A 56,569-nucleotide genomic window follows, 5' to 3' on the forward strand; every position below is an offset into this window, starting at 1 on the left:
GAGAACGTGGGGAGCACAGAAAACCCAAACCCCCAACCTCTGTGGGTCCCGCCCCCTCCTGGCACTGGAGGCTGGAGGAGGCACCAAAGGACCGAACACAACTGGACTCGTAAAAACCAGCGCACAGGTCTCAAAGCAGGTGACTCACACGGGAATCGAAGGGATCGCACTAAGGGGCCATCGGTAACCAAAGAGCGACCCAGGGAACCAACGCACATCCAGAACATCAAACCAACATCTTCAACGACCGTCACTGAAGATGAGCGTGTCAGCATCCATACGGTGGCCCAAAATGACCAATTTCAGCAAAAGAAATTCCAGGCCAGGAACCAGGTTTCAGCCAAAGGCAAGCCAGGCGACCCCATAGCACTCACTCCCAGAGGTCCGGGGACACTCTGCCCAACATCCCAGAAATAAAGGAGGGGAGAGTGGTGTGCCCTCACCCACCACGCAGGCGCTGCACACTGGAGGTCCCACATACCTGTGGGGCTGGCGACCTATGTGGAATCATTTATCTCAGGCCCCACCTGAGGAGCGACGCACTCAAGGAATCGCCTAGGAGCAAACTGCCACTCGCCGGGTGACCACGAGCCACCAAGGCAGGTCCCAGGACCCAAAGTTGGGACTTGAGAAACACTCTCAAGTACTGCCTGCAATAGAGCTGGGCGGGCGTCAACGAGATGCGGCCTGTTCAGACCCAGGTAGTAAACACCAAATTTCTGGCCATATGAGAGCCACCAGGGCTGTTCCCAGGCCCCAAGTGGGTTCTTGGAAAAATTCAAGCACCGCTTCAGGCAGTCGGGACTCCGCCCAGGCCCGGAGAGGTAGAGGTGACACCAGTACCAGAGGAGTTCGTGCAGACCAATGCTCCCAACACGCCAACTTCTATTTTTTCATGACGCCTCCTTGGGGACCGCTCTGGTGCGCAAGGTAGCAGCAGGAGAGCGCCCTGTGCTGGTCCACCAAGCCTGATGGACACCGGCAGTGAAGCCCACCAACCCGTAAGGCTGCAGGTACAACCTCGGGCCACCGCGGCGCTCAGTCACCAACTGGAGGACTGAGGCAACGCTGCCGGCATCCTGAAACTCTGGCCAGCGACACAGGGCCCTCTTGTCCCATCGCGTTGGCAACAGAGCTCAGGAGAGAAAGTGAAACTGAACGCTGGGTGGCAGTGGCGGGACGAGTGTGCATCACTAGCCGGCAATGGCGCGTCCTTGGCAGGACATTCGCCTAACTTCGACCAGGTCAAACACCGCCATCATCTACCGCCGCCGCCTGACCCAGAACACTCACCACAGATGCTGCCGCCGCCGCTGCCATCACCGCTGCTTGTCCCGGACAGGAATCGCCACCACAATGGCTGCTGCCACCCTCCGTGCACGCGCCTTCGGTGTCCCGCTTCCGGACGCTCTATCCGACAGCCAAGTGCCATCCACCGCACTTCTGGCGGATCCCTGCAGGAACAGGAAAAAGACAGACCAGGTTGGTGCCCAGTTATCACCACCTCCTGACCGGACCTACGTGTGGGCAGGAAGCAGAGGAGGGGGAGGACCAAACAACCAACCAACCAACCGCCCCTGTAGGTTTCTGAGTGGGCGCAACGACAAGGGTGTTGATGGGTGGTTTCCAACGGGCTGACCTCGTGATTGGTAGTGCAACCGGACCGACCACGCCGTGCACAGAGCACCCATCTCACTTGAGGGGCGTCCTGTCCTAGTACGCTCCACAGGAACCTCCTGGCAGTGCTGGCAAGGAAGTGGGGGTGGGGTTGAGGGTCCCTGTGAGAAAGCTCTACAATTGTCTTCCTATTCTGAGTACGATAGGATGGCGGTAGTGATGGTATGAAATGCGGCTAAAGTGCAAGTTTAAACGATTTATACCAAAAAGTTTGTGTAAGAATGAAAAAGTGTACATCTAACTGAGAAACAACAAAGTACACATGGAAGAAGTGCACCAGCCTGTGAGAGCACGAGGCATTGAATGGATCGGGTATCAAAAACCAAAAAAAATCAAGTGGGGACCGAGAACCCATCTGTGGGAAATTGGACATGTATGATGAAACATAAAACTTTCCTCTAGTTCTTGAATGCTTCCTCCCCACCACTATCATGATCCCAATTCTACCTTACAAATCCAGCTGGACCAGAGGATGTACACTGGTACAGATAAGAACAGGCAACACAGGAAATCGAGGACAGATGAACCCCTCAGGACCAGTGGTGAGAGTGGCGATACCACGAGGGTAGAGAAGGTGAGGGAGAAAGGGGGAACAGATTACAAGGATCTACAAATAACCTCCTGCCTGGGGGGCGGACAGCGGAGAAGTGGGTGAAGAGACACGTTGGAGAGTGTAAGATATGACATAATAATAATTTTTTATAAATTAACAAGGGTCCATGGGGGAGGGGGGAGGGAGGAAAAATGAGGCGCGAATACCAGTGATTCAAGTAGAGAAAAAATGTTTTGAGACTGATGAGAAACAAATGTATAAAAGTGCATGACACTCTAGATGTATGTGTGGATTGTGATAAGAGTTGGACAAGCACACAATAAAGTTATTTAATTTTAAAAATTAAAAACTTAGAAACTAAAAGGAAGAGTTGTTGAAAAATAAGACCTGGTAGAAAGAAAGTTGAGATTGTGGGAAACAGAAGGATTTCTCCAAAGCTGACTCCACCAAATATATACCAAACTTCGCTGCTTGTGAATATACACTTGGAGGTCATCAGGAGTCATTCTCCCTAACAGCTATCAGCCATCTAAAGCAGACACCACTGTTTATCTCACAACAAGTAGGGTCCACTCCCTTCTGATAAAGATAGTAGTTTTCTGTTTCCTTTTAGGAGACACCAGAGAGGTCAAACACAACCAAGGATGAATAAGGTTAAGCTGCCACTAAATCTAGGATCTGCCCATCTTGTCACATATATACCCCGAATCCCTCCTCTTCCTATTGTGTGTATTTCCCTAGACTACCTCCTGTCATCACTGTATTAGCTTCCTGTGATAAATGCCTTCACCTGTAATTAAGGGGCTTGCATGTCCACAGAGATGATTGAAGCCTGGGCTAACATTAAAGCTCTTGCCCACCAAGCGGGGCTGAGGTGAGCATGCTACCATGAATTGTGTCTGATTCCATTTCAATACTTCTATCTCTCATGCTCTCTATAACTTTACTATGATCTTGAATTATTATCGCTGTACAATTGCACGTCCCGGACCCGTAGAGATGTGTTAGGGGCTGGCTTCCCCTGACAGATCATATAATAGAATTTTACAAGACCAACTTCTTCATCATAAATACCTTTTCTCATCAACACTAATGACTATACACATGGATGGGCTTTCTACTTCCATCAACAGACAGTCTGAAAAAAATTCCATCAGGGAATAGCACTAAGATATACACAATTAAAAATGAAAAAAACACTTTATTGTTACTATGTTCACTTTGTTTTTCTTTTTTCATTTTTAATACTTTTATCGGGGACTCTTCCCATTTATCTTTCGAAGTGATCTTTCTAAATAAAAACTTTGTGTAACTCAATAAAGAAGATTACAAACATACAACAATGCATGATGATTAGATGAGCATAAAAAAAGTAAAACTTTACCTTTTGAAGACAGGTATGACATATGCTACACATTCAATTATCTCGGGAAAATACAAACGGAAAGTATGAAAACACATGGAAATATAATCAAACGATATGCACATATATATTAATTGTATATATGCACGTGATTTTTTCCTTGTTTTGATTTTTTTGAACTATTTCATATATATATATTTAAAAGCAATGCTACTTGGACAGGATGAGTAATAGCCTTTAGTGCCTGGACGACAAAGGCATTTGGATGTGTAGGTTTACTTTGTTTTTATTTCATAGAAATTGAGATCTGTCAGTATGCTCTCAGAGAATTTCCAAACTTTAACTTCCTATGAAAATTCATGCTCTAATACTGAATATACTCACATTTTTGAACAAGAAATATTGAACCTACCAAGTTCAATTGGAAAATTACGACAGTATTACTACCACCATAATACAGGCTGACAAATCCAGTAGCTGAGGAAAATAGAAATCTATGAACTTACAATTCCATCTTTCAGAAGTGATTGGTAGGTCTTATTGGACTCGAACTAAGGTGGTAATGGGTGCATCTGCTGCACATGGCCTCTTCTGAGTTTTGCAAAGCAAGGACCCTTAGGATGCAAAGGTGTCTACCCTACTCTGAGCCCACCTACCAAACTACTCCTACTCCCTTGGGTTGGTCACGAATTGCTACTAGAGAACAATGAAAGGCATCCTGGGTGACCATTAGGTTGCAATCCACAACCCAAGGCCCCCAACCAGCGTTCCAGAGCCCAGGACAATGGGTTTTCTAGTACTGTCATGAGTCACAGTCTAAGAAAGTATTTTATCAGGCAATACCACTGTAGCAAACACAATTACAAAGGGAAACCAAATTTTATTAAAACTACTCTTTTAAAATGCTTCAAAGATAAATCTTTAAATAAAACTTTCTGGAACAAAATAGATTGCATGACAAACATACAATGATGATTGAAGATTCGACCAGCATCAAAAAATTAAGACTCGATGTTGAAGACTGGTGTGGCATATGCTACAAATTATCTCAGGAAAATACTGGAAGAGGGAAAAATATGAAAACAGTACTCAAAAAAAATCACATTATATATACCTATCCATTATGGTCCTAATGGATACCTTCTTAAAAGCTGAAGCTTTTAATTTTGATGACATCCTATTTATTTTTCTTTTATGACTTATGTTTTTTTGGAAGTAGGAACTTTTTGCCTGGTTACAGGGTCACAGGGATTTTTCTCTAAATATTAAAAACTTTCAGATTTTACAATTGAGGTATATGATGAAGTGAAATGGTTATTATGTATGTGGGAGAAAAAGCCTGAAATTCTGCCTGCACCAAACGTCCAGTTGTTAGAACACCGTATGCTTTGCAAAGACTATCCTTTCCTTCCCTGACCTTTTGGGCAGCTGCTTAAATTCTAGTGGCAAAACAAGAATTTGTTTTTTTGTGCCGACCTGGTACCTGTAAGAAGATATGGGTGGAGTTTAGCCTTTCAACCCAGTCACTGTCTAATGACCTTCTTTGGAGGTGAGACGGAGATACATGGCTCTCTGGAGGCCTGCCACTCTCTCCCTCCATGGTGGTCAGCTCAGTTCTCTGCTTAATCCAGGTGCCCTGCCTCATCATGCATTCTGTGCTGCCTGTGGGCCGAGGAGCACTCCGTACCACCTTGTCAAGCCAGAGTGCACCACACTGCTGTGCTATGCAGTTCCACACTATGGCCCCACTCCACCTTGCCATGTCTTCTGCCTACAGGCTAATTCCGCCTTTTTTTTTGTGCCATCATTACAGATGCCACACCTCCAACCAGCCACTTTGAATCACTACCCAGTGAGGCTCCTTTGTGACTTGGCTTCAACACACTGCACTATTGGCCTCCAATACACCTCAGCACCTCATCTTCCTACTGTCTGCAGCCTTAGCCTGGGGCTAGTGGTTAACTGAGTTGGAATGACCTGCAGTATATCAACTGACCCACTAAATTGAGTCAGACTGAGCTCTCTGTACTGTTATAGGCAATAATTTGCTGTGTGTTCCTTTTCACTATATAAATTTATTCATATATACGTATAAAATCATAAGTGTCCTGTTTTTTAAGGGTCAGTGTATATCTTTAAGGATTATACTATGGGGCAGGGAATGTATGGATGTGCTTTATACAATTGATGTATGTATATGTATGGATTGTGGTAAGAGTTGTATGAGTCCCTAATAAAATGTAAAAGAAGAAAAGAGAAAAAAATGATTAGGGCAAAGACTGTACAGATGTGCTTTATACAATTGATGTATGTATATATATGAACTGTGAAAAGAATTGTATGAGCCCCAATAAATTGTTAAAATTAAAAAAAGAAAAAAAAAAGGATTATACTAGTGCATGATTAATGTAGTTTTATGATAAGTATAAAATAAGGTTGTATAAGGCCTCCAACCTTGTTCTTTTCAAAAACTGTTTTAGGCTAAGCTAGATTCTTTGTATCCTCATAAAGAGTTTAAGTCCACTTGTCAATTTCTACACAAAAGCCAGAGTAATTTTTATTTGAGTTACAATGAATCAAAATATAGTTACCATATTCATAATTAATTGTTTACTATGTATTGTTTGAGTAGTTTAAGAGTTCTCAGTGCTTCGATGGTATACATTTAAATAATTGAACTACATTTATGATTTTATTATCTAATTGAAATGCTAATTTAAAGAAGTAACATTTTAATACATTGACATTGTATGCTGTGATCTTATTAATAAATTCCTTTATTAGTTCTAATATATTTTTTGTAGCCTTAACCTTTGGAAGATAAAAAACTTTTATCATTTAAGAGACCCATTCCCTGATAATCTTTAGAAAAATTTTGTAAGAATTGAAAAGTAGAACAAAGTAGATTTCAGTTCTTTCAATATGCAGACTAACCAATGCTAAGCAGATGACCCATTTTCACCGGGGAAATCTGCTGCAAAGTACCTCTTTAAAGTGTAAAACAGTAAAGATGTCACCTTGAGTGTGCCTGACCCAAATCACACTATTTTCATTCATATCACATGCTTATGAAAGCTGGACAAAGACTGGAAAGTTGATTCTATGAATTATGGTGTTGGTGAAGAATACTGCCTGTGCCACGAACTGCAAGAAACAAACAAAGCATTCAGCTTGTACTTCTTCAAACATACATTTGGGAGGGTAGCACGACTCTTGTCTCATTTACTTTGGATATGTCACCAAGACACAGCAGTCCCTCGAGAAAGACATCATGATGCTTGGTAAAGTAAAGGGCTGAGAAAAAGAAGGCTCAACAAGGTGGACTGACACAATAGTTCCAACAAGAAGAGAAAACAACAACAGAGATGGTGCTGGGTTGGTTATTGCTTTCTTCTTTTGTACACAGGGTCACTTAAAGTAGGAACAAACTGAATGGTATCTAACAACAACCATCTTTTACCCAATTTCTTTACCATTTTGGGCAAAATTCATTCTAGTTTTATAAAATGCATTTATTTTTACATATTGAGTTTAATCCAGTTGACAATCATCAGGGTTTTCTACATCTAGTTTTTCATAATCAGATTGAAAACAAGTCTTTCTTCCAAGGTTATCAATGGGTGGATTTGAAACTCCAACCTTTTAATTGACAGCCAACTATTCTTTTCATGACATTAGTTGGAATCAGCGACTGTTTTAAATATATTTAAGACATGCTAAATATGAGAGACAGCTGGTCACTAGATTGTGGAAGCTGGTTCAACTGGCTCGATGGCTTCTAGTTCACAGCATTCCATTTTATGATCATTCTGTCTTCCTCAATCATCATTGAAACGGATAGGTTAAAAAATTTACCAAGTTGCTGCTAAGTAATGAAAAGGGCAATGTCTTGGTCTGAAGACTGACACTAATGCCTAGTTGGTCAACCGTTAAATTTTTTGGTTTCACTTCAACAACTCACTACCATCGATTCAATGCTGACTCATAATGACATTATAGGACAGGGTTGAACCGCCCCTGCTCCTTTCTGAGACTAACTGTTTACAGGAGTAGAGAGTCAGCTTTCCAACTTCAGACCTTGTGGAGTCACAGCCCTGCAAGTAACTACTGCACCACCAGGGCTCCCTTTGGGTTTTGATTAGAAAGCACCATTGTGTTGCCCTTATGAGCTTTCTCTTTAAATCTTTCTCCTTCCAAAGGCCTGAATTTTTTAAGTGCTTGAAGTGTGTCCATCTGAACCATAGGTTTATTTACTGTAGCTTAAGGTAAAAATGAAAAAAAGAACATGCACAAATATCAATGAACTAAAACACATTTTTGATAAACTGATTTACAACAAGGTTGCCAGGTCAATTCACTGATGAGGCAAATAATGTTGAAAAACTGATACCCACAAAAGATTAAGAGGTGACCCTTTTCTTATACCACGTGGAAAAATTAACTCAATATGGATCATAATCCTCAATGTAAAAGAAGCTAAAAACATAACTCAAGGGAACGGATATAGAAGTAAATCTTCCACAGATCTTGAATCAGGGAACTTTGTTTTTAAATCTGACACTAAAAGCTTAAGTGACAAATGGAAAGATAAATAGGATGTCAATTTTGAAATTTTTCTTTTGAAAATAAAAAAATCAGGAGTGTGTATGCAAATTATATTATCTGATAAAAGTACAGAGTACATAAAGTATGGGTTGGAAAAAAAAACAATGGGTGGCTTTTTGAGTGTGAATTTTATCATAAGATATATCATCCGGCAGAAGAGGACTAGCTCACAAAAAAGAAGAAATTGTATCATCCTTTTAAATGTGTGGTGGATTTTAGCGTATGAAGAGTTGTAGTTGTATAACCATCACTACAGATATTCACATATTTCATTAGCCTAAAAATAAAACAGCATAAATTTCCCAGTCTCTCCCAATTATCCATACACTTATCTCCTTAAAATCATAGATAGGTCTGAGGGGCCAGCCTCCCCTCTCTGCAGATTTCATTTCAGAGGGCAGCACTGAAGCTACAGCTCTACGAGAGGGTCATGTCTGATCAGAGCACAAAAGAGCAAATGAAAGAAGAGGAAGAGAGAGTAGAACAACACATCCTGGCCCACCAAGCCCTGAGGACGATATTCTGACTCAGAGCAGCCAAAGCAGAGAGGACAGACCATAGGGCCGGCCCCACTAGAAGACATGACATCCCTCACTGACCCATTGTGCTATGGGGAACAACACTGGAGACAGTACGGGAATTGCAACCGATCTGACCACACCACACTGAGGTGAAACACTAAGGGTATGAACAGAATAGTAAGGAGGACAGAGCAACAAAGTCCCTTAGGAAGACCAAAAATACACTGTGGGGCCAGGGCATGACACCGCATCAGACTCCACTGGAACAGGCTCCTAAAGGTCAACAAACAGATCTTGAACTATTTACAGGCTTTTCTTTTTTGTGGTTGGTTTTCGTTCTTTTTTATGCATATTATTATCTCAGAGGGTCTATCTAGATAAGATTGGTGGGATAAACAATCTGGAGGAGAAAACAATGGGACCTACTGCTGGGGGGAGATGGGGGGACTGGCAAAGGGAGAAGCAGGGGAAAGGAAGTGGGTGTCAACAACCCCAGGGACTAGGGAACAAGTGATCCAAAAATCAATAGGAAGGAAGGTGTGGTATAGGAGGCCTGGCAGGGCTTGATCAAGGGTAATATAACCAAGAGTAATTACTGAAACCCAAATTAATGCAGAACATGAAAGTAGCACAAGAGCAAGGTAAAAGGAAATAGAGGTGTAAATATAGGCATGCACATATGGAGATATAATTATTTATGATGGGGAAATAGATCTATGTGCACATATGTATAGGTTTAGTATGAACATAGTAGATGGACATTATTGGGTCTCTAACTCAAGAACTCCCTCAATGCAAGAACACCTTGTTCTACTAAACTGGTGTTCCATGATGCTCACCTTCCTGACATGTTCACTAAAGACAAAGCAAGTGCGTAAGCAAATGTGTTGAACAAAACTGATGGTGTACAGTTATAAAAATATATAGCATCTGGGGTCTTAAAGACTTGAAGATAAACAAGCAGCCATCTAACTGCGAAGCAACAAAGCTCACATGGAAGAAGCACACCAGTCTGTGTGATCACAAGGAGTCCATAGGATCAAGTATCAGGCATCGAAGAATCATATCACTGTGAATAAGGGGGAGTGCAGAGTGGGGACCCAAAGTCCATCTGTAGGCAACTGTACATACCCTTACAGAAGGGTTGCAGGGAAAAGACAAGCCAGTCAAGGTGCAGTATAGCACCACGAAACATATAACTTTTCTCTAGCTCTTTAATGCTTCCTCCCTACCACTATCATGATCCCAATTCTACCTTATAAATCCGGCTAGACCAGAGGATGGACATAGGTACAGCTCAGAGGGGAGGAAAAGGTGGGGGAGAAAGGGGAACTGACTACAATGATCTACATAAAACCCCCTCTCTAAGGGATGGACAACAGAAAAGTGGGTGAAGGGAGACATCGGAGAGGGTAAGACATGAAATATATATATATATATAAATTATCAAGGAAGGGTTCATGAGAGAGGAAGGGTGGAGGAGGAAAGTGGGGGAAATGATGAGCTTATAACAGGGTCTCAAGTAGAAAGAAAATATGTTGAGAATGATGGTGGCACAAATGTATAAATGTGTTTGACACACTGGATATAGGTATAGATTGGGATAAACATTGTATGAGCCCCCAATAAAATGATTTTAAAATATACAAGATTATGTATATATATAAACAGTTGATTCAAAGTGCATCAGCAATGTATATGCATTAATAAACAGTTCATCTTTTGTATGGTACATATATTATAGTACACCCACATAAAAGTGCTATCTTCAGTTATGAGACAAACATACTTCGTAGGAAAGTTCAAGATTTTCACCCTTGCTAGCATAGCATGAATTTCCTTATCACAATGGTTCTTGTGCTAGATTCTTTTATCTTGATATGACAAATGACCACAACTGTAGGCCTCAATCCATGGTACATATCAAGGAACTTCAATTCAACTTTTCCTCGTAATGTCATGACTTTTATCTGGTTTTGTGTTTGCAAATCAGTCTCTTTGGATTTCTAAGACAGACTCCACACCCCATTCCAAGTAAACACCAGCGATGACACTGTGGTTTGTAGCTGCCATCAAACAGGTTCCAACAGAACAAAGCAATGCCCAGTCCTTCAGCAACTGCTATTACATTTGAGCCCATTGTTGCAACAATTGAGTCAATCTATCTCCTTGATGTCTTCCTCTTTTTCCACTTCACCAAGTGTGATATACTTCTCCAGGGACTGATCCCCTGATAATTTGCCATGAGTAAAAAGTACCTGAGACGTCTACCCCTGCTGCCTCTAAGGCTGGCTGTACTTCTTCCAAGATAGATTTCTGTGTTCCCTTGGCAATCTAAGATGCTTTCAATATTCTTTGCCAGCAGAATAATTAGTTCTTCCAGGGTCACCTTTATTCGTTTTCCAGCTTTCACATGTATACGATATGACTGAAAATGCCATGGCTTAGTACAGATACACCTTAGTTCTCAAAGTAGCATCCTTGTTCTTCAAAACTTTTAAGAGATCCTGTGCAGTTTACCAAGGATTAGGCACAATTTTGTTTCTCTCATGTATACCTAGTAATGCTTAACCAGTAAACAAAAGGGATTTTAAAAATTGTGGTAAATGAAATAGAAAGACAATGAAATTTTATTCATAAATTTTTGAAGACCCGCATATCCAGAATTGTTCACTAATTGGATATCTGAGATACAAAGGGAAGGGGAATTATCTCTACAATAAGAGAAAGGGATGAGGTGGTGGTGGTGTGGAGTGGGGTGGCAAACCATCTCAGAGAATGAGAACAGATGTTTCAATGGTTCCCACTGCAGTGGGGAAGCTGCAGGTACACTAAAAGAGCACAGCAAGGACAGCATTAAGGTCTTAGAGCTTAAGGACTCCCTCCCTCCTTAGGCCTCTCTTTCAACTATAAAATGTAGCTGTAAAATGCAGAGCTTCTGGGACACAGCTTTCAGGAAGCCTGTGGATCCAGGAATGCCCGATCTCAGCAGAACCAATTTGGCAATCCACAGGTCTGATTTTTGACCAGTCAGCTCACTTGGTCTAGATCACTCAATTATGTTCACATACATTACAAGAAACAGGTTCACACCATCACCACATTTTGACATATTTCAAAGACTCAAATCAGGTTTTCTTTTAAATATTCTTTGACTCTTGTGAATTAAAGTTTGAAGGAGAAAAATCAGACTGGAAGGGGATGGGGTAAGGCTCCCCAGTGAAATCCTCCAAGGACAGCCATTGGTTACCCTGAAAGAATGTGCAGGTGCATTGTCAGAATGGAAAACAATTCTACAGCAAAATTTTTCTGACCTTTTTCTCATCAATGTAGTTTATAAATTTTCTTAAGCTTCTTCCTAATAAGCTTTGTGATTGCATTGTGTCTTCAAGAAAGTCTAGTAAGATGACCCCTGTGAGTTCCCCTGCCTTGAACTGGCTGAGCAGGTCCCATCATAGGCCACTGTTTTGAATAACTGTTTTGTTTTGTTTCATTCTGTTTTATTTTAAGTGAATTTCCAAGAGAACTTGTCTGCAATCATCCACTAATTGCAGAGGCATTTTTATGCTTTTGTTTAGAATAGACCCACATATGTATGATCCAGAACCCTAAAACCAACACTTTCTACGTATCCTCATACATGATGTTACTAAGTACACAGGTCAAAAAAAAACTGCTACTTTTTTTTTTCAGTATTACTGACATTGTCCCATGATATAAAGATTGGGATCTTTGAAAATATTTTCCTTTACTGAAATCAGATCTCACCCATAGTACACAATAGGATGTAGTCAAAGGCAATTCATTCATTTCAATTCATTATATATAGCTCACTTCTAAAACGGAGAATACTTCAGAAGCTCTAAATCTCCATGTTTAGTAATGATAGAATAATATTTATAATTATACAGCTTTACAGTCGCTTACAAAAACCATTGGTTATAAATGAATTAAAAATCAGTGGGTAGCACAAAATAGTTGTTAGGAAAATGACAAGATGGAATTTTCTTAGCCTAACTGGTAGATTTTTATTTTGTAAAATACTACATCATTTGGAAAATAAAGGTCAAAGAAAACTAGGTAACTGAGACATTTGTAACTCACTAAGATCACCTCTCAACAGGAAACACTCAAGAGCACAGAGAAGGGAAAGTGATCCTGTCTCAGTGTGAGGCCACTCAAAACCTGCCAGTGAGAAGCAACACACGCATTAAGATCTCAACTCTGGCAGTGAAACAATTAATCACAAAACCACTATTTGTGGGATTGGATAGCCTGTCAGAGTGACTTTAATATCAACACACCACAAACTTGCCTGAAACAAGTTACATACCTACGCAGGTTTCCAAACTGGTAGAAAGCCATGTGCGTGTGTGTGTGTGTGTATTATATTTACTACTGAATCCAACCTTCAGATATATGAAACTATTGACCATAAAATCATGGAATTCTGAGCATACTTGGCACAAGTTTGAGTACAACTTAATAAAAGATGTAATATTAATGCTCACATTTCTTTCTCACACGGGAATATGGAAAACAAAGCTAAATAATATAAACACTTGCTCTACTCAGGTTTTTGAATCTCCTTTTTCAAGTGAGACTACTGTTATCTATACTCTATTGGTTCATTTACTCAAAAGTAAATTTATGTTTACCTTCTTCTACTCCTAATGTAGTCTTCCCTCTGTATAGACGGAGAGGGGGACCAGGACTCCCAGCAGCTACCAAAATCTGAAAGTATAAGTCTCTTACATAAAATGATATATTGTTTGCATGCAACCCATGCACATCTCCTGTATATTTTAAATCACCTCTAGAGTAACAGTAACACCTAACCCCTAACCCACTATACATGCTATATAAGGAATACTTTATGCTCCCTCAGTCTCTGAAGGATTGCTTGAGCACTCATCACTCAGTTGCTCCTCCCAACCAAATATTTTCCATATGGAGTTGGATGTAACAATGATGCAAAAGCCTGAGATACAAATAGTCAATTGAACTTAACGACCAAGTTTAGTAACCTGTCAATACACCATCCAAACAAATCACATGTGTTGAGTGGGTGTAAGGACTTTGAGAATTTTCTTAAGGATTCCACATGACACTGTGGTTAAATATTGGGCTGGTGAAAGCACAAGGTCAGCAATTCAAACCCACCAGCCACTCCACAGAAAAAAGATGAGGCTTTCTGCTCCAGCAAAGATTTAGTTTGGAAACCCTACATAGGACTACTATGGGTCAGAATTGACTCAGTGGTGGTGGAATTGGCTGTTTTGGTTACACCAGTGGTTCTCAACCTTCCTAATGCCACGACCCTTTAATACAGTTCCTCGTGTTTTAGTGACCCCCAACCACAAAATTATTTTCGTGGCTACTTCATAACTGTAATTTTGATACTTTGATGAATCATAATGTACATATCTGATATTCAGGACAGTTTCATTGTGACAAATTGAACATAATTAAAGCATACTGATTAATCACTAAAATATATAATTATATATTGTTAAATATTTCTAATGACAAATAAATGAATTTTTTTCTTGAGGTATGGTGTATCATGGGTGCCAACAGTAAACTACATTGCTACATTTTGCAACAGTATGCACGAAAGGCCAATATCAATATGATGCTTGAGATAGTTTCTTTCTCACCAGATCAGAAACATGTATTTCCAATGGTCTTAGACAACCCCTGTCAAAGTGTTGCTCAACACCGAAAGGGGTGGTGACCCACAGGTTGAGAACCACTGGGTTAGACCGTTCTTATTTGAAAATTCTATAAATATGAGCAGCACAACTTACAAGAACATCTAACTACATCATGCCATACATTAATCATTTTCCTTAGTTACATATAATTCATTAAACCACGGTTGTTCTATTTTTAAAGTCAGGCCAAACCAAAGAGAAAGCTGATCATACTTTCAAAACAAAGGTACACTAACACCAAATGACTAATTTATTACTTAACTCTTATCCATAAAAATGGATAAATTAACCTAACAGTGGTGACAGAGAGAAAGTTACTGACTGAGTGGAAAAGTCCTTCCTGTTTATAAATACATATGTATCATAAATGAAAACGGTGATTAATTATACTTTTCAAAATAACACTTTAAAAATGATTTTAAAATTTTTAATTACGCTTTTAATCAGGGATTTGAAACCATCTTCACGGTTCAGTTATAACCAAGGAAGCAAAACTGAAAACAGACTGGGAAGAATTACAGTCTATGCTCTGTTGGAAAGTTAATCTCTCTCTTAGAAAATAAGGGAAGCCCAAGCAATGCCTAGCCACCACATCTCTTAGCCTGCAATCAGAAACAGCACTGCCATGCTCAAAGATGGCAGCTGCACCATTTCGAATGTGTATTAACCACCCATCCAATCTCCTAAATTAGGTTCCTAAAAGGACTCCCTAACCCTCTTCCAAATCCTATAATCCAGGAATAAAATCTACAAGATTTCCCATTCCGGTTTTCTTTCTACTTCATCCAAATTTTAAAATGTGGAGTCTCTTCTGATTTTGCTTCTTCAGACATGATTGAATCAGATCAAAATCCTGATTTAAATTAATATAAACTTACAGCCATTGAGTCCATGCTGACTCAATTGGACCCTGTACAGGCAGAACTCCTGCCCCTGTGAGTTTCTGAGATTGTAACTGTAAAGGGAAGTAGATAGCCTCTTTAAATCTTCCTCTGAATCAAAAACAAACCAAATTCAGTGCTACCTTCTGACTCATAATGACCCCACTGGGCAGGGTAGAACTACCCCTGTGGGTCACACCGCCACAAGTCGATTCTGATTCACAGTGAGCTTCCTAACTTTGCTCCATATGATTCTCAATCACTGTATTCTCTTTAAGTACACTGCCAGGCCTTTTCCTGCAAGTCACTTCCCACTGGTTTGATCCACCAATCTTTCCATTCTTAGCCTAGTTAGTAGTAGCTAAGTGGGTACATGTTTGTGCTGCACAGGGCCTCTACTATAACCAAACAGAGCTCTCAAAGAAGCACTTCGTATATCGGGTCGCTATGAACCAGAGCCACCTTAATGGCTGTGGGTCCAAGGATACATAGGTGCACAAGCAGTTACACACATACACACACAGTGGGTAATTTTTAGATGGAAAAGAGAAACAATGAAAGAGAACTAAATCTACCCCCTGCAAAAATCTGAAGTTTCCTATAGGATTGTGATGTTGATCAAAATACCACACTCTAGAAACAATCCACTGTCAAGACCAAAATTTGATGCCCAAAAAAATCAAAACTGATAAAGCTTGTTTGGTACCTTGGTTGCCTAAATGCTAATAATCTAGTATACATGAGCATGACTGAGAAATTCATATTTGCTTTTGTAATCAAGGACGGCGTCTAAATGCTTATCTTCTTCATGGATAGAGTACCTTTATGAAGACAAAAGTGGCAGCTGTTAATGAAGACTGAGTAAGAACACCTAAGAGGTTAACTCTAGGTCTCCTGGTTATTTCCTCAGTTGTACAAATCTGAGACCTTTCAATACATGCTATATGTGGAACCAGAAGATGTTATTACAGATGTCATTCATGCATTCATTTCATATTCAACATTAGTTAAATGATTCAGGCACTACTCTGGATGCTGGGGATACTCTAGAAGGCAAACAAAGTCGCTATATTCATATACCTTATATGAAGGTGGAAGAAAGAAATCAGAAATTGTGATAAGAGCGGTAAGAGCCCCTAAAAAAATGATTAAACAAGAAAAAAGAAAGCAATCTTAAATAACTCCAAGAGAGCAAGACCCGAGGAAAGGAGGCTAATTAAGTATCATTTTCAGTTTGAATTAATTAATGTTAAAAAAAGATATCCAGAAAGACAGAGAGATGGAGTGACATTGTTTAAACTCCAGTCCAGAGCTTGAGCCAAGATCAGACTTCAGAAACCAGTGTCCTTTATAATGCCTCTTAATGCTTCCGCTGTGGCTTTTCACCTTTTATAGGACAGTCTGAATAACACAAAGAGGAACACAGGATAGACTACAAGGTTCATATGCCCACCACCCCACTCCCAATCGGTTTGGTTGATATTCATAGCAAGATGGATCTAAGATCTTTATGGATAAGTCTCCAAGAAACACAGGTCAGCGGTGTAAAGCAACAATAAATGAAAACTCCCATTTTCCCCACTTCTAAATAACACCCCTGCCAGTAGAACATCCCCATGAACAGTGATGTAAGGCAGAGTTGTTGATTTTGTATATCACTTGTGCTTTGGAGAAGTAAATTCGGTTCAGGTTTAGATTTGCTCACACCTGCCTTGGGAAACTCGGTTAAGATTCTATCCTCCTGTGCTAGCTACATTACACTCAAACACTTCTGCTTTTCCACTGAAACCTTACAATGTAGCTTTTGGAAGAAATAAAACCCCGATTCTGACTCTCTGGAGATGATTTTTTTAGGAATACTATTTCCAAACAGCCATTCAGTGCTTCAAAATAAGTACTCATCTAATTTAATTATGATGACTTCACCAGACAGTAACAGCCCAAGATGATGTTTACAAAGGCACTTGTCACTCCCTTTAGAAGTACCAATGCGGTTGGGGAGTGGGGTGCGGGGAGAGTGTTTCATATTTTCTGGGTGTTTATAGTCTGCAACCAGTGATACAGCGACACTTAAGATTATTTAAAGAGCAAAGCACTTCAAGTTTAGGACCTCCCGCTACGTTCACTGAGTTGCCTCAGCAGCCAACCCCCACTGGGTACCTGGGACGGGTATTCCGAGTCGCCATGTGCTTGTGCTAGGAAGCACTCTAGGAAGGGACCCCGGGATGCTATTTTACCCGCCGACGACAGGCTCCAACATTAGGAACTACTCCAGCGGAGCTTGCAGCCACACCACAGCAGCTCGGAAATAAACAAACGTGACCCGCCCGGCAGCCAGGCTTCGGCCAGCGGAGGGAGGTGCAGCCTTCCCAGTCGCTACCATTCACAAGCACTTGCGCTCTGGCCAGGCAACCTTTTGGAATCTACGCGGACAACCACCCCAAGGAGCACGCATTCTTACCCCCTTGGGCAAAGCAGGGCGTTGGGGGCGAGGCCCCAAGGCTCCTCGGCGGCGCTGGGATTTAAAAACACGTCCGTGAAGCCCACCACACAGGTTTCCCGCTCCTAAAACACTTCTGCGGGAAGAGACACCTGAGTGGCAGGCAGGTCCGGGGCGCCCGCGTAGACGCGATGGCGCGAACGCCGCTCTCCGCTGAGGCGCCCTCACGAGGCGCCCGCCCGCGACCTCCGGCCGCGCCTCAGCAAGGCGTCCCGCGGGTCGCCGGGCGCGCGTGCTCCGAGCCGGCAGGAAGCGCGGCACGGGCGCCGGAGCCGCCGGCCGGGACCTGCAGGAGCTCGCCGCCCGCCAGCGCGGGGCCTGTAGCCGCCGCGACCCCCCCCCCTCGGCCGCGCCGCATCCGGGTCACGCGCCGCTCTCACCTGCCCGGCGCCCCGCGCAGCGCGCTCGGGATCCGGTGCGTCCTCAGTAGCCCCAGCCGCCGTGGCCGCCCCGCTCGTCACCTCCCACCTGCTCCGCGTGGCCCTGCGCCCGCCGCTGCCCTCGCCGCCAACGCCGTCCGCGCGCCCGCGCCTCCCTTTGAACTGTATGGCTGGCGAGTTCCTGAAGAGCCCCCAACCCCGACCCCCGACTTCCATACAAGCGATGGGACGAGGAGGGATTGGGCGTATACTTGTGACAAGATGGGAGGATCCTACATTTAGGATGGCAGCTTAACTTCGACCCTTTTCTTGATCTCCATATGAACCATTATCAGTAGGGTGTGAACTCCACCTACAGGAACCAAGCTTGAGGGAGAATTAATCCATTGTCTCCAGCAGCAGGGTGCGGAGCACGCCCACCCCAGTCAAGGAGTATTGGAAATTCCTGCATTTAACATTTGAATGCTTACTTTCTTGGAATGTTTGAGCTTGGAGACTTAAAAATATATTGCCCGGCCTGTCACGTTACACAAAGAACAATAAAAGTAAGGTAAAAATATTTGCATAAGGACTTCAGTCACTGGTCTCACATATCAGAGAGAGCCAGCAAAGCCTCAGACATCCTGTCCTGCCCACAGATTGTGGCATATTCAGTCCCTTTCAATGCCCTTCTTCTCCCAACTGCCTGCAGAGACCTGCACAAAAAGGTCGAGCAACACACCCAGCAATGGTGTGACCAACAGTGGGAGGAAGGGAAGAAAGGTGGGGGGGGAGGGGCAGAGGTGACAGAAGAAGAATAAGCATCAAGTTTCATGGGAAGCCAGCCCCTGACACATCATTATGGGTCCAGTAGGCGCAATTGTATAGCAATAATAAGTAAATATTATAGTAAAGTTACAGAGCATGAGAGAAAGAGAATTATTAAAATTAATGGAGTCAGACACAATTCATAGTAGCATGCTCAGCTCAGCCCCGCTTGGTGGTCTACGTGGAGAGAGAGATATTTGATGCTAACCCAGGTTTTTATATTCTCTGGGGCCATGCAAGCCCCGTAATTACAGGTGAGGACCCATGTCACAGGAAGGGGATGTGCTACAGGTGATACAGTAATGAGAGGGGATGGTCTAGGAAAAACATGCAATACAAAGAGGAGAGATTGGGGGGTATGCATGTGACAAGATGGGCTGATTCTAGATTTAGGATGGCAGCCTAACCTTGGTCATCTTTGGATGGGTTTGACCTCTCTGATGTGTCCTACAAGGAAACAGACAACTACTACTCTTATCAGAAGGGAGTGGATCCTACTTGTTGTGGGATAAACAGTGGTGTCTGCTTGCTCTAGATGGCTGATAGCTCTTAGGGAGAATGACCCCTGATCTACTCCTGATGACCTCCAAAGTCATTCCCAAGCAGCTGAGTTTGGAATATATTTGGGGGAGACAGCTTGGGAGAAATCCCTCTGTTTCCCACAATCAGGCACTTGGGGAGAGAAAGAAAATCTGCCATAAAAACAAACCAGCTTGGGGAGCTGATGAAGGGACTGACTGTGATGTAATGAGGGAGGTCAGAGAGGGGGTGTTGAAACCAAACCCAAACCACATCTACTGTCCTCACATCTATTCTGACTCTCATAGGACAGAGTAGAGTTGCTCTGTGGGGTTTCCAAAAGGATATATCTTCAGGGGAACAGACAGTCTCATCTTTCTCCCTTGGAGCATCAGGTGGGTTTGAACTGCCAGTATTTGGGTTAGCAGACCAATGCCTTCCTCATGTCACCACTGGGTTCCTTGACAGTGTCAAAAGGGAGGTACAAAGACACAGACTCTTGGATTTTTCTTCAGGCAAGAGTGCACAATTAACAGCAATTATTACTACTGACAAACTTCTACATAAAGAATGCTGTCTTTAAGCAACATCTGGACAGGTGGGATCAAATTTCTCACCTTCTTGGTTTATTTGTCTACTGCTTCCCCATATCTGTCATACAGTAGAAACCTGGTAAAAAAAATAATTTTTTAATTGACCCAGAAAGGTAAAGAGGCTTGATCAAGGTCAGAGTCAGCTGGTATTCAAATTGCAAAGCCCTTTAATTTGGCTGAAATCCCTACTAGTCATTCCTCATGACTCCCTGAAATGACCTGACCATGCTCCTTATATTCCCAAATATTTTTGTGTCAACCTTCCTCAGCTTAATAAGAACATAGAGGAAACGTTCTCAGACTCATGAGGCTGGGAGCACCTGGGGGAATTTCTGAGAAGAGTCAGGAAGCATTTGGTAGAGGCTGTAGGCATGACACATCCTGCCTGCTGATAGGTCTTCCTCCTTCCTCCCTAGGGAGAGTCTAAATGAACTTAAAATTTGTGAAGATCCTGGACCAGGTTATTTTTAATCTTTCCTTCCCTACACCACTCCACATCTGTTTATCTTGGCAAATCTTTTCCCAAGGTCTCAGCCTCAAATTCACTTTCCTGTGAAGCTTTCTACTCCTGTAAAGAGTTACAGACTCTCCCAGCCTCCACCTCACTATCATGACTCCAGTTCTACCTTACAAATCTGGCTGGACCAATGCATGTACACTGTTGCAGATAAGAGCTCTGGGCATACAGAATTCAGGACAGATAAACCCCTTAGGAACAGTAATGGGAGTAGCGATACCAGGACTGTAGGGGGGTGAAAGGGGGAACTGACTGCAATGATCACTGTATAACCACTACCCCCTGGGGGGTGACTGGGGGGCATGAACAACAAGAACTTGGGTGAAGGGAGACAGCGGATGCTGTACAATATGAAAAATAATAATTTATATTTTATCAAGTGTTCATGAGGTAGGAAGGGTTGGGGAAGGAGGGAAATAAAAGGAGCTGATACCAAGGGCTCACATAGAAAGAAAATGATGATTGCAACATATGTACAAATGTGCTTGACAAAATTGATGTATGGATTGTTATAAGAGCTGTAAGGGCCCCCAATAAAATGATTTACAAAAACAGAGAGTTTCAGACTTGGAAACTCAGAGGTAGTTCTACCCTGTCCAATGTAAGGTTGCTATGGGTCAAAATCAACTCTACAGCAATGCGTATGGTTTGGGGAGTCAACCTTGAGATTCTTACCTCAGTCTTGCAGGCAATTGCTGGCTTTCCTGCGGTTTCTGCAGTAGTTTACAAGTAATCTGAGGGATGGAATGCTCTCTTGGTTCCCTCTACACCATCAAGTGAAATTTAAAATGACAATTGGTTGTAAGCAAAGGCATCCTTTTAAGAACCAATTTCTCCGCTCAACTCATCTTTTTAGCTATGCTGTTTAGGAAGGAGTAGTGTAGCTAGAGCTGGGACCAGGGTGTCTACTGGGCAGGCTCCAAATTCAGGCACTTGAGACAGGGAGGCAGTACACCTAGGTGGGTCCAAACCAGGCCAGGTGGGCTTAATTCAGCCAATGGGGTCTACCAGTAATGTCGACCACGCCTCCCAGCCAAAGGCACTAAAGGACAAACCTGGAGACCACCTCCCTCTTTTGCTGTGGTCTCTCTCTCTCTATCCTTTCTTTCCCACTCCCCCCTCTCTCCCCTCTTTCTCTTCTCTTCTCTCCTCTCTTCTCTTTCTCTTCTCTTCTCTATCACCTTCTCTCCTTAATAAAAACCCATTTGGATCACCAATCAGTCTTTGACATGAATTCTTTCTCCTGTGATGCCAAGGACTGAGGTATTTCCCACCAGAGAAACCTAACAGTTATGCTGTGATCCACAAGGTTGGCAGTTCAAAACTACCAGCAGCTCTGAGAAAGACTGGTTTTTCTACTGCCATAGACAGTTACAGTCTCAGAAACTCAGAGGGTCACTGTGAGTCAGCAGTGACTTGATGACAGTGAGTTTGGGTTTTATTTTTTGGTTTTAGGGAGAGGGCTCAGAGTTCATATACCAGCACACCTGCACAGAGATTGTTTCTGATGAGGAGGAGGACTCCAGGCCCTAGGATTCAAGGGGAATAGACTTAAGGTGTCCCTGAAAGCAAACTCAGATATGTTAAACAGGACAGTTTACAAGACTGGTCCAGGGCCTAACAACCAAGGCATTGGGGCATGACTCATGACTATGCAGCCCAGAACTGCAGCCTCGATTCAAGGATACACTCAGGCAAGTCTCTAAGCCCCACCATGGGCTGCCTAAGGGGTAATCCACTTTCCAATGCCCTCTGCCTGGTGGCAAGAGTGTTCACATCCCTGGTCAAAGGTCTGAAGGATTTAACTGGAAGCTTAATCCAGGTGGGGACTGTGCAAATAGAATTTGGGCTTTCACTGTTATCCACAGGTGCGCCATCAATAGCCCCAGCTGCCGTGGCCGCCCCGCTTGGTCACCTCACGCCCACCCGGCGTGGCACTGCGCCCGCCCGCCGTCCACGGCCAGGGCCCACTCCGCCGCCGCCACCCGCACCGACGGAGCACGCGCGCCCGCGGCTCCCAGCGAGCTGCACGGCCGGCCGGGTCCTCCAGCCGCCTTTCTGGAGCCTCTCCTGGCGGGTCCTGAGGGATCGCAGAGCCCCCGGACCCCTGCCTTCCGGAGCGGCCCGCAGCCGCCTCGCGGGGACCCGTCTGCCTCTGCTTTCCCTCGCAGCCCTTCGGCCCACTTGTGCCCAGCGGCGCCGCAGACACCAGACCCCCTTCCTGAGCGTGGGAGCGCGGGGATGTTGCCCCGCACCGTCGATGGCCATGAAAGGCTGAAGTTCCCACTTCCGAGTTCAAGAATATTATTCTGTGTGTTCATTTTTGTGATAACAGCTAACACTTGCTGCAGTTTCATCGTTTAACCAATCCTTTTCGTATCTGCTCTCCTGTTCGCTTTTCTTTCAACCAGGAAATGTCACGCCCCTGATTCTTGGAGCACAATTGCTTTTTTTTATTGATTATAAACCCTAATGTGGACTTACTGTGAAGCACCTGTACAAGGAGGCTTCAAAAATTCATGGGAAATGATCTTCTCTTTTCATTCCATTCTCCCACGATCTTTCCGAAGCTCCCGCGTATTGTGATGCCAGTGTACAGTTAGTAAAACCCCTCTGGCAAATAATTCAGTAGTCTGGGATATAATTTAGAACTGTAAGGTCTCTCTCTTCGGGACTAGATTTCAGCCTCGGTCCTTGGCTCCACGCGAGAAAGATTTCACGCCGAAGCCGGGCTCGTGATCCAAGTGAATTTAATGAAAGTTCAAAGAAGCATCAGGTTTTACGTGGCACCCATAGGATTCCTTTGACCATGCGGTCTGGCCAAGACTGCTCCAGGTCATGCAAGGATCTCTCTCCTCCCACGAAGAGGACCAGGACCACCCAAGCAAAGCAAGACAAGACAAGACAAGACCCCTCCCCCTCTCGGTCCCTGCCTTGTCAAGGGTTCCCGGGGGAGGCGTGGTGAACGACCCCAGGTCGATCCCATTGGCTGAATTGCAATCACCTGGCCCAGGTGGGCTGCTCCAGGTGTAACGCCCATCTGGGCCCACCCGCGGGAAAATCCAGCTTTTGTCCTTTGCTGGCTCTCCTGGGCATGCGTAAAAGGACTTCCCAATTCCCTAGGCTAAGCTACCTAACAGAACTATATGCTATGCAAAGGAAAGGTGGCAAAACAACCCAGTGTTAAAAGAATAGTTTGGATAATGAGTGGTTTAATTGGCTGAATTTACAAGAAATCAAAGGAAGGAGCATACTACATTCAAAAATAAACTCCAGGAGGATTAGAGCGATAAAATATTCAAAGCATTAAAAACTTGGAGGAATTTTTTTTTCAAGAGTAGCAATTTAGCTTTAGTGAGGTGGAAACTTTAAGGAACACAGGAAGGTTCATGTCTTTAAAGGAAAGATAAAGCTATTTGACTATATACAAATATTTTTACCTTTTAGCATGGTATCACAATGACAAGAAAAGTGTTTTAAAAGAACAATTGGCTATGTAAAACGCATGGCACTCTAACAAAGTTTCTATAAATTATTTTTCCAGACAAATTGCTCGGTTGTGTGTGTTTTTAATACAGGCAATGCATACAAATAGACAACTAACAGAAGAGAGGTTCATAAGCATGATTCATAAACATTGAAAAGATGCCCAATGTCATTGAAAGCCCTGGAAACATAAAGGGTTGAGATATAAATATTAAAGTCATCGAGAGCATGAGCGATAGAAGAGATATTACAATAATGTCGTCACACACATATCATGGTAGCATTGCTCACCTCAGCCCCGCTTGGTGGCTTGGTGGTCCACGTGGAGAGAGGGGGAAGGGAAGGAGGACAAGGGGAAATGGAAACGGGAGGGTAAAGACATACATCACAGGAAGGACTTGCACTATGTTATACAGCAGTGAGAAGGGGTGGTCTAGGGCATACATGCAATAGGAAGAGGAGGGATTGTGACTAGATGGGCGGATCTACATTTAGGATGACAGCTTAACTTTGACTTGTTTTCTGGATCTCCATATGAACAATTATCAGTAGGGTGTGAACTCCACCTACTGGAACCAAGCTAATGGTTCCAAGTTTTAGATTGAAGCAATCCATTGTCTCCAGCAGCAGGGAGCAGAGACTGCAGTCTGGCAGCATTGCCTTGAGGGACTTTGCAAGCATCTGACCCACACACATTATCCCTCTAGTAGGAAGCAACCCAGTTAACAACTTAAACTGGGGCTTTTTATCTCCAGACTATATATTTTTATTGGAGTAGAAAGCCTCATCTTTCTTCCCTGGAGCTGGCTGGTGGTTTTGAAGAGTGAAACCTTGTGGTTAACCGCCCACCCCTTAACCTCCTATGGCACTAGAGCTCAATGACTCTGAACTAGCAATGTAAAATGCTTTGCCCTCAGGCAGCATTTGTTTGCTTCCACCCACTCCCCTGCCCAGCCGGGTGAGGAGCAATCTAGCCCTCAAGAACTTGCCTGTGTATGCCCTTGATGGGAACTGGGGTACTGAGGTTGCATGTTCATGCCCTGGCCAAGATGGTTGGATGACCCTGAACCAATCCTGTAAACTTTTCTAATCTGCAATGATGTAGTTACTCCAATCATGGTCCCTTTCCCATTTCTGCAGTCACATTTCCAACTGTGATGGTCTGATCTTCTGGGAACGTGACTTTTAAAGGGGTTTCCTTTGTTTTCCATGTGACCGAGCTGTTGTGGATCCCTTAGGCCCCATTATGGCCTCCTTCTTAAGGTCTCCCTCAACCAGATGATTTGTTTTGTCTGGACTTTGTCCCATTCAAGATTTAACAAGTGGTTTCTGTAAATTATATTTGAACTTGGAGTCTTCTCCCTGTCCTAAAACAGTGCACAAAAAATATATACCAATTCAATCATTTCTACATGTACACTTTGCTAACATTCATTATATTTCTGAAATTATGTAGCCATTCTCACTGTCCTTTTCCAATTCCAAATTTCCATCATACACATAAGCTCACTGCCCCTTAAACTTTTCACCTAACCTTCCAAGTTCCTGTGTCAATCTGATCACAGACAGATTATTCTTTAAAAGAACACAATGCCTAAAGCAGATATTCTTTACTGATTCAGCTATTGGTTGGCTTTCAAAAAACCAAAACTGCTGCCATCAAGTTAATGCCGACTCATAGTTAATACCCGCTATGGGCTTCTGAGACTGTAACTGTTTACAGGAGTAGAAAGGCCCACCTTTCTCCTGCAGAGTGACTGGTGGTTTCAAACTGCTGACCTTGTGGATCACAGCCCACCATGTAACCACTACACCAACAGCGCTCCTCAAGAGAACTTTAGGGGATGTTTTTGGTTTAAGGTTTGAGGATCTCCACCCCCCCCCCCTTTTTTTCATCTAATTGATATTTGATTCATACTATTTCATACCTTGGTTTTACACATAAGATAGCTCTTGTTCATAACACTTCATACAGTGCTTCTACATTCTCCTCCTATAGTATATATGCAAAAATGTGGACATATCATAACACTTTTACAAAAGGAGCACACGTGTACAACCAGTTCACAGATCGAAAAAGAGAACCTGATGGCGTTGCAGACTCCCACTTGAAACCCCTCCCAGTCACCGACTCTGTCTGTAACTTCTAACATCAGAAATCTATTTTTCCTAGTTTTGAACCTTAATTAAGTGAATTCATACAATGTGAGCTCTTTTTATGTCTGACTTCTTTTAACATACATTGGTCCTAGACTCTTGGTGATATTCCTATACAACTGTGTGTAGCGATACCTTGTTCATTTTCAGTTGATAGGTATCATTGTGTCATTTTTTCCATTCTCATTGTTTTACAGTATTTCATTACGTCTATAGCTCCAATGGAGCTCTAATGTCAAAGAGGTGATACACTGGGCTGCTAAGCTCAAAGTAGGCAGTTCAAAACTATCAGTCACTCCATGGGAGAAAGGCAGGGCTTTCTGCTCTGGTAAAGAGTCACAATCTCAGAAACTCACGGGCAGTTCTACCATATTCCATAGGGTCCCAATAAGTGAAAATTTTGTATTCTGTTCTATATGGTATCATGTTTCCCTTTAGGAATATTTTCATTTATTTATTTATTTGTTTATTTGGTCCCTTATAAATGTTTAGAATGTTTCCAATGGTTTGATAAGCAAACAAAGCTCCAATGAACAGGCTTAAATTTGTTATTTTGCACATAAGCACAATCACAGAGTAAACTCCTAGAAGTTTCATTACTTGGTCAGAGTATGAGTCAAGGAGCATTGGCAATTTTTAAGGATACTGCCAAATTACTCTCGATGTGGATTGTACACGTGGCATTCCTGCATTTAACATTTGAATGCTTGCTTTCTTGGAATGTTTGACCTCGGAGACTTGAAAAATATATTGCCCAGCCTCTCATGTTACACAAACAATAATAAAAGTACGGTAAAAATATTTGCATAAGGACCTAAGTCATCATCTCCAAGCTCTTAAAGGGGTAGGTTTGGCTGCTGGTCTCACAGATCAGAGAGAGCCAACAAAGCCTCAGACATCCTGTCCTGCCCACAGATTGTGGCATGTTCAGTCCCTTTCACTGCCCTTCTTCTCCCAAACTGCCTGCAGAGACCTGCACAAAAAGGTCAAGCCACACACACAGCAACTGTGTGGCCAACAGTGGGAAGAGGAGGAAGGGAAGAAAGGCGGGGGTGGGGGGGAGGGAGGAGGGGCAGAGGTGACAGAAGAAGAATAAGCATCAAGTTTCATGGGAAGCCAGCCCCTGACACATCATTAGGGTCCTGTAGGCGCAAGTGTATAGCTATAATAAGTAAAGATTGTAGTAAAGTTACAGAGAGTATGAGAGAAAGAAGAGAAATATTTAAACAAATGGAGTCAGACACAATTCATAGTAGCATGCTCACCTCAGCGCCACTTGGTGGTCTACATGGAGAGAGATATTTGATCCTAGTTCAGGTTTTTATCCTCTATGGGGGCATGCAAACCCCGTAATTACAGGTGAGGACCACGTCACAGGAAGGAGATATGCTGTAGGTAATACAGTAATGAGAGGGAGTGGTCTAGGGAAATACATGCAATAGGAAGAGGAGATTGGGGGGTATACATGTGACAAGATGGGCTGATCCTAGATTTAGGATGGCAGCCTAACCTTGGTCATCCTTGGATGGGTTTGACCTCTCTGGTGTGTCCTACAAGGAAACAGACAACTACTACTCTTATCAGAAGGGAGTGGATCCTACTTGTTGTGGGATAAACAGTGGTGTCTGCTTGCTCTAGATGGCTGATAGCTCTTAGGGAGAATGACCCCTGATCTATTCCTGATGACTTCCAAGTGTATAGTCATTCGCAAGCAGCTGAGTTTGGAATATATTTAGGGCAGACAGCTTGGGAGAATCAGGCACTTGGGGAGAGAAAGAAAAACTGCCATAAAAACAAACCAGCTTGGGGAGCTGATGAAGGGACTGTGACATAATGAGGGAGGTCAGGGATGGGCTGTTGAAACCAAACCCAAACCACATCTACTCTCATTGAGTCTATTCTGACTCTCATAGGACAGAGTAGAGTTGCTCTGTGGGGTTTCCAAAAGGGTATCTCTTCAGGGGAACAGACAGTCTCATCTTGCTCCCTTGGAGCATCCAGTGGGTTTGAACTGCCTGTATTTGGGTTAGCAGGCCAATGCCTTCCTCACAGCACCACTGGGTTCCTTGAGGGTGTCAAAAGGGAGGTAGAGAGACACAGATTCTTGGATTTTCTCCAGGCAAAAGCGCACCATTAATGGCAATTATTACTACTGACAAACTTCTATATAAAGAATGCTGTCTTTATAAGCAATTTCTGGACAGGTGGGATCAAATTTTCCAACTTCTTTTGGCTTATTTGTCTATTGCTTCCCCGTATTTGTCATATAGTAGAAACCTGGTCAAAAAAATTTTTTTAATTGACCCAGATAGGTAAAGGGGCTTGATCAAGGTCACAAAGTCAAACTGGTACTCAAATTTCTAAGCTCTTTAATTTGGCTGAAATCCCAACTAGTCATTCCTCATGACCCCTGAAATGACCTAACCATGCTCTTTGAATTCCCAAATATTTTTGTGCCAACCTTCCTCAGCTCAATAAGAACATATTGGAACCGTTCTCTGACTCAGGAGGCTGGTAGCACCTGGGGGAATTTCTGAGAAGAGTCAGGAAGCATTTTTGTAGAAGCTGTAGGCATGACACATCCTGCCTGCTGATAGGTCTTCCTCCTTCCTCCCTAGGCAGTGTCTACATGGACTTAAAATTTATGAAGATCCTGGACCAGGTTCTTTTTTAATCTTTCCTTCCCTACCACACTCCTTGGCCAAACTTTTCCCAAGGTCTCAGCCTGAAATTCACTTTCCTGTGACGCTTTCTACTCCTGTAGAGTTACAGACTCTCCCAGCCCCTACCCCACTATCATGACTCCAGTTCTACCTTACAAATCCAGCTGGGTATGTAAACTGGTACAGATTAGAGCTCTGGACATAAGGAATTCAGGACAGATAAACCCCTTAGAAACAGTAATGGGAGTCGTCTGGCCTTGGCACAAGAAACTCCATTTTGAATCAGGCGCTTGCATTTTAGTTCTTGAAATTTACCCCTCACTGGCCTCCCCCTCCCTTCGGTAAACCACAAATGTCCAAAATTGTATGTTGGTCTACTCCCATAGACAGTTACAGTCTCAGAAACTCAGAGAGGGTCACTGTGAATTGGCTGTGACTTGATGGCAGTGAGTTTGGGTTTTATTTTTTGTTTTAGGGAGAGAGTTCAGAGTTCATATACCAGCACACCTGCACAGAGATTGTTTCTGAAGAGGAGGAGGACTCCAGGCCCTAGGATTCAAGGGGGACTAGACATAAGGTGTCCCTGAAAGCAAACTCAGATATGATTAACTTTGACAGGAAAATTGGTAAAATACACAGAGAAAAAAGAGAGGTTGGTTAAATGCATTTTATCATAGCTGTATTGTATGACAGCATGCACTCTTAAATGAATGAGGTCGTTCTGTATGAATCCATTTGGAAGAATATCAAAATATATTTAATGAAATAGGCAAATACAGAAGAGTAAAAGGTAAGCTATGCTTGCACATGCGTACATGATCATCAAAACAAAAAGACCATGGTTGCCTCCAAGGTAGAGAATCAAAGGCTAGGAAACAAGTGGAGAGAATAATGGATTTGGTCTGGTGATCATCCTTTCGCCAGCTTCCTGGGTGACATAACAGCTAACTTCTTGACTACTAGCTAAAAAGATGGCAGCTGGAATATACCCAGAGATGTCTTGTGTTTTGGGGTATAAATAAGACCCCAAATCTCAAAGATAATTTATTAAATCTTAAACAGGACAAACACATGCCATCGAGATGAGGGGAGGGAAACTATTAGCATGAGGTCTTACTGATATGTAAGGGTTATCTGAGATTCACAGACTTGAAAGGACATGGCGGCAGATCCCAACATCACAGTTCCAGGTGGGACTACAGAAGCAAGAAGAGGACAAGGATTTGGACCAGTATTAAACAGGACAGTTTACAAGACTGGTCCAGGGCCTAACAACCAAGGCGTTAGGGGCATGACTCATGAGTATGCAGCCCAGAATGGTAGCCTAGATTCAAGGATACATTTAGGCAAGTCTCTAAGCCCCACCATGGACTGCCTAAGTGGTAATCCACTTTCCAATGCCCTCTGCCTGGTGGCAAGAGTGTTCACATCCCTGGTCAATGGTCTGAAGGAACTAACTGGAAGCTTAATCCAGGTGGGGACTGTGCAAATAGAATTTGGGCTTTCACTGTTATCTACAGACTTATGCAAATTGTGAATTATCAGAATTTCAGTTGAAAGGCAGGCTTGATCTGCTTCTGAGGGGTCACTATGGTGCACACAGCAGGTCACTGTGCATGCACACAGGAATCAGTTCAACAGCAGCCAACAACATTCTCCCTTATGTTGCTTGGCGTTTGCTTTATGCCCACATCTTCTCTTCTTTCTCTCTCTCTCTCTCTCTCTCACACACACACACACACACACACACACACACACACACACACACACACACACACACACACTGGTGAGGCAACCAGTCCATTCCAATTTTAGGGGTCAGACACAGGGTTTCTGAGACTGTAAATCAGTACAGGCGCCAGTTAGACCCATCTTAGAATGTAGTAAAAGGAGAAGAATCATATTCCCTTGGAGGCTGGAGAAAATCAAAACTTCACGAGGCCACCTCTGCCAACAACAGCAACAAACCAACCAGCAACCAAAAACTATATCCTCCTGACTTCCTCCTGCGGGCCACAGAGGCGACGAGGAAACAGCGTGACCTACAAGAGGCTGGAGAAAGACTAAGGGGGCCGCACGCCACCAACCCCCGCAACCAGTGCATCCCCGTTCACAGGCACCACGGACGGGGGTCCTGGCCCGAAAACCAGTATCGGAGCCCAGGAGCGCCGCCGGAGAAGGCAGCGGAAGGAAAGGGTCGGATTCCCCCGGGAAGCTGGCGGGGAGCCCGGGCGGGCGTGGAGGGCAGCCCAGCGTCCGGCGCCGGGAGGACGACGGTCGGCGCCCGAGGGCCCCTCCGCGTAGCCCCGCGCGCGCCGCGCCGGCCCGGGCGCCCCCCTCCTCCTGACGCCGCGCCCTGGTGACGTCCTTCCGGTGACGACATCGCTCGTCGACGCGGAAGAGCGCCCGCAGCGACGGTCCCAGTGGGTGAGTGGTTGCTTGCTCTGGCGCGGTCCCGGCGGGGTGTCCCCGAGGCCCGGCGTCCCCAGACGTTTCTTGGGGTTCCGGTGGTCCCCCCTGCGCTGCCCCTCTCGATCCCGCCGCGCGACGCCTGCGTCACCGCGTCCCTCGTTTCCGGTTAACCCGCTCCGGCCCGGCCCCCCGCCGTTCCACCTCAGGGCTGGCCTCCCTGCCCCCTTTGACTGCTCAGAGCCCCTCGGGGATCCCGCCCCCCGGTAGCCCCTCGGAAAGGCCCAGCCGCTGCCCGCGCCCCAGTCCGGGGTCGCGGGGATGCGCGGTTCCGGCCCAGAGACGTCTCAGCGACACCGGGCCGAGAGCTCCGTTTGGACGAGGCGCCCTTGTCTGAGTACTTCTTTCTTGGTGGGCCACAAGGCCTCGTCTCTGGCCGTTTCCCTGTTATGACATAGGTCCCAAGTCCAAGTGGATGTGTTGCGTTTTGCTTCCTTTTTAATGTTGTGATTTTCTCTTATTTCAAGGTGCTAGACTGGGGCATGCCAGCCTACTCCTTTTTATTTCCTTTTATCCCGGAGAGATTATCTCAGCTGTATTTCTAGACCACAGAACGTGCAGGAATAGAATTGTTATTGTCCCATTTCAACCTAACTGGCATATTCCCGATCATGTGGTGAGTGCTCCATCCGTGTCTCTGACAAAGGCGCAGTTTGGGGTCACTGGTGGTGCGCTTCCTCCATTCTCAAGGTTAGGATGCCATATGACCTCAGAACTCCTCCTGAGGGTCTCTGGCTGCCCTCTGTGTGCTACCAAGGCCAGGTCTTGGGCTCCAACTGCCTAGGGATTATGTAGCAGCTATTTGTTCAACCAGGGCCCTAGTCGGGCTGCTTGTTCCTGAATGTAGACTCACTGAGTCTTCAGTGTGCTTAAGTTTCCATGCAGTATAGACCTGGGGATTTTCATTGAGGATTTTGTTGATTTAGTGTTTTCAACTAAATTGTGTTTGTATACTTAGATGTTACTACACTAGTATCACGTTTAATTTTTCATTAGATCAGGTGGGATGCAGTGAATTGCATCTCCTGGCAACCCTGTTTGTTAGAGTAGACTGCCCTAGGGTTTTTCCTGCATTATTACTGGGTGAGTTTGAACTGCTAGCCCTTAGTTTATCAGTCTATACCATCTGTGCTACCTAGTAACCTTCATTTTCCCTCCACTGCAGCTCATGGACACTTCCTGTGTGTCAGTCAGTACAGCGGGCTGCACAGGGGTTTCAGTGACTGAGTCCCAGCCAGACATCACGTAGCCATCCATGGAATCTCAGGAGAATCAAATTCCCATCTTTCTATGCACAGCTGTTTCTGCTCACCATTCACACCCCTCGCTCATAAAAAAGACAAAATAATGTTCTGGAAAGCAAAATATTAATGCACAGTCACACACGACACACATTTACACATCACATGTACAGGTGCACAAATATACCTTCCAAACCACCGTCTGTGCAAGGTGGAAAACTCAAAATTATAAATTATAAAAGGAGGTAGCAGTCTAATAGGATGAGTAAGTACCCAGTGGAAAAAAATGTGCAAGACCATGGAACACAGGGAAATCCTGTGGGTTTTCAGCTCTCGGGTCTGTGTGAAAAATGTGGGCGTGGTGTAGCCTGACTGCACTCATTGTTCAGTATCTGGCATGAAAACAGTATCAGTTTACTAGGAATTTTTACAAGATAGACGCTTTATGCCCTTTTCAAGTCATCATGCAAGATCAGTTATCCTGAACATGCTTCATATTCATAATGTTAAAGGGATTACAGAATATTCATTACACAGAATGTTCTGTTTAACATAAATTAGGAATAGGTGTGCAGTGGCTTCAAAAGTTAATGGTGAAATTCCACTCTCTTGTTTAAATTCTTCCTCAACCTTCTTAAAGTTCCAGTGCATTTATGGCTAAGTCATCACTGTCAGTGAGCTCCTCATACCCCCGAGGCTGTATGATGTGTGGAAACTGTCATCTTTGATGAGGAAATCTTGGGTTTTGTGTCAGAGGTAGGCTGAAAATGAAGGGACTGGGTTACTGTAGGTTCTTGCATCAGGATGTGTGAATAAGTAATCATGTTGATTTCCTTTTGTAATCTGTGTGCATGTTTCTCATTGAATCTTTTTACATTTTATCTTAAATAGCATTAAATTAAGTATAAGTGTAGATAAAATAATAGCATAGTTAGCCAAAATTGGGAGGAATCCTGGTTGCATAGTGGTCATACGTTGACTGTTAACCCCAATGTCAGCAGTTTGCAACCACCAGTTGCTCCCATGGGAGGAAGAAGAGGCTTTCTACTCCTGTAAAGAGTTACAGTGTTGGAAACCCACAGTGGCCATTCTCCCCAGTCCTGTAGGTTCACTGTGAATCACATCAGCTCAGTGGCAGTGAGAGTGAGACCCTAACCTCAGGTTAAACTGAGGTTAAGGGAACTAGCAGCCAAATCAGTCTGAGACTCTGAAACCGACTGCAGGTTAGGGCTTTTGCAGAGACCACCCTCCAGTTCCATGTAGAAATTCTTAGAACCTGCTGGAACCTATCACAATTTTGTCCCATTTTTAGAGGGAAAATAGAAAAGAACCAGTCAAAGAAGAAACAAAGGGGAGAGAGAGTAAAGCAAAAACAAAGCAAGCTCACTGAATCTTGCAGTTCTCACTTGGTGACTCTGTAGGACAAGGTAGAACAGCCCCTGTGAGTTCCCAAGACTATAACTCTGTACAGGACTAGAAAGCCTTGTCTTGTTTCCGTAAACTCCGAAATGAAACTCACTACCATCGAGTTGATGCCAAATCATGGCAGCCTTGCAGGCCAGGGTAGAACTGCCCCCTTTGATTGCATGAGACTGTTTACTAAAGTAATAGGCTCATCTTTCTCTGTCAGCTTCCTCACCGTCAGGGTGTGCCCGATGACATTGATGGTGACACAGAACCCATGGATTATCATGGATTATCGCCAATACAGCATGCTCACATGTGCTTCCGGGTCCACTTGTCTCATAGGGATAATTGGCTGGATTGTGGCCCATGTGTCTGGTCTCTACTCCACCTATCTCCCATCTCCCTAGTCAGGCTGGCATCATGGGGCTCAAAGCCCTAGTATAAAAAACCTAAACTCCATTTGTAAAAGTCTCAGCATTCCTTTGCTTCCAGTCTCTGCTTCAACATTCCTTATTTCAGAATAGCAGGTGTGGCCACCTTCCTAATGAACTCTCACATTCAGGAAATCCCAGATAACAGATAAAAGTTCTCTCCTCACTGACTCTCCCTTGCCCCACCCACATGTCACATCTGGATTTCACTTAAAGTCCCCTTGCCCTTTTGGCCAAATTCACACTTCTAGCCCTCCTATTCGTAAAATATGCCCCCTCTCAACTACCTATTAGAGGCAGCCCCCAGGCCTGATGGGGATCTCTCTGGTTCTGTCCTGCCCAGGACTGTGAACCAGGACGGTGTGCTCTTGAACATGCTTCAGTGATTTCTTCCTTTGGTTAGTCTCTTGCTTAAGTGCATCTTTTATTTATTTATTTAAATTAAAAGATCATTTTATTGGGGGCTCTTATAACAATCCATACGTCAATTGTATCAAGCATATTTGTAAATATGTTGCCATCATTATTTTCTAAAATTCACTCTCTATTTGATCTCTTGAAATCAGCTTCTCTCGCCTGACACACACCCCATTTAAGTGCATCTTTTTTTTTTTTTAATTAAGTGCATCTTTACAAGCCTAGTACCCCCCACATCAATCCCTGCATTCACTAACTTACTCCCACTGGGTTCCTGTTACCTCCTGCTGCGGGCTCTCATTTGCTTGTTCATGTTTGTGTCCTTCTGGCATGACCAGCTTCCAATGTGTGCAAACAGTTGTGTAAACTCTCAGGTGTGGACCAAGGGCCCCGCTGTGGATCACAAAGGCTGTCCTCTCACTACTACTTAGAAGTGGCTTCCCAGAAGGCAGGACAAAGGCCAGAACTCTCTGTTATTTTTTATTTTCTTTTGAATCCATCAATCTTGGTGACCCCACATATTCAGGGAAGGACTATTCCTTAGGGGTTTCAAGGTTGTGTCTGTTCCCAACCCTTGTATAGATTTGAACTGCCAACCATTTGGCTTAGACATCAAGTGCCACTGAGCCACTGTAGCTTTCTCTAGATGAGATACAGTCCCTGACAACAGAAAATGCAGTTAAATGTGTCTAGGGTGCTATGTTCTTGGTCATAGGCCACCTCTTGAAATGGTTGAATGCCCATCAGTTCTTTTGGTTTAGTGAGTCTTTATCTCTTAATGCTTCTTGTATCATTCAGTGTCTGTGCTCACAGACTCCTTCAGTATGGCACCTTGAGCCTTTTTTGTTCTTTATTTCTTTCCGCTTGAGATGTGCTGAGTGGGTTTCCTTGCTTTGGTTTTCTAAGTCCCGGCCTGGGCACAGTTCCCTGTAATGCTTTACTGTGTCCTCTTGACCTGCCTTTGGAATTCCCTCCTCCTCATTTCTTCCATGTGCTTCAGCTCGTCTACATTCAAGAGCAGGTTCACAATCTGCTGACTCTACTGTGTTCTTCCCTTTTGAAGGACCGCTAGCTTTCGCCATGAATGATGTTCTTCCATAGCTCCTGCTTTTGGTCATTTTGCTCAGTGCATCAAATCTGTTCTGTAGATGGTCTCACAATGTACAAAGGTTATACTCAAGGGTCATCTTTCTGCTCTCATGGATTTGTTTTCATTTTCTGTAGTTTCCCCCTGGGTTTCCAGTCAGCTACTGGCTGTCCTTCAGCTACTTTTACATCATCTTTCCCCAAAAAATGTAGTTAATTTGATTCCTGTGTATTTGGCCTCTAATGTTGCCATTTGTTTTGTTGAAAACATGTGTTTTCAACCTGGTCTTACAAGTTCTGTCATGCTCTATCCTCTTCCTTTGTACCACCAATGACCTATGTTACAATCCGTCCTCGGAGTTTCCATTTTTGCTTTCCTAGGATTTATCACTACATCCTTATTACATCTTGATCAATTTCATACTGAAGAAGTTGTTGGAATTCTTCAGTGTTTGGGTCACTACCTTTAGTTTTTGCTGAGTGAATTTGAATAATAGTTGTGTGAACTAATCTTTGTAGATATGTATATGTATTATCCTATTGCAGGCAGCAGCACCTCAGGAGTGACCCAGAAATGAGATTTTTTTTAACCTTGAGTACAGCATCATCCTTCCTGAATTAGCCATTCCAGGCACACTGAGTCTTGTTGTTGCTTTCCTGAGGCAGAAATTCTGGAAAATTATAACAAAGAAACCAAAAGAAGTACAGGAGCTGACCGAAGGCAGCTTCTAATAATGAAATCTCTGACATCTTGAGCAAGAAACTGAAGTGTGACTACTAACATCCACTAACCCACTCTGAGAGGAACGATTTCCTAAGTGCGTACAGTGGTGAGAGGGGGAAGCTAATGCTGAGAGCAGAGGTTCTCAGCCTGTGGCTCTTGACCCCTCATGGGACAAACAACCCTTTCACAGGGGTCGCATAATACACCCTGCATATACATTACAATTTATAGCAGTAGCAAAATTACAGACATGAAGTAGCAATGAAAATAATTTTATGGGTGGGGGTCACCACAACATGAGGAATTGTGTTGAAGGGTCGCAGCATTAGAAGGTTAAGAACCACTGGCTTAGAGCACAGTGGCAATAACAAATATAGGACGAATGTTTAAAGAGAACATCAGTCTGTTTAAAGCACAGCAAAAACAATGTTTTCAGGAAGGCATTATCACTCAGCGGCAATGCATTCGGGATGTTGTTGTTGTTATTTGGTGCCATGGGGTCAGTTCCGGTCATAGCAACTGAGTTACGGTCCCTGACGATGGGCCCTCTAGCTGTGACTCCTCATGTACATGGCTCTGCCCTTCATACACCTGCACCTGTGGTTCCATTTTGAAGGTATTTCCATATTTGCAGATGGTAAATCCTACATTATTAGCCCTAAGATTCCATCGATTATGAGGGCTAATAAATGAACTCAGCAAAATTGTAGAAAGTGGTATAACATGCAAAAATCTGCTTCAGATCTATAACCCGAACAAAGAGCTTTAAAGGGTCTTGAGGAAACCTTTCCACTTAGAATAGTGTCTAAAACAGCAGAGTGGGGTGTGCCACACACCTGGGAGTAAGTTTAAACACAAGGGGGAAACTTGTGCATGAAAAACTATGACACATAGAAAGACATAAAAAAGACTAAAATAGATGAAAGTAAGTAAGAAGAAAGGCCTGGAAATTCCTTGGAAAATGTCAAAGCTGGAGAGATCACTACAGAGTGATGTTCTACTCTGAGGCACAAGGACCCACCCCTCTGATCCAAATCAGAAACTTTATCCAGAAATCATAGATGCAAACTGCAGATCATGGAAACATTTAGGAAACATATGTACATTGAGGGTTTACTATTGATAATATGTAAATTTCTTCACCTCAAAACCAACAAACAATGAATAAATGCTGGCACAATAAAGGAACCTGTATGGATGTTGTCTGCATAGAAGACACACAACCAGTTTGAAGTACATATATGGACACTCCTCCTTTGCTGTGGAGTCAGTAAGCACAGGAGAAGACGGCAGTCTGTAGTGATCAGGGAAATACAAGTCATCCCCAAAGTGAGATGCTGCTTGAGGCCCACTGGGATGGCTGTCATTAAAGTTAACAATGTAAACAACATTGCCTCTGTGTGAAACATTCATGGAGTCTCAGAAATTGAGGTGGAACTGAGGGTTCAGTGGTATAATCCTCAACCTCCATGTGGGGCATCTGGCTTCAATTCCCCACTTGCATGATCCAATTCCTCACGTCTTCTCTAACCTCTCTGAGCTCAATACAAGCAACCCAGCCCTTCTTGGGGAATCTATGGAAAAGTGACTGTGTGTCTGTGGTAACTCATTAAAAACACGTCTACAAGAGTATTTAGTATTGGTGTTGTTGGTGGTAGCGCTATGTTCACAATTTGTTAGGAGGCAAGAGAAACGTGCATCAGTTTGGATGGAGCCAAGTATATAGAAACTCAAACCTCTTTCCATGGAGTCCACTCTGTGAGACCAAGTCAACAGGCCCCTGCCGCACAGCTTTCCAGGGATGTGTATCCTCATGGTAGCTGACTGCAACACCTTTCTCCCGTGGGGCAGCTAGTGGGTTCCAATGGTTCACCTGTAGGTTAATAGAGGGACCTTTGAGACATGGTGCCACCTGAACTCCCTGTCAAGTGTGTAGTAGGGTCTACCCTGGGAGGACACTGCCCAGGGCAACAGCTGAGTAAGGAGGTTACTCAACACTGTCACCTTCCATTTCAGGTCGCAGGCTTGGTGAACAGAGAGCCAGTCCAGCTAGATAGCTGGAGACCAAGGTCGACTGTTTTGGACTTTCATGAAATTCCGAGCAAGGGTGTGTGCTGCTCTGCCTGCCTGTGGACGAAACATCATTCACCTGCCTCCAGACTGCCCAGTGGCTCTGTCTGCACCAGCAGCCTCTTCCTAGAGAGACTCCTTGTGCTCAGAGAGCACATTCACTCGCACCTTCAGAAGCTGTAGCCTGGAAATGGTGAGTGCCACAGGGTCCTGGGACTTTGTAACTGGAAGGGGTGAGGCTGGATGGAATTGTTGGGGGCTGTACATTTTAGGGCCTGAGATTTTTCTATCAGGTTTAAGAGTAACTGGGAGAAGCCAATGGGCTGAACCCCATGCATCATCTTGGGGCCCTGCTCCCCTGTTTCTGGATATTTACTGTACACATTTGTGATTTTTCAAGCCGTGTATGTCTGAGATCACCTTCCACATATGACTCTCTGTGCTGACATGGCCCCATCCTGGCCTTTAGTCCTCCCTGTTGACTGACAGAACCACGTACTAGAGTTTGAAGATGGATTTACCCTGATTGAGAAGGCTAAGTCCAAGGTCCTGCAGAGCCATTCTTGCCCCAAGCACAGTCCCACCTCTGCCCCTGTGTGGTGTGGTAGCTAAACTGGGAGGGAGTCAGTGGGATAAAGTGCTGATTGTTGATAGGGTCCAAGGGAGGGGCTTGGTCCTCGTGAATTCTCCAGTGAAATCATTTGCAGTGGACAGGGAGCTCTACTGGCTCGTGGGAGTTCTCCAGAGCCACCTGTTAAGGGGGGATGCTTTTTCCTGGAGGTTTTCAGGTGTGTGAGAAACTTTTTGTTCCCATCTAAGGATTAGTGTTCCCCCCATTTCTGCCTGGAGCTGGTATTTAAGTTTCTACTTTTCATCTGCTCTGTACAGTCTGGCATGGGAATGAATAAAAAAGGGGTCCTTTCTTCATGATGAGCTCAACATGTCAGATGATGTATTTATTTTCTTGGGTTACAGTTTTCATTGCAAGAAAGTTTCTAGAGTAGCTTGTATTCCTACTGAGAAATATTCAGTTTAAAGGTGCAAATTCTGAAGTAGGTGAATGCGTATTTGAACTGACATAAGAGGAAAAATGTATAGTAAATTGCGTTATTAGTTTTCCTCTATTATATAAAGGGTAGCTTAGTATTTATACTTGCTGTTTAATTCACAAACGATCCTGGAGTATTTATACCTATGTGTTATTGTTAGGCACCATCCAGGTGCTCCAGACCCATCGTGACCTTTTCTTTACAGAAGGAAACATTGCCTGGTCCAGTGCCATCTTTACAGTGACTTCTGTGTTTGAGTCCATTGTTAGGCCAGTGTGTCCGTCCATCTTGTTGAGAGCCTTTCTTTTATCTATAGCCCTTCTACCAAGCATGATGTCCTTTTCCAGGGGCCCGTCTCTCTTGACACCGTGCCCAATGTAAGTAACACAAAGTCTTGCCATCCTTGACTGCTAGAAGCATTCAGGTTGTATTTATTCTAAGGCATATTGTTTGTTCTTTGACAATCCATACTGCTTTCACTATTCATTGACAATACATAATTCAATTGGCCCAGTGCCTCTTCCATCTTATTCAGTGTCCAACTTTCACGTGCATATGAGGCAATTCAAAATACCATAGTTTGCGTCAGTAATACCTTAATCCTTAAAGTAATGTCCCTGCTTTTCAACGCTCTAAAGAGGTCTTGGGCAGCAAATTTACGCAGTGGCTGGGATCATTTCATCTCTAGACTGCTGCTTCCTTGAGCATCACTTGAGGGTCCAAGCAGGCTGAAATCCTTGACAACTTCAATCTCTTTTCCATTCAATATGATGTGACATATCGGTCCTCTTTTGAGGTTTTTGATGTTCTTTGCATTGAGTTGCAAGCAATACTAAAGGTTATCTTCCAACCAAACTACTAAGATCATGAGGTTTTTACCATATTTTCACAAACGGTCCTTTGGATTTTTATAGAATATTGCCTTAGAAAGTATGATCTAGTGAATATCAATGTGGAATGAACAATAGGTATCCAACATATAGACATGGTAGCTGTCTGAAATAAGATAGGTTCTATTACATTGAAGAGGTTTTCACATGACTTTATGATATTATTAAGTGGGAATTTCATTTCCAAGTATTATGCCATTGTTAAGACTTTTATTGTCAATTCTATCATAAGAAAAGGTGACCCAACAGAATCTCAAACTATAGAATGATTTCATTGATAAAGCACTGAAACAAAATTTTTCTTAAAGATGGCCCAATAGTGGTTGCAGCTGTTCATTGATATGAAGCTTCCAGACATTCAGACTGGATTCAGAAGAGGGCATGGAACAGGGGATGGCATTGCTGATGTCACATCCCTCTTGGCTCAAAGCAGAGAAAACCAGAAAGTTGTTTCCTTGTGTTTCATTGACTGCGCAGAGGCATTTGACTGTGTGACCCTTCATCACCTGTGGATAACCTTGAGCAGTAAGGAATTCTGGAACACTTCCTTGTGCTCATGAGGAACTTGTACATTGATCAAGAGCCAGTTACCCAAGCAATGGAATACTGCATGGTTTAAAGTCAGGAGAGGTGTGGGTCACTGTAGAATCCTCTCACCATACTTGTTCAATCTGTATGCTGAGCAAATCATCAGGGGAATTGGGTTATTTGAAGAAGAATGTGGCACTTCGATTAGAGGAAAGGAGATTGACAACCTGTGATACGCAGATCACAGAAGCTTGCTTACTGAAAGTGAGGAGGAATTGCAGCACTTGCTGATGAAGATCAAGGACTGCAGCTTCAGTGTGGATTAGAACTCAATGTTAGCAACACCGACAGCCTCACAACTGGGCTAGTAGATAACATCATGATAAGTGGAGAAACAGTTTAATTTGTCAAGGGTTTTGTCGTGGTTGCATCCACAATAATCAGTGCTTATGAGTGCAATAACCAATAGATTAAAAGCAGAGTTGCATTAGGTAAATAAGTTGCACACGATGTCCTCGGAATATTAAAGAGCAAGAATATTTCCTTGATTACGGTGCCCCGGACCTTGCCATTGCCATATATATATATATATATATATATATATATATATATATACACACATACATATATATACATATATATACACATATATACACATATATATACATATATATACATATATGTATGATAGTTGGACATTGAATAAGGACGGTAGAAGAATGGACAAATCTGAATTGTTCTGAAGAAGAATACTGAAACTACCATGGGCTGCCAAAAGGACAAACCAGTCTGTATTGGAAGAAGTAAGACCAGAGTGCTCCTTAGAGGCAAGGATGGCAAGACTGTCTTATCTACTTTGGACATGCTGTCAGGAGAGACCAGTCCCTGAAGAAGGACGTCATGTTTGGTAAAGTGGAGGTGCCGTGTAAAAGAGGAAGGTCCTCAACGAGATGGATTGACACAGTGGCTGCATCAGTGGGCTCACTCATAGGAACAATTGTGAGGATGCCACAGTGTTTCCTTTTGTTGTGCATAGGGTCACTGTGGGTCCGAGCTGACTTGATGGCACCTAACAACAACAACTTATCATAAGCTGTGCATACACTGGCCGTGTCTGGCTTAAATCACAGGCATCAGGATTTCTGATGATACGTAGGCATTGTCAGTTTTTATGACCTCCCAGTGGGTTCCCATCTGAATTCTCCTCCTGACTGAAGATTATTAATACGTGCATTTGGTAACTTTACTATTGCTAAGATTCTTATTGTTATAATTGACCCTGAATTGCCTTGTTTTAATTTCATAACAAAGTACTGTGTTCTCATCTTCCTGTGATTGTGTCTGTGTGCAAGTGAATGTTTCCACGGCAGTTTTAGTTCCCATTCAATAACTTCTACACAAATAGTTCTATGAGATTGATTATAGTCTTCAGAATTCATCAGTAGACTCAATATTTCTGCTCTGGTTGTTCACTTTCTATGAATCTCATTTTCTTGCCCTTTTACAGCTTCATCGTTTTTAAAATTATAGTGGTCATTTGATCTCATAAGGTGATTTTTTTATTATTATTAACCAGCCTATTTCAGCCAAGACTGCAGGGACTCATTGCAGTGTGAATTATAAACAGTATCTCATGGCAATAATCTAATGGAGTCCTTCGTTCTCAACTTACCCAGTAACGCTGTTCTTTTTTATTTTGTGTTATGTGAATTGGAGATTTCGTTCCACATTTTGCTCCCATTGCATCATGACCTGTCCATTATAGCCGTAATCAGAACAGTAACCAGCACCGTCTCCTCTACTTTATTTGGTCTCAAGGTAGGTGAAGTTGTGGCTCTTGTAACAGTTAGTGCAGTGGATTATAGTCTCCTTTGAGGCTTTGGTTGTTTTCTTTCTCTTTAGCTCCAGATGAATAAATCACAGAAGTTGTTCCTTAGATGGCTACTCAAAAGCTTTTAAGATCCAAGCACTGACTTGGCAAAGTAGGATGCAGAACATACAGTTTTAGAACTGTCTTATACCAGCGGACTGTGAAGTCCCACGAGTCTATGGTCCTGACCTACAAACCCAGGAAGTCAGTCTCAAGGGGTGTTTCATTGTGTCTAAGAAGTAGGCAGCACTGTAGCACCCAATCTTAATCCATCAGCTTTATGCTGTTTAATTTACCTCTTTGTAAACTTAATTGTCAATCGTGTCTGGTTTCATCAGTTATGTGTTTTCTTCAGGATGCTTTTGAGTTTGATACATGCTGGTGGTTGTGGCCCTGGTCTACCCCTGTTGCCACGTATGCGTGCTCCCGTTTATGAATGTACCTATCTATTGCAGATCTGCTTACACGGTTTCAGTGACTCAAGAGTAAATTCTGCTCTTGAGAATATTACTGCTCTGTCTCTTTCCATTTTCTGCAAAATCTCCTCACTATTTCTTTTCTCTTTTTGAAAGGCAGGCTCTGTTTATTTAGTCACATTGGTTGCCTGATTCAGAATGAGTCTAGACAATAAAGAAACCATTTCACCGACACTCTATTCTGCACCCTGGGTTTGGGGTCAGTAGTGTTTCCTGGGACCCATTCACAGATGGACACACCTGTGTAAGATTGGCCAGATAGGTTCCCACACTCGGCCCCTGATGTCGCTGTTGAGCTTGGTCTCAAAGGCATCATGAATGATTTTGGGTACTTGGTTAAGCAGAGACTTAAGAAGCTGCCCACAGTATTGTCAGCAGACCCCTTTCCAGACAGCACATCCTCTGCACACTGCAACATCCTTAGGGCATCCTGGATGCGCTGACGCACTCAATGTGCTGCTTGTCGCTGCAGAGTCTGATCACCCAGTGGGGGCTGAAACAGCTATTCATAATCAGGGCACTTTGATATATTTGGTGTCATAATATGCTACCTCACAGTCAGAGGTCCCAGTACTGACAGAGGCTTTGATGCACACACGGCCATTCTGGAGGCTGGTGTCCACTGTGAGGTGAATGAGGCTGGGCGTCTCTGGGCTGTAGTAGTCATGGACCAGCACGGAGTGCTCGGTGATGTCATGGACTGTGGTGTACCAGCCCAGGATGAACTCATTCAGAGAGACATTCTCGTGCAATCCTTACATGTTCCTCACAAATTCCATGTTAACAGACAACTTCCTGTTCAGATTCATTGTGAGCCACTGAAAAGCATTGCTACTGTCCACTGAGTGCTCGTGGACACTGCCCAGCAGGGTCCCCATAACTGGGGCAGCACCATGGTTTCTTCTTTCATTGCTGCCCTCGATGGAAGCTAAAATGACCAGGTACAGCAGGAAAGGGCCCTGGGATCAGAGACCAAGGTGGCAGAGGTGCCAGCATGTGCACTAGGACTTACACTGAGGTGGAGTTGTGCTGCCATAGCCAGTACTGTTCTCCTGTCAGATGACGACTCAGGAGCTCAGTCTGGGGCTGGGGCTGGACCCAGGCCTGGGTTGGGATCAGGAGATACTGCTGCATCCAGTGCTGTGACAGGAGTGGCAGGAGGAGCACTGGCTGGTGGAATCATTGTAGCCATCTTGTCGGAAGAGAACCCAAGACAGCTTTCTGAGAATCATTCTCTAGTGAGGAGTTGTTGCTAAATTAAAGTTTACTAAATGAGGGAATGTATTTTGCAGATTTTTCTCTAGAAAATTTGCCTATTTGTTCCACATGCTTTTGCAATGAGGCAATTTTTTTAAAATACTTTTATTGGGGGTTCTTACATCTCTTACCACAATCCATACATTCATCCAATGAGTCAAGCACATTTACACATATGCCGCCATCATCTTTTTCAATGCATTTTTTTCCCATTTGAGCCCCTGATATAAGCTTCCCATTTCTTCCCCCTCCTCCCTGCCCCCTCCGTCCCTCACAAACCCTTGATAAGTTACAGATTATTTCCATATCTTACATCGTCCTATGTCGCCCCTCACCCACTTTTCCATTATTCATCCCCCTTGAGGGGCTAATAGATTGATCCTTGTGATAGATTCCTCCTTTCTCCCCGCACCCTCCCCTAATCCTCCTGGTATCTCTACTCTCCTTGTTGACCCTGAGGGGTTTATCTGTCCTGGATTCCCTGTGTTGCATGCTTTTATCTGTAGCAGTGTGCATGCTCTGGTCTGATCTGATTTTTAAGTTAGAATTGAGGTCATGATAGTGGGGTGAAGGAAGCACCAAAGAACTAGAGGAAAGTTCTGTGCTTCCTCAGTGCTATACTGCATCCTGACTGGCTCATCTCTTCCCTGTAACCCTTCTGCAAAGGGATGTCCAATTGTCTGATACCTGAGCGCCATTAGCTTTCTTCACCATATTTGCTTGTGCACGCATTTTGTCTTCATCAATTGGGCCGGGAGGGTGAGCATCACAGAATGCAAGGTTATTAGAACAGAGTGTTCTTGCTTTGAGAGAGGTCTTAAGCAGGGACCCAAACTCCATCAACTACCGCAATGTATTGCCATCTAAATACATGTACATAGGCTAATACCTCTATTTGTAGGAATTAATATAATTACATATATACACATCTGTTTTTATACCTGTAGCCATAGCTTTGCTTCCTAGATAGCTTTGTTTCCTTTTACCTTCCTCCTGTCCCACCATCATTCTCACCGTCTTAGTAATCCCTCTCGGCTAGATTGCTGTTGCTCCAACACCCCCAGGATCTCTATGTCCTCCTCCTTGTTGATTTTCATTCCCGTTATTCCCCTGTCTGTGGCGTTTTTTGCTAAACCCTCCCTTCCCCTGCCTCTGTTAATCTTTTGAAGAGTTTTCTGTATCTCATGATACTTACTTAGGACTTCTGGATGTAGTCTAATGTTACATTCTCGCAACTAAAACTAATATGTTGCAATTGGTTTTAGCATAGAAATAAACTATTCGAATTGGGCAATTATTTGATTAAAAACCATCTTTCTCCCTCGTATTTGATTTCAAATCATGATTCCCATGTGTTTCAGAGTAAAACTACACTCCATAGAACTCTCAGTGGTTCATATTTTCAGCCATTCTCTGGCCTTCACCCTCCAACCTTTTGTGGCTGAAGGTTTAACTGCCTGTGCCACCCAGGGACTCCCCTTAGGGACCCTCACATCACAGGGTGAGTGCCTCCTGTCATTCCTCTGCCTCACTTGCTGTGTGTCATGAATCAACTTCCCAGAGAGACTCTAGGGCCTGTTTTGAGATGGAAAACATGATAAATGATGGATGGGAACATCTCACTGGCTGGAGTGTTAGTCTCTCTTTCCTGATGCTCATGTACAGTTTAGCCGCCAAAGCCTCTGTGCTTCAGTGAACTTAGTAAAACACATAGTCAGCAAACACAAGGGCAAAGTGTTTTAGATACCGTAGTTGGCACTGAAGTAAGTCTAGACAGTGAGGGGATGGGCGATTGCTCAGACCTAGGTTAGCCATTCGTAGGACACTGACTGTCACATCAAATCCCTATGAAATCTTAGTTGCCAAGGACTCTCATCCTTCCCCTCCTTTCACACACTGAACTACATGATACATTTTTGGGTTTTTAAAATCATTTTATTGGTGGCTCTTTCAGCTTTTACCACAATCCATACATGAATCCATTGTGTCAAGCACTTTTGTACATATGTTGCCATCATCATTTTCAAGGTATTTTCTCTCTACTTGAGAACTACAAGGTAACTTGCTGAACCAGGATGTTTCAGGACGCAGTGGCCCTCGAAGATGTGGCTGTGAACTTTTCCCAGGAAGAGTGGGCTTTGCTGGATCTTTCTCAGAGGAAACTCTACAGAGATGTGATGCTGGAAACCATCAGAAACCTGGCCTCTGTAGGTATGGATGACTTCTTTTTAAAAGTTACATTCTCTGACCACATATGGCATACCCATTCTTGGTACTCCCCAGTGTGGGTCTAGTAATGGGACTCTGTTGATATAAGCCGATCTGAATATCAGCTGAGGCTCCTAATTTTACTACAAAAACTGCATTAAAAATGTGCTTTAAAAACTTGGCTTATACTCGAGTATATACTGTACTACAAGTGTGGTCATTTGTCCTGTGGAGCATCATGTCACGTCTCCCCATGAATATAGAGCTCTGTTTATTAAATAGACATTTTATTTCAATTATGACTTAAAGCTTTAAGGGTGTTTTTTTTTTTTACTGTTGTCAGTATGAGCATTGATTTAAGCACTTTCTTTGGTGCACAGAGAGAATATTTGTCATCTGAGTCTTGTATTGAGGCTTACTATGTCTGTCACTTGTTTGACCAGGTAGTTGTGTTATAGTTAAATTTACATCTGCCCACACTCTGGACACCTTGACTAACAAAGTCTTGCCTCAGTGTCAGGGAAGTGTTCTTGCCTGTTACTGTCTTCCCTTGTGATAGGTCTTTCTCCATGAGCAGCAGGTCAGCCACACACATCTGTTGTCCCCGAGTAGCCAGAGGAAGACCTGAGGAGAGTGCAGGTAGCACTTCCAGCACCGCCAGTGTTGAGGGCTGCAGGAGGGAAGAAGCCTCTGAAGGACCAGGCCTGCATGGAGGGAATGAGATTTGAAGAAGTCAGTTTGAACTGGTCTCTTTTGGGTTGAGCAAGCACAGAGATTGAGCTTGCTTCTCTGACTATCCTTCCAACACACCAGTGCTCACAGAGAAAGATGGCCCTCATTCCTCTCTTCATGTTCCATGAGGATTGCAACAAATACCTGTCTGCTTTCTTCTTCCCATGGTTTTCCATTTCTGTCACTGTCAGTCTCAGTCTACATGGTAGTATGTCTTGGTGACTTGCTTTTTGACCACTGCAAAAATTCTGTGACAGGAAAATGCATTGAAATTTTTTTTCTTAAATGACCTTTTCACTCTGAGTATTGCCTTTTCTTTTAAATTTTAACAAATCATTTTTCAGTTTCTCAAAACTTGGATGATGAAGAAAAGTTGTCCACTGAAAATACAATAGTGAAATTCATGAAAAATGACACCTGGTCCTCTATGTTAGGAGAACTCTGTGACTTGCATGTCACTGAAGATCAGAATAAAGAACAAACTGAATGTGTGAGGTGAGTGTCACTAGCTTGATACAGACAGTGCTTCAGAAGAGAATTTGAAGATGCTGTCATGACATTAAAATGTGTGTATCAGAGAAATCTTTAAAAAGTTAGTGGTTATTGGAAATATAATCTTAATTTTCTAAGACCTTTTAGAATTCCCTCTAATGTCTATGTGTTAGGCTGGTTTAACTAGAGAAATAAATCCAGAGACGCTTATATATGTGTAAGAAAGAGCTTTATATTGTCAAGGAGAACATTCCAGCCCAGTCCAACTTGAGTCCTTACGTCCCATAGTGGTTCATAAGTCCCTCTTCCTTGGAAGTGGGGCACTAAAGGAGCAAATCATAGAGATGAAGAGTGCATGTTTGTTTGATCTCTGCTCCATGGCACTTTTTCTTCTTTTGCTAGTCAGAGGTCAGATATGCCCATGCAGTTTACTGGGTTGTTTTCTGGAAAGAATATGGGAAACTAAAGTTTTGGTTCTCTTCTTTGGTTGTTGTCTTTGGTTATTCCTGTTTCAAATGGCAAAGATGAATGTGATTAATGTATGCTGGGAGCTAAGAGGGTGAAATCGCCACTTGAATTTCTCAGAGACCATGCTGCTAAGTGAAAATGGCTAACAGAAAGCCTGGCCTGGCTTGATTCAGTGAGAGTTCTAATGCCATACTTTGTATCAATGGAATAGTTTAGATAAGGGTTGAACTGGACTGCTTTAAGAATTGTATTTAGGATCCGCCATTGATAAAATGATGGATAGAAATGATAATTGGGAAGGAAAAATCCAGTTTGTAAGACTACTTGCCTTCAGCCATGAAATTGGAATTTGAATGGGTTAGGACAGGCCTGCAAAGAAGGCTCTAAAAGGATAAGCGCCACCCAGTGTCTTCTGGGCTCAGGACATTAGAAGGTGAAGAGACTTGCCTAGGGGGCTGTTGGCAGATTGAAGGAAAAAGGAACTCTTTGGCTTTTTAAATTTTGAACTAGTGGTTTGTGCCATTAGCTGGAAAACATTTTTAGTCATAAATTCTACTCTCTAAGACTGAACTTTAAAAGAAGCCTTTAAAGCAGGTCCTCAATGGCCTGCAGGCCACACATGGCCTGCCAAAGACATTTATCCAGTCTGCCAGGTGTTTTAGCCCCATTTGTGTTTTTACTTCAAAATAAGATATGTGCAGTATACATGGGAATTTGTTCATAGTTTATTTTGTTAAACTATAGTTGAGCCCTCCAACAGGTCTGAGGGACAGTAAACTGGTCCCCTGTTTAAAAAGTTTAAGGACCCCTGCTTTAAAGTAATGCTTGCTAGGTGACAACCTGGATCCACTTGTGGAGTAAAAGTAATAGAAACTCGGCAATAAAGACACCGGTCGAGTCTGGCCACTCACGCCCATGGACCTGGTCCACAGGGAATGAAGGAGAAGACAGGAATGGGTTAACTGGTCTGACGTTTCATGACCTAGCCAAGGAGGCTAGGGTTGTTGAGGATTTGTGACCATTCCCTTGGTCTAAAGGCAAGGCAGCCAACCCTGTGAGACTAAGTGAGGCAGCCCACATTGAGGTGACCAGAACATGACCAGATGGAGAGATTTTTTGAGCATGTGAACTGATGCACATTGCTTTCATCTTTATGGATGGCCTGACTGCTTATTGAGAGGTTGGAGGCAGAGGTGCAGAAGGAGATGAGGCTTAGCCAGGAATGAGAAGTATAGCGAGGCTTTATTAAGGCGAGGGGAAACTCTCAGATGAGTTCCGCCGCAGCCTATTGGTGAGGTGGTGGGAGATATATAGGGTTCCAGCTAAGGAAGTGTACGCTAACAGAAGGGAGAATTTTAATTTATTTATCGCTTGCAGCCGTAGGGCCTTGAGTCAGGATGCGATCAGTGGGAGATGATCTTGTTTGCAGACATGCTCTTTGAAGTCCTGGGGGAATGGGCTATGCAGATTGACCTCAGAAGGTAAATAGCTTCCTGGGGTGCTGGTACAGGAGTTGAATAGTTCAGTAGGTCATCCATCTTCCAGGAGAGGATGGGAATGGGGGCTGTGAAGTTTCAGCTTCCTGAGGAGCCAGAGAGGAGGTGGGGACTACCTGGTCCAGCCCAGGCCCAAACACTTACGGATGCAGACTTTACAAGGTTCCAATTGGAAAGAAGATTCTTCACATGAAATAATTGTGTTGTCTCCTCAGAGCACTGGGTTGATGCAAGAGGGCAGTACAGAAATTGGATACCCAAAATTGGAGGCTAAAAGCATGACGTAGTTGGCTTACAAACTCTCATAGGTGGGGGAATATAATCATAGGATTATGGTGTAGGTGTTCAAATAAGTACAGGATATTGAACTGATTACAGGGATCCACATGTGACCTCCTCCCTGGGAGAGGGACGGCAGAGAAGGGGGGAAGGGAGACTCCGGATAGAGCAAGATATGACAAAATAACGATATATAAATTATAAAGGGCACATGAGGGAGGGGGGAGCCGGGAGGGAGGGGAAAAAAAAAAGAGGACCTGATGCAAAGGGCTTAAGTGGAGAGCAAATGCTTTGAGAATGATTGGGGCGGGGAATGTATGGATGTGCTTTATACAATTGATGTATGTATATGTATGGATTGTGATCAGAGTTGTATGAGCCCCTAATAAAATGTAAAAAAAGAAAAGGAAAAAAAAAGAAAGAAAAGAAAATGATTAGGGCAAAGAATGTACAGATGTGCTTTATACAATTGATGTATGTATATGTATGGACTGTGATAAGAGTTGTATGAGCCCCTAATAAAATGTTTTTAAAAAAAAAGAATCAATCATGGAAATAAAATTTTAGATGTTCAAGTCATAAAAAAAAAGTACAGGATATTTTGTTGTTGTTCACTAGTAGAATGTTATGTTTAAATGAAGGTGGCACATTTTTTTAATTGTGTCCATTTTAGTTTCATCCTGTTAGGTACAGATATGATTTTATTATTGCTTGTTTAAAAAATAGATATGACTAAAAAGTCGTGTGAAAGTGTCAAATTAAGAAAGGGTGGTCTGTGATAGTTACATAATCTGGTGTCAGCGTGAGACTATTAAGAGTGAAGGGGTGGAATTTAGCTTGTCAATCAGGTCACAACTTGATGACCTCATTTGGAGGTGCTACAGAGATAAGTAGCTAGACCTTCACTCTCTGCTTGACATTCCTGTTGACAAGCCTCATGGTACACACTGATAGAATCAGAGCTGGAGGAGCCACATGGAAACATACACCAGTGCTGAGATAATTCCACCACCACAAGACTTTCCACCCACTGACCTGTGATCTTCCAGCATTTGTTGTCATTGCATGTGTTGCCTGAGTCTGAAGAGGAATGTATGGACTACTATTGGACATATCGGTTAAAGTTGGACTTAGGGATTTATCTGGATTGGGCTGGGATGTTTTCTTAATAAATAGTTACTCCTTATAGTAAGCTCTTTCTTATACTCATATGAGTGTCTGTGAATTTGATTCTCTAGTCACTCCAGACTAACAAACAGTTTTCCGGATTCAGGAGCAAAGTGCTAGTTCAAATTTCAAAAAGGCCAAATGCTCCCCCAACCCCTTTTTTTCCCCCCCTTCAGTGTCATGTCTTTTACAGTGCAAATGTACTGGGCACTCAAAGGCACTTAGTAGGGCATGCCTTTGTGCAGGCATTTCCTATATGTACCCATTTAACAAAATCGATTTAATAGCTGAAGGCTGTAAGCTTACAAACACTTTCTATTCATACTTGATCATTTCTATCACACAGTATATCAGTAACGATAAAGAGAAGAAATCAGTATAATCCTTGTAGAGCTAGATCCTAAATTCAATTCTTAAAACCGTCAAATGCAATCTTTTCTCATCTAAACTACCCCATTCATATGCAGTATGGCCTTAGACCTCTGCCTGCATCAAGCCTGGACCAGGCCTTCAGTCAGTCTTTTGACTAGGCAACATGGACCCAGAGAAGTTCACGGGGCAATTTCACCCCCTGAGCACAAATACATTAATCACATTCATTTTCACCCTTTCATATAGGCATAACCAAAGATAACTTTTAAGACTCAAAGCCGTCACTTCCCATGCCCTTTCCAGAAAACAACCTAGTGAACAGTATGGCCCTATCTCACCTCTGGCTAGCCAACCAAGAAAAACTATAAGGCAGAGGTCAGACAAGCATACACTGTCCATTTTCATGATATGTTTCTCTAGTATCCCACTCCCCAGGTTCCATAATGTGTTAGGCTAGGTTAGAGAAACAAATCGAGAGAAACTCATATGTAGAAGAAAGCGCTATATATCAAGAATTAATATTATATCTAAGAAACATCCAAGCCCAGTACAACTCAGGTACATAAGTCTGATATTAGTCCACAAGCCTCTCTTCAGACTCACACAGCCACATATAGTGATGCAGAAGGCAGGAAGATCACAAGCCTGTGGGTGCAGATTTGTGTGGATCCAATGACAGTGATTCTTGCAGGAATCAGGTCATCCAACAGGAAAGTGAAGGTGGAGAGAGAAGGGGAATTTCCCATGGCCCTGCAGGCTAAACTTCTCCCCTATACTTTTATATGTATGTACAGGTTGACATGAAATTTTGTAACTGACACAGTATATGAACAGAAACACAGGCGTGCATTGTAACTCTTGTGGTATATGTATCTCAAACCTGTTACTGTTAGGGGTCTTTTGACTGATGACTTTCCCATTTTGTGAGCTCTTAAGTATGTGAAGTACTGAATAATTAAAGCATATTTCACTTATATACAATTAGAAGTAACCAAAGTGTTGAAATAAAATGAAAATAATGGTAGCATCTTTGTCAGACAATTTAATCTGAAACGTGAAGTAATTCAAGGTAAAAAAGATAGCATTTTTACTGTGACAAGTATTGGTGAAACTAAGAAACATACCATATTTAACTGTTGTTGCTGTTTTTTAACAGAAGGCATATGATAGAGAATGTCAGTGAAGTCACTGAAGACTCTCAGTGTGGACAGACCTTCAGCTGGGTTCTAGATGTCTCTGTGCTCAGAAGAACTCCTGTGGAAGCCTATTGTTCATCATACCTTCCGTGTGAAAAATCCTCCATGGATCATTCGTCACTTACACAACATATCAGCTCTCACTTTGAATATGATTCCTATCAAGATAAGGGATGTGGAAAAGCCTGCAGTTGGCCTCCTTACCCCAGGACCCCAGTGCAGACTGTTACCGGAAAGAAACCCTATGAATGTAGAGAATGTGGCAAAGCCTTTCGCTATCCCTCTCACCTCCGTACACATATGAGCAGTCACAATGGAGAAAGGCCTTATGAATGTCAGGAATGTGGGAAAGCCTTTGTTCGGTCTTCATCCCTCAATAGTCATATGAGAACTCACAGTGGGGAGAAGCCGTATGGATGTAAGGAATGTGGGAAAGCCTTTAGTGTGTCCTCAAATGTCATTAAACATATGATAATTCACAGTGGAGAGAAGCCTTATAAATGTAAAGAATGTGGCAGAGCCTTTTCTCATTATTCATCCCTCATCAGACATAGGAGAGTTCACAGTGGAGAGAGGCCTTATGAGTGTAAGGAATGTGGCAAAACCTTTCGTTGGTCCTCAGACTTCTCTGTGCATAAGCACACTTGCAGTAAAGAGAAATGTTAAGGAAGGATGGTTTTCCACTTACTGATGCTTCAAACTACAAATTCCTTGAAGTCTCTCATAAGAGAAAGCATCTCAGTGAGTGAGAAGGCAACAGAAATGGAAAGAAGGGATCATGAAAATTAATTCGTGCCTTTGGGGAAACACACTTTCATCGTAAGTATACATCTGTCTGAATAAATGGCTAATTCTTCAGTATCATGAGCACCTGTGCAGGTGTGTACTTTCTCAGTTCATGCTAAATTAACCTCAAAGCTTTTTGTGTCACAAGGATTTAGGGAGCAGCCTGAACATCCATGAGTTTGTGGTTTTAAATTTTTAAGTTAATGTTCAATTGCAATAAAATGTGCTGATCTTATATTTGGATTGAGAATGGTTTTTGGGTAATTGGTTGTGCTTTATTTCCATGTTTTCCACTTTTATCCAATGAAAAGTTAAGAATTTTACCCTTTGTATTCCTAACTACTCATTGAGAGGTCCTTTTTGAGGCTCTACATATATCTTACTGTGTCTACTAACTATAGAACCATTGATCACTATTGCCTCAAATTATTATTTTGAATTTGATGTTGCTCTGTGCCACACTGTCTAGCTGAGGCATCCAGTACTCTGCTTCTCTTATGCACTAATCTTGGGGTTCTGGTAGGATTCATGAACAAATCATTGCCGCTTCCCTTCAGAAGTTAACCCATCTCCAACCAAAAGACGGTATTCACTGAAGAGTACCTGCAGCTGGAGGAGAATGAAACTGGTGGTGAGACTTAAATAACTTAACAACCAGTTCTCTGCCCTTATGGCTATTTTATGTATAACAAAAGATATTCCAAAAGATGGTCTATTATTTCGTACAGTTAGTACTTCAGCAAGAATAATAAAAGGTAGGTACACAAAATTAGATTGTACTAAGAAAAATTTTAAATACTAATAAAAAGTATTCATTAATACCTACCCAAAAAATCAACTTGTTCAATGTGTTTCTATATTGCTTCTTGATAAACTTCCTCACATACAAAATTAACTCTTAGGTGAGCATCGTTGATTGGCTGTGTGATTTTTCCTCAGCCATCTTTTCACTATAGGAGTGGGAGCCCATTCCTTTACAGCTAGGCCAGTTAGATGATAGTCATTGTGTTTGCTATCTTGGAAACAATCAACCTCTCTTCTGTGAACATACTACATTGGTTTATGAAAACACTCTTTCCACTTCTCCTGAACTGAGAGCATGAATTCATTGCCACTGATCCCATCCTGGAAAGGGCATACAGTGGGGGTAGAGGCACCCCACCAGGCAAGTTTCTGGAAGATGGGTCAGGTTCCTGGTAGCCGAGGGGGCGGGGGAGGCCTTTAAACTTTACTGACCAGTGGCCCTCATAGAGTGAAGTTTGCAGGTAACTTCTGTTTATTCTGGGTTAGCTTCCTTTTCAGAAATCGGGAAGGCTTGGGTGGGCTTAGCGGGGATACTCGGGGAGCTGCCTAAGCACATTTCTGGCTATTCCTGCAGAAGCATAAAGCCTATGCATATGGGACCTCGGACTGCTTCCCTTCTCTGAGACAGAGGATCTAACTGAAATGGATTTGTATTCTAAAGATCTGCCTGCATTCTCTGCTTTCCAGGGAATATTAAGGCCAAGCCGTATTACAGAAAATCACTACTTTTTTTTCTTTCTTAGGGAGTCTAGCTGGAGGCACAGTTTAGTCCAGTTCTTAAGGACACACTGAAGGAGTCACACTGGGTCTTGGGGGAGACTGCTTTTTGTCCCATAATTTCAAGAACTGAAGGATCCTGGTGTCAATTTAGTCTCTCCTGGATGAGCCCCCAAGATGTTAAGATACCTTGCTGGTTTCTCAAAAGAAATGGTGATAGGGTGACAATGCAGAGGCCAAAGAAGCAGGTAGGAGGAGTCAGCACAGCAGGTTTATTGAGCAATAAACAGTGGAGAAAGGCCCAGTCTCCCAGCAGGATTATGCTACCAAAAAGGCAGAAGTAGGGAGAGCCTGCCCAGATCTGACAGGGATTTTTTATCTGTCTGGCAGGGGCCCTTGTGCTCAGGGTTGGGGTTTAAAAAAAAAAAAAAGCTGTTGTCCCAGGTTGGGTAGCAGGTAAACATTGGCTCCTTTTGGCTGGGACCCAGCTATTTCCTTACTTGCCACATCCTGGGTGTTCAGGTTCACAGCCTCCCTGTTTCTGGTACGTGGTGACTCATCTGTCAGACTTGTTTGGTGGCTTTCCTTCTAATCACAGCTCACTTCACCCTGTCCAGACAAATTCTCCAGACAGCCTGCAGCAGCCCTGCTCCACCTCCTCCCACCATCTAGACACAGTTCCTGGTTCCTCTGCATAGGCCTAGAATAAGGGTGGGGGTGTGCTCACCTGGGTTTCCAGGAGATGTGGTCCACAATTGGCTCAGTCAGAAATTCATAGTCTAAATGCCCCAAGTGCTGGCAGAAGGTCAGAGAAATTGGGGGCCTGGGGATGTTTGTAAGAGGAAATAGTACAGTGAACTGGGCCCTGTGGAACCAGAGCCCAAAGGCTGAGTCCCTTTAGAAGTTAGAAATTAAGTTAATTCTTATTGAAATGATTTAAATAAAGGCGGGACAATAGATATGTTCATAGTGAGAAAGGGAAGCGAATTAAGACTTAT

The 56,569-nt window shown here is 43.3% G+C and overlaps 1 protein-coding gene and 1 pseudogene across 3 annotated transcripts; one reads left to right on the forward strand and one right to left on the reverse strand.

The window, feature by feature from the left end:
* The first annotated feature begins 31,218 nt into the window (after positions 1 to 31,218).
* Positions 31,219 to 54,285, forward strand: LOC142461120 (zinc finger protein 555-like). 3 transcript variants are annotated; one of them, XM_075562739.1, is made up of 6 exons: positions 31,219 to 31,366; positions 38,731 to 38,977; positions 42,968 to 43,069; positions 46,903 to 47,065; positions 48,139 to 48,289; positions 53,225 to 54,285. In XM_075562739.1, the coding sequence occupies exons 4-6, from the start codon at positions 46,930 to 46,932 to the stop codon at positions 53,928 to 53,930; spliced, it is 993 nt and encodes a 330-aa protein (XP_075418854.1). In that variant the 5' UTR covers positions 31,219 to 31,366; positions 38,731 to 38,977; positions 42,968 to 43,069; positions 46,903 to 46,929; the 3' UTR covers positions 53,931 to 54,285. The 3 variants fall into 3 exon arrangements, with proteins under 3 accessions (XP_075418854.1, XP_075418855.1, XP_075418853.1); XM_075562740.1 differs by lacking the exon at positions 42,968 to 43,069 and having other exon boundaries at positions 46,883 to 47,065; XM_075562738.1 differs by lacking the exon at positions 42,968 to 43,069.
* LOC142461571 (eukaryotic translation initiation factor 3 subunit F pseudogene) lies at positions 43,763 to 45,568 on the reverse strand (annotated as a pseudogene).
* Positions 54,286 to 56,569: the final 2,284 nt, after the last annotated feature.

This window comes from Tenrec ecaudatus, chromosome 11 (genome assembly GCF_050624435.1).
Source record: "Tenrec ecaudatus isolate mTenEca1 chromosome 11, mTenEca1.hap1, whole genome shotgun sequence".
Taxonomy (NCBI): Eukaryota; Metazoa; Chordata; class Mammalia; order Afrosoricida; family Tenrecidae; genus Tenrec; species Tenrec ecaudatus.

Excerpts from the sequence above, each read along its gene's own strand:
- LOC142461120 (XM_075562739.1), top strand. The coding sequence starts at position 46,930 with ATGTTTCAGGACGCAGTGGCCCTCGAAGATGTGGCTGTGAACTTTTCC. Across the intron at positions 47,066-48,138 it reads CAGAAACCTGGCCTCTGTAG|TTTCTCAAAACTTGGATGAT; the intron begins GTATGGATGACT and ends ATCATTTTTCAG. Across the intron at positions 48,290-53,224 it reads GAACAAACTGAATGTGTGAG|AAGGCATATGATAGAGAATG; the intron begins GTGAGTGTCACT and ends GTTTTTTAACAG.